Here is a 72,089-nt window from a genome sequence, read left to right on the forward strand (position 1 = left end):
TATATATCTGTCAACTACTCACGGAGTGACCACAGGGTGTTTAACATGACATTAGATGTCTGGAATTAGTTGCTCCTTCAGGATTGATCCATTAGTAGGGCAGATAAAACCAGTGAGAATGAACTCTCTCCTGACATACAGGCAAAATGAGTACATGCAGAGAAGTACAATCACAGGGGTGGTGACCATACACGTTTATAAGTACCATGAACAATGGGAAATATTTGTAGAAAAGTAAGGAAGAAGAGGCATGGAAGCTGCACAGAGAGAAAATTATATGTTTGTTGGATAGAAGGATAATTTATAAGAAGCTCTTGAAAAGGCTTAGAAGATATGTTCAAGAGAGGGAGGGAAGATTTTGCAAGACGATGGATGAGATTAGTGGGAATAGAAGGTGCAGGTTTGGTTTATTTGTATTCAGGAAATATATTGATCCTTTGGGATGTCTGTCTGGGCTACTTCAACATGTGCATACAATTTACTTAGTAAGGTTACAGCCTTTGCTCTCAGGAGAACTGTTCCACTCGACACTGCCTATACCAGAGTGTCTGTGTTGGCATAAGGTCAGATTCAGAATAGCCCCAAACCTAAGTTGATCACTTAATTCAGCTATATTCTATGTGACTTCAGGTAAATTTACTTCAGTTTTCCAGGCTTCATTCTCCTAATCTATAGCATGGAAGTGTTGGATCAGAGAGAGGTCCTCAACAGAAGCAGCCCCAAGGGACTTTTAAAAACTTGTAAATATTCAACTTTAGTGTAACAATGTTTGCATGCATGCATGCTAAATTGCTTCAGTTGTGTCCAACTCTTTGCGACTATATGGACTGTAGCCCACCAGGCTCCTCTGCCCATGAGATTCTCCAAGCAAGAATAGGAGTGGGTTTCCTTTTCCTTATCCAAGGGACCTTCTCAACCCAGGGATCAAACTTGTGTCTCTTAGGTCTCCTGCATTGGCAAGCAGGTACCATACCACGAGTGCCACCTGGGAAGCCCAACCATCCTTGAAGGGACTACAATCATCCAGGGAGTGAAAGCCAGGAATGATAACGCCTGGCAATGCACAGGACATGGCAGATGAAGGGAAAAGAAGTACCCATCGTGTAGGACTTTGGAGAGGAAAATTTCAAAGGGGGACACCTGTTTGCAATTATCTAACCCTATCATCTAATTCCATTTAGTTATGAACACAAGATATTTTGGGCTAAGATTTAATTGTCATAAAACTTTCCAGCAAAGCAGAAACCACATAATGAAAAATTGCACTCTCTTTTGTTTTGAATTTTACTAAAACTTATTCCTCATTATAGAAAATCACCAACACACACTTATAACATTGCATGTATAGCTCTGTATTCACTGTGCCCCTCTGAGTAGGTGCAAGATGAAATGAGTTTGCAATGTCTTCTGTTACAGAGACATATGAGTATTTATTCACATGTGGACATACACAGGTCTATTACACATCACTGTTATCTCTTCTTTATATTACTTCATAATGTTAACTTTTTAAAATGATCATTATACACAGGTGATATTTTCTGTGAATTTTATTTCACAGAATTTTTATAATAAACTATTTGGTATAAAAGGGAGCTTTGAATCTAATAGAGTTGAGAACCAGTGGACTGGACAATCTCAAATATCTTTAAGCTCTTAAATCCATGGGTTTGTAAGTTTTGCTTTGATTTGCAACAAAGGAGAAACTCTTAAATGATTTTCACTAGTGATATTCCACTCAATGTCTAAATTCTAGAGTGACTGAAGCGGACTTTCTATTTATTTTACAATCTTTCCACTTTGTTCACCTGAGAAGGGAGATGGACAGATAATTAGGAGATCAACACAAATTGAAAATTCACTCTAGCAGGTACTGATAAGAACGCTTAAGAAATGAGAAAGTATGTTTTCCTAATGACATCATTTAGACAGAAACTTCATTCACAAACAGTAAATTTCATTTTCTTTAAAGAAGGCAGAACTGTACTGTGTTAAGTAGTTCATTTTTTCCCTGTTTTACTAACATTCTGTTCAAGATGAGAAGAGGAAATAGGACACAGAAGCATACTGCTCTTCAGAGCACATGCCATATTTCATCATTTTCACTACTTTGAAATCTGGATAATTCCCCCTCCTTTGCTTTCTGTACACACGTGCAACCACACCAATCACTAAAGTAATTAAGTCAGGCAAGCCCGTACCACCTCTATGGGAAGGATGTTGAACGGTTTTCTAAATAGGATGCATACAAATATTTTAGTAGTGTAATCAATAAGCTCCATTCTATAGGGCTTTCTAATTTGCACATGTCACTCCTTGAGAGTAAAGCACAATAGAAGTGGACGTTTTGCAGTCAGATGCCTTAATTTTTGTTTCATATTTCACCTCTGAAACATGATCATCTACTAAAACAAAACCTATGGGGCAGAAAGGCATGTTCCCATTTTGCCAATCAAGCAGAAGCATGAATGTTTGCCAGGATATCTGGCAGTTCTGTTCAGACTGGGCATTTCTCATCCTTCTATTGATGTGACCTTCAAATGATGGAATTGGATCAAGAATAACACACTGTGATGGAACTTGTAAAAGTAATGGAGCTGGTGACAAATGCACCCAGGATGACGGCAAAACTTAAACACACAGTAGGTACTGTGGCAGTGAGATTAGGAGCTAATGTTTTCACTGTAGACGTTTCCCTCTTATTCATGTTTAAGTCACAAAATTCTTTGACATCTAGTCCCAAGTGATAAGAAAGAAGTATAATTGCTCCAATGGAGCCACTATAATTGGTCTAATGGAGCCACTATAATTGAAAGAAAGGTAGAACAGCCTAATAATGCTCATGCATGCCATACTGACAGATTAATTTATTCATTCATTCAAACATATTTATGGACTCTCTACACAAAATACTATTAGTTGCTAAGGTAGATACAAGAGAGTCTAAAGCTTTATTTATGCTCAAAAGTGCTACTGGTTGAGTTTAGGAGCTAAAATCATTTGGAGGAATGTTTGCTTCATGTTCTGTTTCATACCACACATTAGTTCATTGAAGAGGGAAAGATAACTTGTCTTTGGAACGACTGCAGGAGGCTTCTTGGAAGAGGTACCATTGCAACTAGACCATGAGAGAGGAGTTATGATTCTAGCACAAGGCATTCCAGTCAGATAGAGCAGTGTAAAAGTAAGAACTCCAAAATGCTCTCTGCAGAACAAGGTAGAGTTATAGTCGACTCGGGTAAAGCTGTATTAGAAAAAAAGACCAGAAGTTAAGTTGATGACAATGCAAAGATGGATAATGAAAGGATAACACATTTGGGTTACATTTAGTAGATAACTAAAAACCAATAAAGCAATGTGCTCAAAGAACATTTTTAAAAAGATGAATTAGCATGGCAAATATGACATTTCCATTCTTCAGCCTGTGCTCTGAGATTGATAACTTTTAATAATTCTGTGTTATTTTCTCACATCCTAATCATTCCCCAGTCTTGGGTAAACCCAACTTCCCTTTCTCTCTGTTCCCAGTCCCTGCATAAGGGATATTGTTGCTTTGGAAAGGAGTCTATTATTCCCTGAAAGCTCAAGCTGCTCAAAGAATATTCTGAGCAAAACTTAACACCTGATGCCACCTTGGCACTCACAGGTGATTGGACCATGCACAAGTTCATGGGCTTCACTGGGACCCCTCTGAGTGGCCAGCACTAAGAGCTCTGCCTCACAGGGTCCAAACAGACCAGGTGGACCAATGAAGTTCTCTTTTCAACTGGTTTCAAAAGGAGACTCATAGATAATGGACAGCAGAGAGCAGAGAAGCCGGGAAAGAGAGAAGGAGTTGGCAGCAGTAAGGAAGGAGCAGAATATCTAAATAAGTAGAAATCATGTGGCAAAGAGAGGAGAGAGAAATAGGAGGAGTAGCAGGGGCAGAGTGTGAAAATAATCGTTAACATAATCAACTTGTAAGGCTTCAATGTAGCCCTTGGTTGTCACGTGGGGGCCTGGATTTTGAGAGGGCCCCCTTCCCACCACTGAAATTTACAAGGTGACCCCTTGGGCCTGAACTGTTTGTACAAATATTATAGTTTACACTAAACACCTGCTTTCCTCCTGGGAGTCTGGAACCTTGGTATGTGCCAGGTAGTATCTGCCTAACGCAACTCCTCTAATAAAAGTCATGGTGCTAAGTCTCTCCAAGCTTCCTTGAAGACAGGGTTCCATACATGATGTTGGAACTCATTGCTGGGAACATCTGGTGTATCCTAAGTGACTACCCTGGGACAGGACCCCTGGAAGCTTGTGCCTGGTTTCCTTTACACCTAACTCTGTAGTTTGCCTTTGCTGAGTTTGCACTGTACTTTATGATGATAAAGTTTGCATTTTTTATCATCATAAATTATGGCTATGGGTATGATTTGAGCAGTCTTGTGAGTGCCATTGAAACACAGAACTGGGGGTGGTCTGGGGGACCCTGATACACAGAGCTGTTATAATAAGTTATAAGATGCTATAGGAAATTATAAGTTATAGATAAGTTATAAGATGAATAGGAAAGCCTATTCATTTGTATGTATCTGTAGCTGAGGAATAAAGCATAATAAAAACAGATCTGGATGCCAATGACTGGTGCTTGGTCCTGGGTGGTAACAAAGTATTTCTTGAGATTTCAGTATCCTGAATAATTCTGAATGAGTTTCAGTTTTATTGTGGACATCAGGAAGATCCCCACGTTCCTTTATTTACAAAGCCCCAGTTACTTAAGGTTTATCAAACAAGGCTCTAATTCTTTCCTAAAAGAGCTGAATAATACCAAAGCAAATCATATAACCAGATAAAATGATTAAGTGACCAATGGATGGTTTCCAACCTCAACTTGGGGATGCCTCATGATGCTGTTTGATTTTTTGTCCTTATTCACCAACCTTGTGTTTTTTCATGAAATGTTTTCTAACTTCAAGCTTCAACCCCACTCCTATGATTCTTTGCTGAGCAACTTGATCTCTGAAGAAAATGAAATCCATTGAAGGAGTGACTTCTACCTTCAAACCTACCTGCAGGGACCCTTTTCTTTCTCACCTCTAGTTCCAGAGGAACAACTGTTTCTCCCTGTATACTGGAAATCAGAAATCTAATCTCTACCCCATCTCTATCTTTCTCTTTTGTCCATGTCCCAATTCTCTGCATTATCCCCTCATCCATAATATCATTCATATCTGTTCGCCACATCATCTTTCTTCTCTGTATACACAAAATTCAAGGTTCTTTCATATTAAAATAACAATACAAACAGAAAGAAAAATGCTTCCTGTAACACAGCTATCACTGCATAAATTGTGAAAGATGGTTCCTGCTTACTCTTAACTTACTAAAACCATATTCACTTCTTTATTTCCATCCTACAGCTTCATTCAAACATCTATTCACTAAAAAATTCACTGTCTTCTATCAGTCTTTCCAGTCAAGCTAGTACAGCCTGCACTGACCACTTTAATTTTTGAAATTTTCTTCTCCCACTTATTCTCAAACTTCATGTTTTCCTGCATTTTCTGTGCTGTCTCTCATGTCCTCAGTAACTTGCTCTGCATCTTCAACTTGCCTGGCTATCACCTGTCTCCTTTTGGCCCTTCCCTGTGCTCTCCATTTCCTCCAAAAGTTCCTATACCCCCTCCTCTGATGACTCTCAGACCTGAATCTCTCCACCTCACCTTCCCTCTCATGGGCCAGATCCATCCTCCCAATGACTCCCTGAGTGTTTCCACTGTGATGAAAACTTTAAGACAATACGCCTACAATTTGATCCAGTATCTTGTTCCTGAGATGTGTTCCTACTCCTTTATTTTTGATCTGATTGATGACATAAAGTCTACATTCTTTGAAACCAGTAGATTAGAATATACATTCTCAACCTCTTTCTCTCCTTCATACAGTCAATTATTCCTTAAATACTATCAGCACACTTGCTCCAATCCTCCAAAGCTCTCTCTCACCCTGCCACTTCTTCCCATCATTTCCCAAACAGTTGTTCATCTAGGAAATGGCAAGAGCTTTCCTGACTACTCCCCACCAAAACCCACCCTCCACAAAGTCATCAGAGTCAGCATCCTAAAAGAGATATCATGAGCTTGGGCTTTTCAACCAGACTATCCAGATTTGAATCCTGACTCTGCCACCATCTTGCTATGTAGTCTTGGGCAAATAATGTGCCTCCTCTATGCCTACCTTCATTGGTAGAGTAAAATGCTGATAATAGCGAAGACCATTAAATGAGCTAATACATGTGAAACGACTAAAATGTATCTGGCATTTAGTAAGTGATCAACTAATGTTATTTTATAATCATATATCATAGTATTTCTTTATCTGAAAAAATATTATATCTCTCTTGATACCAAATGAGAAACAGTATTTCCTGCCATATCAAAAACTAAGGATGTCATGGTCATCAGTGATTCCAGCCCTCCAGGATGCTCAGGAAGGAGAAGGGCACTGTGGGACCTGGCAGCCACCAGGCTGCAGCCCCTCCCTATGGGGAGCCTTGAGGAACTCAGGGTGTGAAAATGCAAATTACTGACTCCAGAGAGCTGAGATGCATATGAAAGGAATGATTTCAGTGAACCCAAGCTCTTGTTTCTTCCCATTCATAGGAAAGCATTAAACTCCTTAACTTGGGATATCTGATTTCCTTTCATTATCAATAAGTTCTTGATGTTCAGACTGCTGCTGTTGCTGCTGCTGCGGCTAAGTCGCTTCAGTCGTGGCCGACTCTGTGCGACCCCAGAGACGGCAGCCCACGAGGCCCTCCCTGTTTCTGGGATTCTCCAGGCGAGAACACTGGAGTGGGTTGCCATTTCCTTGTCCAATGCATGAAAGTGAAAAGTGAAAGTGAAGTCGCTCAGTCGTGTCCAACTCTTCGCGACCCCATGGACTGCAGCCTACCAGGCTCCTCTGTCCATGGGATTTTCCAGGCAAGAGTACTGGAGTGGGGTGCCAGACTACCTGCCCTTTTTTTTCACAATTTCTATATAACTTGGCTCTTCTCCCTTTCCCCCTCAGAGCTGTTCTCTCAAGCTACTAAAGATGCTGTCTCCCGGGCTTAAGTCCTAAAAATTTTTGCCAAAGAAAACATAACTCTCAATTTTTAGGTTGTGACTAATTTTTTAATCGACACAAATAAATATGCAAAATTTCAGTGAAGCAACCATCCCTAGAAGAGTAACTTCTAGGGAGTAACTGGCTCCTTATCTGGTGTCTTAAAGTATATGATTTCTTTCATTATCATAGAATATACCACACCATATGCCATGTCACAAGTCTGCTGCAGAAAATTACTAGCTCAAGATTAGATATCAGTATTCCCAGAATGAGTGAATGAGTGTGTGAACACTCTGCCGCAGGCCATTTTATCACAGTCCAAATTAAGTATTGTTATGTTTTCCAAAGCATTTGTGATAAATGAAATTAGCAAAGGATATACAGGATTAAAAAAAACAAATAGCAAGTCCACGTGATAAAAATGCCTGTGAGTATTTAAAATGAATATATGGACCATCTCTAAATATTCTGGAATTTACACTGTTAATTAAGGAAGGTTCTAAAACTGTTGTGAGTACAACTGAACTGCTAATATAAATAAATACTTATTGAGTACTTACTCTGTGAAAGGTGACACACTATATTTTTCTCACAGTACTAAACATATAATTGGATGAAAAATGAGGAATAAACAGATTCTAATAGAAAGCAAACTGTAAGTGATATAGGGCTTCTATGGTGGCTCGGCTGGTAAAGAATCCACCTGTAAGGCAGTAAACCCAAGTTCAACCCCTGGGTCAGGAAGATCCCTTGGAAAAGGAAATGGCAACACACTCCAGTATTCTTGCCTGGAAAATCCCATGGACAGAGGAGACTGGTGGGTTACAGTTCAGGGGGTTGCAAAAAGTCAGACACGACTTAGCAACTAAACCACCAACCACTGCAAGTGATATAATCAATGTCTTGAGAATGTCCTCACACTTAGACAATGGAAGGGAATATTAATACTGAAGAAGGACATCAGCAGGTCGTGTTTCATGAAAGAGCTTGAAGTTTTCTGGAGGCTTGAAGGGTGAGTAGGATTTGAACAGAGGCAGAAGGTTAGGGAAATGTTACTCCAGACAGAAGAAACAGTGAATTATTAGTTTAATATTGATTTCCATGGTTACACCCTATCTGTGGTCTGATTACACAGTGAAACCATGCAGGACTCTGTGGGGCTCCACGACACAAAAATCTTTCTGCGTCTCTCATTTCTTGACTACAAGAAACAGGCTTCATTCAGCACCTATGACCCACCCCTGAGTTCCAAAGAACAAATTCAAGCAGTTTTGAATCAGGGAAGGGAAGGGATGCAAAGAAACAATACAGCAGCCTTGGGGCAGGGTCCTAATTCCCCTTCAAGGGATACACAGAATCTTTGAGCGGTTTTGCAGACACTGACACCCCCAGCAGGTGGGGAAAGTTAACTGTCTATTGCCCACCAGCACAGAGATCCCTGACTGGTTGAAACCAGATTGACGATGCTGACTTCCTCTTATCTCACCACCAACCCATCAGAAATGCTGATCACACCCTCTTTGAACCATTACTATAAAACTCCTCACTACCTGCTCCAGGTTAGGACACACAGTTTTGAGGGCATTAGCCCACTGTGGCCCTGTTTGCCTGGCAAAGCAATAAAGCTATTCATTTCTACTTCACCCAAGACTCTGTCTCCAAAATTTAACCGTGTGGGGGTACAGAGGCTGGATTTAGTCTTGGTATTAGTAGGAGAGCAGGCTTCTTGGGAAGAGCCAAGAGAGAGAGTAGAAGCAATGCCAGATGTGTGGTCACACCAGGGACATCAACCTGGGACCAAGTGAGAAATACTATGATTTAGAAGGCATCGTGGCATGTGATTCACCTTGGAGCATCCATAATTGGTTATGGAAAGAAAATTCACTGCACATTATCTGTAATGACACTCCCTAAATGTGGGATGGGGGTGGGGCTGTAGATAGGCTAACAGAAAAACATATTTGAGATATTCTGGGGTTGTGCCTTAAAGCACTTGATTGGCAAAAGATAATTGCACTGAAGATGGAACAGGTTTTGATACTCAAGCATAGCACTCAAAATAACATCCCACTGACTGAAGGGAGGCAGGCATTCAAAACATCAACTCATAACACACACAAAATGCTTACAGCAACAGTGCTACCCTCCATGGGGTAGCTTCAGTCACTTGGTCTTGCAAATTTACAGTCAGTGCTTCCAAGCAGTAAGTTCATTAAAACCAGGAAACTGCTTGCTGCTGCTACTGCTAAGTCACTTCAGTCGTGTCCGACTCTATGCGACCCCATAGACGGTAGCCCACCAGGCTCCCCCGTCCCTGGGATTCTCCAGGCAAGAACACTGGAGTGGGTTGCCATTTCCTTCTCCAATGCATGAAAGTGAAAAGTGAAAGTGAAGTCGCTCAGTCGTGTCTGACTCTTAGCGACCCCATGGACTGCAGCCTACCAGGCTCCTCCATCCATGGGATTTTCCAGGCAAGAGTACTGGAGTGGGGTGCCATCGCAAACTGCTTAAGTAGTTTAAAGTGACAAACAGTTCTAAAAACAAATGTTTGAACTACATGGATTCCAAACAAATTTATCACAATCAGAACTGTTATGGCACACCTATAATGACTAGAAAATTAATTTATGACAATAACATGTCAAATTGTTTTTCTCGTTACTCTGCCACTGCTAAAAGAGAACGTACTTGTTTTTAAGGGTGTTCCATTTCCACTCATGCTCACTCCCGTTGGTTGTATCATTTTAAGAGCATGCTGAAATATTTCACCTACTTTGTCCTCTTTTCTTTTTTGTCCAAAAATGGCTATAGATGTGAATGTGGATTATTATATAATAAGGATGCTCTCATGTGTTTGAGGAACCCCAAACAGAGTCTAGTCTAACTGTGATGTGTTTTTTAAGTGGATACTGATATACAGATACATACACACTTGTCTTTCATTAAGGGCTGTTGGAGGTTTCCCTGATAGCTCAGTTGGTAGAGAATCCTCCTGCAATGCAGGAGACCCCAGTTTGATTCCTGGGTTGGAAAGATCCCCTGGAGAAGGGAAAGGCCACCCACTCTAGTATTCTGCTCTGGAGAATCCCATGGACTGTATAGGCCATGGGGTCGCAAAGAGTTGGACACGACTGAGCGACTTGCACTTTCACTTCCACTTCATGGGCTGTTTTGCCAGAAACAAAATTACATTTTATTCATACATTAAAATTGTGTTATTCCCATGGACATTTATCTTACAAAATAAACACACACACACACACACGTGAAGAGTGAAATAACTAAATGTTATAACCACACAGTCTCCACACCACTAAGGATCTTTGGTCCCCCTCCCCCACCAACCACACCTTTCAGAGGAGCCCAGCCTCCCCACCACTCTCTTCACTGATGATGAAGGAGCAAATACCGCCAACGAGATACAGGTTCAAGCAGCTTCTGGCACACAAATCATGAACAACACCAATCTCATGGAGAGCCGACAAGAGTATCTTGAATGCTGAGACTGACAGAAGCCTGGCATACATACAATCAGTCTGTTCAAGTCAGTACTTCCCGGCAAGTTTAGAAACACAATTATCTCTTAATGAACTCCAAATTGCTTCTAGAATTTAAGTACCATGTTTACCTCCTTCCAGGATCACCATTGGGAAGAAGAATATGTCCAAAGGAAAGGGTGGGAAATCATGAGGTTGGGATGATTCCCCTTTCCTTCCCCTCCTCAGAAATGTTTCCTGGGAATGGAAAGCTGGTCCAGTACCTGATGTTTTCTTCAAGCATCTCTTAATGGACAGCACCAAGCAGCAGCCACATTGTTGATTAGCACAACATCAATGTCCAATTGATTATACCCACAGCATATCAATATGTGACCATCAACATTAAACCTTACAGCAGTTTATGTAATATTTCAAGTGCTGAATTTTAATTGGGTGATGCACTGAATAAACAGCAACCTCAATGATTCATCTGGTTTATAGATTTTGTGTTTGTTTGAAATATTGTTCTAATTGGGTTCTAAATAGTTAAGTAAGAATGCATATTAATTATCACAGTATAATAATGTTCCTAAAATAGCATCTATTGTCCACATAAATATTAAAGTTTTTTTTTTTTTTATGATCAGCATGATTTCAGTGAAAACCAAGTAAATTAATGGTAATTGGCATGCAGATAAAAGAAGAAAATTGTTTTCTTACTATTCAAAGTTTCCTCACTTGAATTCATTTAGTATTTAATATGTAATACTAGTATTCATAATGCATTAGATCATTATTGAAAGGTTTTTAGGAGTCTGACTGTCATAAAATTTTAGAAGGTTACTTTCTTGACACTGTTCAGAAAACATACTTATGTACCAAATTTATAAAATCACCAATAAACTCTCAGCAAATATAAAGAATTTCATAGAAAAAAAAAGATTTCTCTTAGAATTGTTTTTATGTTTTACTTAAAGAAGCAAAAAATAAACAGTGGAAAATTTTAGCAATCTCAATTTTAGGAAAAAAATCACATTTACTTACGAGGAATCTAGAAGTCAAAAGGATGACATTCCATCACCAGCCTGCAAATTAACAAAACAGAACTTAAGACAGTATTACTTTACTCAGGGCACTTAATTGAAGAAGACAGTAAAAAGCATGATTATATTATTTCTGATTCAATTATATAAATGTATAACATTGGTCACAGCAAATAATAATGGTAGCAATAACGATATCACAATCCTTTTATCTAAAGATTTACCTGGGGTGCACCATAAACCTATCCCTTTTTTTAAAGTGCTATCCGTCCACACGCTAAGCAGGTCAGACTGTTCATTTCTGTACATGCATGCTAAGAAATCAACCAAAGGATTAATACAGTAATTGAGAATAAAACTGTGGAATCGTATTCTGAAGTGGCACCAACATGTATTCAGAAACTCAATTAAGCTCATAGGAAAAATGATTTATTAGGTCATTGAGGTTTTCCAACAAGTGTGCACAAATCGTTGCATCTAGATATGGATGCAAGCTAATCTACAGCCTCTGATGGAGCACTGTCGTCTGGGTTGCAGGGAGTCACTGAGGTGTTGCATTGATGTTAGCTCTGCCGTTTTGACACTCTACCTAGCTGCTGTAATTTTGCTTCAGTGCACTCAGAGCTGAGTCTGAAAGCCTCAGAGCATGGGTACAAAGAGTTATGTTAAGGCAGGATCAGAGGTGCAGGGAACCAGCAGCACCTACACTGATTTGCAGTCTCGAAACTGGTGTGAAAACAGCATGGTGGTCTTGACTGGATGGACACTCGCATGGCTAAGGGCAGGATGAGAGGTTGAGACAGACATACATCCAAATGCTGCTTCTTCTTGCTCTCATCACCACTTTTTTCTATACCATAATGGCTCAGCATAGAGTCATTTTATAATAAAAGATACAAATTCAATGGAAAGGTCTGTGTTTTTAACAGCAGATAATCTATCAGGATGTTGTGTGTCAGGCATTTACCAGGGCTTATATGTATAACATTAACAGCCTTAGGTCGACCTTCATATGTTATCAGAAGATTTAACAGTGGGTTTTGTTAAATTTCTTGTCTCTTTTATCTACGAAGGTAATGATACACAAAGCACAAACACAGATCTTTAATCTGGGAGGAGTCTGCAACAATAAGATGAGTTTTCAGCTTTTGAGCAAGCTGCATGTCAAGATACTTGGCAGAGTTAAGTGATACAATTGCAAAGTTAAATAACAGAAGGGAGAGGCATCAAGAGGCAAAGAAAAGATGGAAAATTTGTGTTTTCAGGTGAGATCTGGGAGGAGGAGGAGAGTCATCTGAGTGGGGAGACATAAAAACCCTCCACAGTTAACAGGAGCTGAAGAGAAATTGATTTAGAGAGAACAGAGGCATAATCATGGTGTTGAATAGCACATTCAGTAATGAGTCTGATTCTTGGAAACTGAGCTGAAGGAGGGGCCGATAACTCTGAGACTGACACACGCCATAATTTCCTCAGAAATGAGCCACTCCTTCAGCCCTCTCGAGACGAGTCTATGTGACACAGTCTCAGAAGTATGTTGAGGGGTAAAACTAAGGCAAGAGGGTGATTCAGAAGTTTGAGGGATACATAAAAGTGATGGAATTTTAAGAAAACCCTGGAAGCAGTGGACACATGCCACAAATCGGACTCAACAGCAACGTTCAGATGTATGCATGATACTGTCTCCTAGCTTTAGAGGAAGGCGCGTGGATGGAGCTCTGTATGTTGCAGAATGAAAGTGTCAGTTGCTCAGTCTCATCTGACTCTTAGATGACCCTCCAAAGACTAGTCCACCAGGCTCCTCTGTCTACAGAATTCTCCAGCCACGAATACTGGAGTGGGTAGCCATTCCCTTCTCCACGACATCTTCCTGATCCAGGGACTGAACCCAGGTCTCTTGCATTGCAGGCATTTTCTTTACCATCTAAGTCACCAGGGAAGCCCGGATGTATGTTGCAAAGATGTCAATTAAAAAGTCTCAGAGAGAGGGAGAAGATCAATGAAAGAACTTGAAAGTACAGCTCACTGGAAACTATTACAAAAATAAGGAAATGGTGTTGATTTAGTGACAACAGCCTATGTTCTAGTAAACTTTAGGTAGGAAGTGAATGTTTCCATGGAATCCCTTTTGATGCCTGAATCTTTGCTTTCACTCAAACATGACATGTTCTTAAACAGTGACACAGCAAAAGAGGCAGGTGACGAGGGCAGTGCTGTACACACCAAGGATGCTTTGTACAGTCCTGGCAGCTGGTGGGAGGTAGCACAGACATGAACCCAGGACTCTCAGCTGCATGCCAGGCCACAGCATCAGCCCCTCCACCATCCGTCCTTGGGTTTCCCATGCTCACAAAGTGTACTTCTGATCTCTCATCACACCACCTCTCAAAGCTGTTTTCTTTTAAGGCTTTCTCTTTTTATTTTTTTCACCCGTAGACTATTCTGTAGACTTTTCTACCAGTCTGCCTACGTAATTGATCTCTACAACCCTCTTTGGAATAAAACTTTGCTCTGCTCACTCTATTCTATACTTTTGTGTGCTACAAAGCTAGGTACCATTTCCAGATTTTGTTCATTCCTTCTCACTGACCCAAATCTTCTAACCGCTCCCCTCTCCACCATACACCCATACGCATATACACCTGTTCTTTGATCAGTTTGCTAAGTCATATAGCCATATATATGTATACACACATACATCCCTTGAGTCTAAAATATTCCAGAATTGCACTTTAAATTTATATTATTTTAGAATGAGGCACTTGGAAAGCAGCCAATCTAAGTTTGTATTTTGTTCCAGAACTACATTGCCTAACCTTTCAGAATGTAAGATTTGACTCAGTAGGAACGTTTGTGAAATACAGAAAAGAGCACAGTCTCTCCGGGGTCTGTTATTTGTCTCAATTGCTTATATTGTTTCCAGTTTTTAAAATTAACAGAACAGTGTCTGGTATCTGCCAAATAGAGCTCTGACAAACAGGAAGACGTGACTAAAAGAAGCTGGCGTGTGGGTTGAATATTCAATTCATCAGGGACAACTGGATTTCATGTAGACGGCAGGATGCTCTCATCAGCCTGACTCCCCATGTGAGGTGCCTACAACTCCCTTGCCTTAATCTTTAATTCTCAGTTATCCTTCTCAGATTCCAGCTTCTTCCACTACCCCCTTCTACTCTTGGATTCCATGACCCATCACTCACCAACCACACTGTATCTGTCTGTTTAATTTCCCATTCTTTCCTTCGTTCACCTTTCTGTGCACTTCTGAGTTAGGCATGGGGGGTGGAGGATACAAAGGCATATTAACACTTTCCTTTTATGTAATGTGGTTATAATCAAATTGTGAATCTCAGGATGTTTTCTCATGACATGTTAAAAAAAAATCATAGCAGACAATGATTAAATTCCAAATGAATGGTATAGAGTTGTGAAGAGCAAGTAGAGATCATTGTGATTCACAGTAACTTGCTCATTCATTCAATAAAACTGTATCAGGCACTGTAATAATGCTGAGAATGACAAAGTTATTAAAAAAAAGACTAGAGCACATATAGTTTTCAGTTGGAGATATATATATATATATACATATATATATATATATGTTAGGTAGCAAAGACTGTAAAGGAAAAAAGTAATTCAGGTGATGGAGAAATTTCAATTTTGGGTGAAATGGCTATGAAGGTTCTCTTGGAATAGACAAAATTTGAATGAAGAACCCCACCAGGTGAGAGAGTGAGTCACTGAATATCTGGGGTCAGAGCACAAGAAGACCTTGAGTTGGGGCAGGTCTGGATAGTAAAATAAGAAACCTCAAGGGTGAACACAGTGGAGATTAGTAGAAGATAATGTTGGAGAGTATTGGGACCAAGATTATGAAGAGGTCTGTGGGCCCCTGGTAATGACGTAGGCTTTCACTCAAAACTAGATGTCCTTGAGAGCTTTAAGCAGAAGCGTGACATGATCTGACTCCCATGTTGACAGGCTTGTCCTGGGTGGTGTGTCGAGAGTAACCTGACAAGAGGGAAGGAAGGGCAGAGTCAAGGAGACCAACCAGAGGTTGCTCTGTCAGCCCAGGAAAGAGCTGATGGCGGCTTGAAACAGGATGGTAGCTGTGGAGTGATTAGACATTTTCAGATTTTGGAGATATTTGGAAGGTTGAAGCCAAATATTTTACTGACTAATTGGGATAGCATATGCTACATTGTGGAGAAGGCAATGGCACCCCACTCCAGTACTCTTGCCTGGAAAATTCCATGGACGGAGGAGCTTGGTAGGCTGCAGTCCATGGGGTCGCGAAGAGTGGGACACGACTGAGCGACTTCACTTTGACTTTTCACTTTCATGCATTGGAGAAGGAAATGGAAACCCACTCCAGTGTTCTTGCCTGGAGAATCCCAGGAACTGGGGAGCCTGGTGGGCTGCAGTCTATGGGGTCACACAGAGTCGGACACGACTGAAGCGACTTAGCAGCAGCAGCATGCTACAATGGAATAGTATATCCCATATAGTATATGGGATAAGAGAAAAAGATAGTGAAGAAGAAGTTAGCAGCAAGCAGGCAGGACTGACAGAAGTCTGCTCTGAGTAACTCTGCCTGGAGGTGGGACAAGTGATCTAGTCTCTGGAGTGGGCCTAGCAGAGGAGGCCAAGGTTTGGGGAGGTGCCTAAACTGGTCCCATACATGCCTCATAAAAAACTGGGCTTGGGTTTACATCACCCTTACAGACAGTGTCAGCTGCCCTCACAAGTCAGCATTGCTAGAAGTGGTAATTACTTATTCTAGATGAATGACAAGGCAAAGAAACTGGCCAGAAGGCATTTATAATTCGTGTTTCACCTCTACCTACTGTACCGTAATGCACACTGTATCAGGCAATCACAAGTACAGCAAAGCCTTGGACCGATTTTGTTCCATCAATACTTGTATATTTGCCTTACTCTCCTAAGCGAGAGATGAGATTATGATAACATATTCCAATTGTTTTACCAGTTCACATTGAGAGAAATAACAGTTATGGAAAACATTCACACGACATGGTGTTGAGGTGGTAGGTTTCATTGCTATATCCAACTGGAAGGAACAATATTAAGAGCTGTTTTTGACTTGGGGCAGATTACTTGATATGAATGGTGGATAGTTTTTTTTTTTTTTTTTCCTTTAGTAACTCTTTGCAAGTGAGTTTTATACATATAACCTGAGAGGGGTTTTGTGAAGTTTATCAAGGTAATATTTATAAACTTCCCTAAAATCCCTAGCTGAAAGTGAAAATGTCATGTAATATTACTTTTCTAAAAATGACAACTATTGTAAGCCTTAATTATAATTTTAAATTCTCTTATATAAAGGAGTGTGAATCAATCAAATATAATGACTATGTGCAGATCGTAAGTTCTTTAGGGCCAAGAAGTGAGTCATTCTTTTTTTCCTCTTCCATAGCATATACTATGAAAGTTGATGATGGTGATAGTACTACCAGTAGTTAGCAGTAATAATAATAATACTGTAACTGCTTAGCTCACGGTATATACCACTCATCTTTCTGGGAATTAATTAAGCAAGGAGGTGTCATTCACAATTTACTGGTTGAGCACAAGGCACAGGTAACAGTATCAAAAAAATGTTAGCATCAAACTCAGCTCCATTCAAAGGAGCCAGGATCCAAAGCTAGAGCACATAGTAAAACTAGGAGTTGGAAAGTCATAGAGTATGGATTTGAGCAGAGGTCAAAAACCATCACAGTTGCAAGGTAGTGGTTTAATCTGTCTGTCTATTTTTTATTGTTTTCTTTTATTTTTTAGCAACTTGAAGTGCCAGAGGCCTATCTTGCTGACCTTTCCCTTTATGTATAGTCCACAGGAAGTTTAAGCTTCCCATTCTTGTTAATAAAGTCTATTTTACTTATTAAATATAATCATCTTATTTAAGATCTGGTAGTATCCAGTTGAAAACAGTTCCTGTGCCATCGGAGTATTTGGGGGCAATGTTCTGCCATTATCAGGGACACACATCATCTATAGGTTCATGTCTGAACATCTAGCACCTAGTATACTTTATAGCGTGTGCAAAAATACAAACATAGACAAGAGATGGCTCCTTTGCCACCTCTACTTTGTCATTAGGATCAGGGATGGTTTTCCTCCAAGTCTTTCTTAGATTAATGTCTCCAGGTTTTCTATCTTTTGGAGTGATCAATATTTAAGCACTCTGCTTAGTTCTGATATTAATTCATATTTTTCCAACTTAATTGAGATATACTTAACATATAACATTGTATAAGTTTAGCATGTACAGTGTGTTGATTTGATACATTTATATACTGCAAAATGATTATCACAGCAAAGTTAGTTAACACATATATTCATCACCTTGAATAATTAACAATTTCTCTTTATTTACTCATATGTGTGGTGAAAACACTTCACATCTACTATCTTAGCAACTTTCAAGAATACTATGTTGTGTTATTGGCTACTATCTCCATGCTTATATTAGATCCTCTAGAACTTATTCATCTTATAACTAGAAGTTTCAACCCTTTGGTCAACATCTCCCCATACCCCCCCATACTCAGGAAATCACCATTCTATTTTCTGTTTTTATGAGTTCAGTGTTTTATATTGCACATATCAATGAGATCAAATAGTATTTGTCTTTCTCTGACTTATTTCACTTAGTATCTATATTGTCACAAACAGCAAGATTTCCTTGCTTACGGTTGAGTAATATTCTATTATGTATACATATATACTGCATTATATTTACACACTAATATATATGTGTATATATCTGTATGCACATGTAATATATAAACATCTATGCACAATATTTATATACACACATACCTACATACACACACACATATATGTATAAATAACATTTTATTTTCATTCATTGAAGACATTCAGATCGTTACCATGTTATGTTGGACATTGTGAATAACGTTGCAATGAGCATGGGAGTACAGATAGTTTCTCAAGTTAGAGATTCCATTTCCTTTGGATATATACCCAGGAATGGGACTGCTGGATCACATGGCGGTTCTACTTTTAACTTATGAGGAAACCCCATACTGTTTCCCATAATGACTGGATCAATTTACATTCCCACCAACAGTCCACAAAGATTCCCTTTTCTTCACATCCTTGACAGAATTTGTTATTTCTTATCATTTTTTATAATAGCCATTCTAACAGGTGTGAAGTGATATCTCAATGTGCTTTTGATTTGAATTTCCCTTATGATGAGTGATGCTGAGCACATTTTCATCTACCTCTTGCCCATTCATATGTCTTTTTTGGAAATATGACTGTCCAGGTTCTGTGCCCATTTTTTTTTTTAGTGGATCACTTTTGTTTTGTTTGACTTGGTACTGAGTTGTGTGAGCTATTTATACATTTTGGACATTAACTATCTAGAAGGCAATGGCAACCCACTCCAGTACTCTTGCCTGGAAAATCCTATGGATGGAGGGGCCTGGTGGGCTGCAGTCCATGGGGTCGCTAGGAGTCGGACACGACTGAGCAACTTCACTTTCACTTTTCACTTTCATGCATTGGAAAAGGCAATGGCAACCCACTCCTGTGTTCTTGCCTGGAGAATCCCAGGGACAGGGGAGCCTGGTGGGCTACTGTCTATGGGGTTGCACAGAGTCAGACACAACTGAAGCAACTTAGCAGCAGTAAGACATACTTTGCAAAATATTTCTCCTATTCTACAGGTTGCCTCTTTATTTTGTTGATTGTTTCTTTTGCTGTGCAGAAATTTCTAACATTGTGCTGTAAAGTGGGTATATGTTTTATTGTCTATACCAAGACATTGTTACAAGAGCACAAGGGGCAAGAGTGTCAGTTGTTCCAGGACACTAGGCACTCTCCCCAGACCTGACAATCATGTATGATTACAAAATTACACACTTCTAGATGGCAGGGTGAGTGTGCCTTTTGCTGCTTTCTCCTATGGTTAATCAAAGTGGATTTTACCTATGGTCTTGAATAATTCTTTCTAAACAGATTTTAAAATAATTGAATTATAGTTTCACTGCACTAAGCATCTTGCTATTTAAAGGAATTGTATGGTGATTCTTGCTGCAAACTGGATAACTATAAAGTTATTCTCCCCACTCCCAATTTCTCTTTTATAAATATTATTACAGTTTGAAATGACTTAGCTTTCAGTACACCTATGTAATAATCAATGCCTGTCATCTCTGCAAATAATATATATTAACTATTTTCCTGACAGTTTATCTGGAGTCGTCCTTTACTCTTTGCAGGCTTGACAGGTGGCGCTAGTGATAAAGAACCAGCCTGTGATGTAGGAGACACAGGAGATGCAGGTTCAATCCCTGGCTTGGTAGGGTCCCCTGGAGGAGGACATGGCACCCCACTCCAGTACTCTTGCCTGGGAAATCCCATAGACAGAGGAGCCTGGAGGGCTACAGTCCATGCAGTTGCAAAGAGTCAGACACGACAGAGCGTCTAGCACTAGCACTTTGCTCTTTTCTTTCTCTCGAATCTCACATCCAATTCATGAGCAAATCCAGTTGGGCATTCCTTTATAACCCTGAATCTTACTCCTCCTCACCATCCAAAACTAAGGGACCTTCACTTCTCACCTTGTCTATTCCAGTACGGTATACTCTACTCTACCTGCAGACCCTTCTTCAGATTATTTTATTCACAGATCACTTCCACAAACCTACTTGAAACCATCACAGTATGATGTGATGGTTTAAAATAAAGTGATGGTTTAAAATAAAGTGATTACTGTTGTTTACAGGGTTTGACCTGACTTGACCTTAGCTGCGTTCCTCTCAAACCTTCTTCCTTTCCCTCTGTGGTAGTCAATCCGGGTGAAGGCAGCGCAGCAAGCAAGAATCAGTCTCAGGGTCTTTGCTCCCTGTAACCCACTTGTGTTTACATAGCTCACGCCTTTGACTGTTTCTCTGGCCAAATCTCACCTCTTCAGGGAGCCCACTTCAAATCATGCTATTTAAAATTTAAATCCCTCACTTACTCTCCTGCTTTGTTTTTCTTCATTGCACTTACTCACTTTTGATGTATCATTATGTATATTTGTTTATTTTCTCTCTCTCTAAACAGGTCACAAACTCCATCAAGGTGAGGACTTCTTTTTCTCCTATATGACCCATTTAAATATGTTCTGGCACATAGGAGACATCTAATTTCTATTTATTGGATGGATATAAAATAAATGAGTAGTATGAGTATACATATTAGGTCGAATCTCAGGTTGAAAAATTGAAAACCAAAATGTAGCACTGAAACTTCTTTCTCAGTCAATCTTTTACCCTTTCACGTGAAAAAGGTGATAAAAAGATCATACCAGGAGCTAAAGTATGAAGTCAGCAAATGCTAAAGACTGAAGTCAAGAAGAGAGATTGTACTGTTTATCTTATTTTAAAGATTCTGAGATTGTCCTCATTGAATGCATTGCTCTTTTTTTTTTTTTTTTGATACATAGCTTCATTTTATTTTTCTGGCTTTTACATTTTTGTTACCATGATTAGTTCAGTTCAGTCACCCAGTTGTGTCCGACTTTTTGTAACCCCATGGACTGCAGCACGCCAGGCTTCCCTGTCCATCACCAACTCCCGGAGTTTACTCAAACTCATGTCCATTGAGTCAGTGATGTTATCCAGCCATCTCATCCTCTCTTGTTCCCTTCTCCTCCTGCCTTTAATCTTACCCAACATCAGGGTCTTTTCAAATGAGTCTGTTCTTTGCATCAGGTGGCCAAAGTATTGGGAGTTTAAGCTTCAGCATCAGTCCTTCCAATGAATATTTAGGACTGATTTCCTTTAGGATTGACTGGTTGGATCTCCTTGCAGTCCAAGGGACTCTAAAGAGTCTTCTCCAATATCACAGTTCAAAAGCATCAATTCTTTGGTACTCAACTTTCTTTATGGTCCACTGGAAAAACCATAGCTTTGATATCCTCATCTAATTACTTTTATTTATGTTATATTCTGTATGTGACCTCAAGTACTTTTTAATGAATTATAAATAAACTATGTTATAACATAGTATTAACATAAGTAGAAAGCTAGTGACTATAAAAATGATACATTGCATATTAAAGCCAATAATGAATGATGTTTGAATATTCTATACTGTTAGCTATCATCTTATGAGCTACAAATAATCATATACTTTATGCACTAAGACTTACTGATAAAGCAATGATGCAAAGAAAGCACATTTGATAAATTTTTTTTAATGTTTTTTTTTTATTGCTTTCTTCTCTAATTTTATTTTATTTTTAAACTTTACATAATTGTATTAGTTTTGCCAAATATCAAAATGAATCCGCCACAGGTATACATGTGTTCCCCATCCCGAACCCTCCTCCCTCCTCCCTCCCCATACCATCCCTCTGGGCCGTCCCAGTGCACCAGCCCCAAGCATCTAACATCATGCATCGAACCTGGACTGGCAACTCGTTTCCTACATGATATTTTACATGTTTCATTGCCATTCTCCCAAATCTTCCCACCCTCTCCCTCTCCCACAGAGTCCATAAGACTGTTCTATACATCAGTGTCTCTTTTGCTGTCTCGTACACCGGGTTATTGTTTCCCCCTCTTTTTTAAATTATGAAAGTATGATCAGACATTTACAGGAGAGTTAGAAAATACAGAAAAATGTTACATAGTTCCACTGTATATTACAATTATTTTTTAAGTAGATAAATTAAGATGTTTAGTTGCAGTTTCAATATCAAACTCTCAAAAATTAATACAATGAATAGTCAGAAAAATAGACAGATATATTAGACCTGAAAAGCTCTATGAACCAATTCAACCTAATTACAATTTACACAATTTTCACACAACAGCAGGGTACAAATTCTATTCAAGCTCCCATAGACTATAAACTAGGAGACACTAGAACACATCAAGGGACATAAAACAACGGTGCAAAAATTCATAGTCTAAAGTTACCAAAATCATACAGCGTCTGCTGTCTCATCACCATGGAATTCTGTTACTATGTTATTATTATGCATTGTTCTTAGTAAGAGTAGAAATTCCCGCTTTTCAACTCTGATTAAAAGATGAGCTTCCCTCCACGCCCTAAAGATCACCAGATTAGCTCTTTGTTGGCTAATGGAAGGCAAAGTGGTCCATAAGTGAGAGCCTGCCTTGGAAGACTCATTGCCTCGGTTTCCCTACGGACAGGAGGTGGGAAATGCCGGCAGCAGCACCCCAGCTGATCTCAATTGCCCTGAAGTCGCCCAGGGAGGAAGGCGGATCTCCGAGCAGTGAAGGCCCAACCATTTAGTGCTTTATAGACCACAGACAATTGCACTCAGGAGCAGGGAGGCAGGCGGTACTGACGGCAGTGTTCTGATGAGGATGCTCCCCGCAGCTCCATCCACACAGTAGCCAAACGACCCCCGATTCTGCTCTTGCTGTCACTTCTGGGTCTCTTCCAAGAGAGAGCAAGTTGCTTTAACCCAACAACAATATGAAGTTGCATCACTTCCTAAGTCAAAAATCCACTTTGTTTGGGACTGATTTTTTGATGGGGATCACGGAGTTCCACACTGTTCAAAAATGATTTTTAATCAAGATGCCTTCCTGTCAAACAGTAAAGTTATTAATGATGCTGTAATCTTCCAAATAAGCTTTGACAAATTTGTTTTTAAAAAAAAAAAAAAAACAGCAGAAAAACCAGAAATGTGGTTGCTAACATTTGAATAGATCTTTCAAAAGGCCTGTACAGATTTAACTGTGAACTCAGAAGTTTCCTATTTCAAATTTTGAAAAGTACATCATAATTTGCTAGTTAATATGTGATTAATACAGTTTGCCTGGGTTTTTAAAAAAATCTGTACTATTCTATATGTTAATGAACACCATTTGATGCTATGGTAGTATAAATTTGAATAGAGCAGTTCATAAAACATGAACTGCTGTCCCTTTAATTTTGGGAAAGTTAAAAAATGTGCCCTTGAAAAATGAGTAGACAATAAGGGCCAGTTATCATCCCAGCCTGATGACCTATTCCTTGTATTTTAAAATGTTAATATCTAAATGATACATTCTACAGGTCTTTGCTTTCGGTTAGAAGCTGCACACATGCATGCTAAGTTGCTTCAGTAATGTCCGACTCTTTGAGACCCTACAGACTATAGTATCCCAGGCTCCTCTGTCGGTGAGATTCTCCAGGCAAGAGTACTGACTTGGGTTTCTAAGCCCTCCTCCAGGGAATCCTCTGGACCCAGAGATCAAACCCACATCTCTTATGTGTCCTGCATTGGCAGGTGGGTTCTTTATTACTAGCACACCTGGGAAGTCTTCTGTTATAAGCTATTTCCATTATATTATCATACTGTGTCTTCATGACAGTCTTGGAATTCTTATCCTCAGTTTGTAAAGGGGGCTACTGAGACAGAGAGTTTAAGTAATTTGGCTACAAACACAAAATGAGCTCCATATTTGGGATTGAGTTGCAAATCATCTATCTACTCTCCTCACTGCCTCGTGTCAACCTCCTTACTATGGTTCACTGTGCCTTTTACCCAGCACTTCTATATGCACAAGTTTCCTGTGGTGGAGTGATTCTATGTCATGTAGACCATGGCTTTGAGCTTATAATTCATTTAACAATGTCCTCAAATCCCAATATCAGAAACATGAAAAGCAACTTGTCCAAAGATACATAACACTGAGTCTTCTAAAAACTCTGAACTATTAAGCATATTTTGTAAATATGTAAGTACATATCTCTAAAATTATTAATGAATTCAGACATCTTATTAAGGCACAAGGGATAAAATTACTCTCAGCATAGTCCTACACTAATGAACTTCGAATTGCAAGAAAGACTCAAATGGCTTAAGCAAGTGGGTTCTTCTTTTGTATATGATACCTGGATATGACAATACAATGTTTACATCTGAATTTTCTAAATGCAATGATTCAGAGAAAGATACTCTAGAGGTCCCCTTCATGGATCACAGCTTTTTGTGGCAAAGGGGCTTGCATAACTCAATGAAGCTAGCAGTCATGCCATGCATGGCCACCCAAGACGGATGGGTCATAGTGAAGAGTTCTGACAAAACGTGGTCCATTGGAGAAGGCAATGTCAATCCTCTCCAGTATTCCTGTCTTGAGAATCCCATGGACAGTATGAAAAGGCAAAAAGAGATGACACTGGAAGATGAGCCCCGCAACTCAGAAGGTGCCCAATATGCCACTGGGGAAGAGCAGAAGGCAACTACCAATAGCTCTGGGAAGAATGAAGCTGCTGGGCCAAAGGAGAAACAACACGCAGTTGTGGATGCAGCTGGTGGGGAAAGTCCAACACTTTCAAGAACACTGTATAGGAACCTGGAATGTCAGGTCCATGAAGCAAGGTCAACTGGACATGGTCAAGAAGGGGATGGCGAGACTGAACACTGACATCTTAAGAATCAGTGAACTGGAAGTGAATGGGTGAATTTAATTCAGATGACGTTTATATAAAGATTGAAGGCAGAAGAAGGGGATGGCGGAGGATGAGAAGGTTAGATAGCTTCACCAATTCAATGGATTTGAATTTGAGCAAACTCCAGGAGACAGCAAAGGACAGAGGAACCTGGCATGCTACAGTCCATGGGGTTGTAAAAAGTCAGACACAACTTGGATACCAAAGAGCAACAACTGGAGAGGTGTATTGTCCAATATGGGAGCCAGAAACCACAAGTATCTATTGAGCACTTGAATTGTGATTGGTCTGAACTGGGATTTGCTGGGAACGCACGTCAGTATGAAGAGTTAATATCAAAGAAGAATGTAAAATATCACATGAATCACTTTTATAATGATTACATGTTGATACCATATTTAAGATATATTAAGTAAGTATATGTTACTAACATTAATTTCACTTGTTTTCTTCTTGTTTTTCGAAAAGAGGATACTAGAAAATTGAGACCTTCCTATGGGGCTTCCTGGTAGCTCAGAGGTTAAAGCATCTGCCTGCAATGCAGGAGACCCAGGTTCGATCCCTGGGTTGGGAAGATCCCCTAGAGAAGGAAATGGCCACCCACTCCAGTATTCTTGCCTGGAGAATCCCATGGATGGAGGAGCCTGGTGGGCTACAGGGTCGCAAAGAGTCGGACATGACTGAGAGACTTCACTTTCACTTTCATGGGACTTACAGTATGTCTATAGGAATATCTAAGACATGATCATTGTCCTTTCTCAAGGATGTGATGACGGATATCTGTTAAAATTACAAGTGACTGGAAAAAGAAAGTAGCATCTCCAAGAAAGCCCAAAGAAGGGGAAAAATCAGTGTGGTCTACAGACACGGGGAAAGTCTGATGTTAAGGGTTGCAAGAGAGTCTTTTGATGGGCTTGATGAGGAAAAAGGATGGGATAAGGTCACTGTCAGTGCAAAGGTAAGAAAGGAAGAGAAATATTAAAAGATGACAGAAATACAATGAAAGCTCCAACTTCTTCATAAGCCCAGAAACAATAATTGATAATAATAAAAGAGGTATACGTATTTATTTTTCTGATTTTCTCTTAAGCTCTCTATTAATCCAGTGTTAGCAACTCATATATGCACCTTTTTGGGGAGCCATTTGGAACATGGCTTTTGTTCCTTCAAAGAAATAACGTTTGCTAGTAACAACTGGAGTTCTTTCTCTCTTCTGAATGCAATTTGCCCCTTCATTTTTTAAAAAATCACCCATTCTGAAACAGCTCTGCAAATGATTACGAGCTTTCAATGTTACACGACTCATTGCTCTATGCATTTGTCAAAATTTCAGCAAGTCAAGAGATAACCTAAGGACATAAAAATTAACACATGTAAATTAATCACTGATTCTAGTTTGGGCTATGAAATCAATACAAAAAGTAAGTCAATTTTTTAAAGCTTCAATTAAAAAAGACATACCCAGAAGAGGTGTAACCAATAATCTGGCTTGTTTCAGTAAGAACATGTGCTGAAACCATATGTCAAAGAGAACACCAGAAACACAATCCATGGGAAATGTTTTGTTTTTAAATCTGAAATCAAAATGGTAGTGTGAAAGCTATGTTTTATTCAACCCTGAGAGAGCTGTCTCATTTATGTGACTCGTGAAATAACGAAGTTCTTTCTGGGCTATTGGCCTCTTAATCTTGTGTATTAATTCAGGTAATGCAGCACTACCACTATCGTCTACGTAATTATTTTTATTTATGTACCATTAAGCTCCATTTTCATTACTTTTGGATACAAAAAAGGGGCCAAACAAAGGGTATTTGGCCAGCACCATCACCTCATTTACAATCTTCTGAAGACCCCTTTCTGGGTAGAGAATACACATGACAGTCCCTGACATTTTTTAAAAGCAGTTTTTACTTCTTTAATTAGGAATTTCAGGCAGGACCCTCTGCTTGAACCCTTAATATTTTCAGACACTTCTGCCTCACTTCTGGACTGATTCTTCCTAAGTTTGTGCTGAATGCATTCATGCTTCGCAAGAAAGCTGCTCTCGGGCCCTTTCATATTCTGCTATAATCCTTTGGTAATTACAAAGTCTGTCTCTGCAACAATGGGCAAATCCTGGAGGAATTCGGAAGCCAGGGCCCACGTGTAAAATCGTCCTTGGACATCTGGGCTGAATTCGCCTCCCAGGGGCCCTGGACTTAGAAAACAGCCCTGTCAGAAATGCAAAAAATCAGAGGAGCACAAAGGTGATGATGAGAATAACTCTGTGTCAGTGAAAAACACTAGTTAAATAAAGTAGGACTACCAACTTTCAGGAAAATATTTCATTTAATAGTGGATAAACCCTCACCATAGAAGTTGCAGCCCTCGTATAGCAAATTTCAAACTACTTAGCACTCCACATATAACCGTTTCTCACCCTCACACATTGCAGACCCTGGGGAGTCTATATATTTCATCCCTCCCTTTGTCTTCCTGTAATTATTAGTCCACTTTTCTTTTTTTTCTTTTTCCTCTCAGTTACTGATATAAAAATCATATCAGAAATTCTTTAATGCCACCAACTCAAGAACATCAAAATAATATTAGTGTAATTATCGTGTTTAGCTATTTGCAATTCATTGTATTATTAAGCATTTGTAATTGGTCATAATGATTAAGCTGGAGTTTTTATAATATATGCTTTTCTTTACTTATATATCACAACCAAATACACAGTTTACAGAAATTTGTTACATTACTATTTGGAGAATTCTTAAGTCCTCACTCAGCAAAATAGTGTTAAGTGCCTCTGCCTGGTTTTGTTCTAAAGACAAATAGATAATACATGCCCTGCAGTTATCTTGGACATCTATTATTGAGATGTAATATGTAGGTAGTAAAAATCTTATGACTTTTGCTCCAATGCACTAAGGTAGGTTTAAATTGGTTGAGTAATGCGATAAAGGAATTGCCCAAATCAAGAGAGCAGAAAGCTAAGAAATGTTAGTTTACATTTTTTTCTTTTTTTGGTATACAAATTAAAAAATTTTCCCTATTATTCTGTGAACCTTTGAGGAACTGATTAATGCTCTTTTCTGCTGCATCCTGCCCAACAATCATGCACTGAGCTTCATGCTTTCTAATGACAGCAGTAATTTCATGTCAGTGTCATTTCTAGGCCACTGAAAATATATACAGAAAAATATTAAAATCATACTTACTAAAGAGTAGCACATAGATAGTCAGGAATAAGATTATTGAGGGGCTTCTAGAGTGTTTTGCTTTTGCTTCATTGTAAGATGAAGTAAACATGGGGATTTTCAAACTGAACGAGCACTGAGCCATAACTCAACTTCATCCTTCAGTCCTAAGAATTTTTGGCAGGTAAGCAACATGCCAATAATCCTAATAATATTGAACTACCTGGTTGCATGTAGGGTTAGGAAGCTGGACCTCATTTGATCCAGAATTTCCAGGGGACCACAGTAGATTTTTTTTAAAAAAGAATCACAAAATAGACTACAGGATGGATGCTATAAGTCCTAAGTTGATGATCCTCTGGCATTTATCCAGATTGTAGATTCTGAGATGAAAGGAGACCTAAGGCATGGCCTCTATATGAAGTGGGAAAAAGGAAAAGCCAAATGACATCCCTTTAGTCAGTTATGTCCACTTTCACCAGATGTGAAGAAAACAATACAAAACTTAAGAACTAAAGCTCAAGCAAGCACAGCGTGGAGAGCTAAAAGCCATGATTAAGCTTGGGGAAAGAGAATATAAATTTCAAAGAAAAATGATTCACTATAAGCATTTACATCCTAAAGCCAATGGGGTTTTCAATAAACCATTCGAGAGGGGGGAAATGCACAAAAATATGTTTCCACTGGCAAAAGCTTGTTAAATCTCCTAAAGTGAGTTTTTGTTTTACCCCCTGCTTTGAAAGTACTCAGTTCAAGCCTATAAATTGGTTGAGGAAGGGAAAAAAATCAGTTCCTTAGGTCCTTGTAAACATTTCACTTTTATTTTTAGAAATAAGAGATTATTTTTCAAAAACTGCAGGTGTGAGGAAACTAATATTGAAAGTCTCCTGTGAACTGTTTTATACCTTACTCCATTAGAGTGTCCTTGGAGTAAAACAAATTGGATGAAAAAACACAAACCTTGTAGCTTCAGATACTCAAAAGCTTATTACAGCTGAAAATGAGTAAAATATTACAGCCACCAGGCCTATTACAATAGAGAACAAATTCAGCTTAGGCTCAAATGTAAAAGCAACCTCATTATAGCCTCCTGTTCTTTCACATGGGCCCCCATTTAACCTAACGCTTTAAAACAGAGTCTCGGTTTTCATTTAAATTACTAGTTAGAAGAAACGATGAAAGTGTTTACTTGTGAGAATAAAAAAAAAATCTTAAATACAGAAGAATACTAAATTTTGTTCATTATTTCCATTCAGAGGCAAAGATCACAATGCCTCCCAAAGGGCTACTGGGTTTTAGTTTCAAAATTCAACACGGCTTGTACCCTTAGCACTTCCCAAACAGGCACTGAGATATGGTCTCAGCTTACCAGAAGGACAAAACACAACTCTCATTGTTGTTCAGTCGCTCAGATGGATTTCTTAGTGATGCCAAGGACTGCAGCACGCCAGGCTTCCCTGTCCTACACTAACTCCCAGAGTTTTGCTTAAAGTCATGTCCATTAAGTTGATGATGCCATCCAACCATCTCATCCTCTGTTGCAAGATTTATGGGGAACTCCTGCACAAACACTATTTTTTCTTTTTCAGATTAACTAAAAGGCAAAAAGTAATTGAGATCTATTCATGAATATGGATTGGGGTATTTGGGATAGGCTAGGCTTTCCAGCTACTAATACAACTTTAAAATTCTTTTTCTAATTTCTATAAAGCCATCTCTGACTCCACAAGGAAAATTTCCAGGTTTCAAAAAGAAATGTCTTCCTGTGATACATTATCTACACACATACACACAAACACACTTTGCCAAGTAAACATACAAATTATTATAGAGGTCCGATCATTTGTTTCTTAGGTTTGTCCATGGGTGGGTACTATGAGAAAAAAAAATACTGATAAAAGAACTAACGAACCACAGTCATGATTAGACATTATAAAGAAGACTGAAGTTAGTGAATTCCTAACTTTGCTCTTGTTTTCTTGTATTTATGAGGATCTCCATCCTTCTTTCTTTCTCGAGTTCTTATGGGATTAAAATTTGTTAAGTCTACTCTTAACATATTCCAATAACAAAGTAACACCAATTCTTTCAGTCTTCTTTATAATGCTTATTTTCCAATAATCAAATTTTTTAGAACACTTGCTTTCTGGGCTCTTTAAAGGTTTTCAAGTTGCTTTTGCAAGTGAACATAAGCTCCACTCTTGGAACAACAGTGCAAATAATTTTCTAATTATGGCATGTGATATCCTGCATGTCACTCAAGATAAAGGATGTTGAAATCAGGAGTAAATTCAAAATACTTCATGTTGAGGTGAGGAAACTGATGCCTAAAGGTACTAAGTGATGCTCCTGAAATTACTGACAGAAATGAGAATACAATAAAGAGTTTTAGAATTCTAGATCATGGTCTTCTGCTATATGATACCCTCATTTATGCTAACATTTAATCATTTGGTGATTTTTTTATGAAATTGCATTTCCACTAAGTGAATACTCTTTCCATGTGTTAGGGTAGAAGTGATGTGCTTTCTGTAAGTTTTCCTGATGCAGTCAAAGCCATCTGAAATATTTGAAAGTCATCAAAAGAAAATATACCTTTACTATTAGCATTCCATGAAAACCAGAAGGAATAGAGAATTGTAACCACCATGCATGATTTCTTACAGATTTTAGTCAATTAATATCATCTACAAACTTGCTTAGCACCCAACCTTATCCATATCAATGACTAAGTCATTAAGGGCCCTGGGGCCACACCTTGTATATTAGAGTCTCATCTGGTAATGGAAATCTTTGGATCTCTATTTCACCATTCCCTAATACAATAAGTCATTTGTAGAACATTACGCATTTGCCTAATTATTTTTAAAACATTTGCTTAGTACTTACTTGTGTCAAGTGCCTGATTTACTCCCAAGAACTGAGAAACAGGAGAGTGACTGGGAAAGAGAGGGAATCTACCCCTACTAACATGGATCTCAGGGGAATGCTTGGACTTATCAGGAAGAACAAAATGCTGTCAAAGGTCAGAGACTTGTGTCTCCTTGTCCCAGCAAAGACTTCAAGTGACATTGGGATACTGAGCCAGGCGTCAGCAGTTGAAAATCAGTAGGATAGTGTCCTATAACAGAAGAAGGATATCCGAGCAAATGCATAAACAAATGAACCTGCAGTGAGTCTCTCCCATGCCCCGGGGGGCAGGCTGGTGGGGCACTGGATCCATGTAAAGGCTCAGAGTGGACAACTAGGGAAAGGAACTTGAATGAGACACTGGTGACTATTCAGCAGTTGAGGGAAGACCACGTAGAGAGACAATTCCCAACAAATCACTGTGGTCACTGAAGTCAGCACGAGTAGATGTAATACGACATTATGGACACATAGAAGAAGAGCAGAAAATTGTGCCAAGGGGTATGCATTTTCTCATTTGGACTGTAATAAATCACCACACATTTACAGGAGGAGGGAGGAGGGTTCAGGATGGGGAACACGTGTATACATGTGGCAGATTCATGTTGATATATGGCAAAACCAATACAATATTGTAAAGTTAAAAAATAAAATAAAATATAAAAAAAAATAACATCATTTTTTTTAATCTTACATTTCTGAAGGTTAGATCAGAAAAGGGTTTTACTGTGCTAAAATCAAGGTATTAACATTCTGGAGACTCTATGACACAGCCTGTGTCCATGTGTTGGTTTGTCTCCATCATCAAAGTCAGCAACGGCTATTTAAGTCTTTTTCATATCGCTCTAACAAGCTCTTGTGGGCACAAGCAGATAATCCAGAATAAACTCCCCACGTCAAGATCCTTAATCTAATCACATCCAATTAAACTGAGCTAAAGCACTCAATCCTAAAGGAAATCAGCCCTGAATATTCATTGGAAGGACTGATGCTGAAGCTGAAGCTCCAATACCTTGGCCACCTGATGCGAAGAGCTGACTCATTGGAAAAAATCCTGATGCTGGGAAAGACTGAAGGCAAAAAGAGAAGAGGGTGGCAGAAGATGAGATGGTAGACAGCCTCACTGACTCTGGGGACATGAATATGAGCAAACTCCAGGAGATGGTGAAGGACAGGGAAGCCTGGCATGCTGTAGTCCATGGGGTCAAAAGAGCTGGACACAACTTAGTAACTGAACAACCACAAAATGTAACCACTTGGTCCCACTGGCCATGTACAGTAACATATTCACAGGTTCTAGGTAATTGCCTAGAGAAGGCAATGGCACCCCACTCCAGTACTCTTGCCTGGAAAATCCCATGGACGGAGGAGCCTGGTGGGCTGCAGTCCATGGGGTCGCTAGGAGTCGGACACGACTGAACGACTTCACTTTCATTTTCACTTTCATGCATTGAGAAGGAAATGGCAACCCGCTCCAGTGTTCTTGCCTGGAGAATCCCAGGGACGGGGGAGCCTGGTGGGCTGCCATCTATGGGGTTGCACAGAGTCAGACACGACTGAAGTGACTTAGCAGCAGAAGCAGCAGCAGGGAATTGCCATTTGGACATTTTGGGGGCTAGGGCATTACACTGGCTATCACAGTGTGAGAGGAGATCAATAACCTTGGAAATTTCACATGAGATGATAATGGTGGAGTCTTGCTGAATGAGTAGACTTCCAGAGAGGTAGTGAACGGGAGGTGAGAAAGGGAGGGAGGAAGGAGTCCAGGCAGAGAGAGCCCTAGAAAAGCCAGAGTCAAAAGTCTTTCATCCATTGCTTCCTTGTTAAAAATATAATCTGCCACATAAGCAAACTGCTCTGACATTTCTAGTCATTTTGTTCACTACCAGCATCTGCTACCCTCTTGGAGATTTTCACAGATTAATATCCTATTTCCATAACTAGCTAAGTACTAATGTTAAGTAAGCTAGCTGTACTATTCAAATATTCGTTCTTTACCCTCTCTTTAAAAATGAATACAATAATATTCTCCTATTTAGATTTCAAATGTCTTTCATCATTCATATGGACTGAATACCATGATTACAAACAGCACTGAAATACATTCCCCCTGCAATCAACAAGGATCTCCATCATCTGGTCCTGCTAATTTACATATACTATTTACAGACTTCTCAGACTATATCTATGTATACACCATTTTATTTACAAAATAATCACCTCCCTCAATGATCTTCTTTGAGGTTTAAACCTTCCACAGTTCCCAACAGATTGGTGCAATTTATTTTCACTTGCTTTTCACCCAAAGAGGATGGGTGAGGAGTATGTGAAAATTAATCAAAAGCAGAATTAACAGGAAGTACAGGGAACAAGATGTGGTAGGTCCATTCAGTTCAGTTCAGTTCAAAGATAATCAACAACAATCTGTCAACACAATGGTGCCTCTGGTTACCCAACCAAGATCTGGGGACATTCTAGCCAACCCCATGTACCAGAAGCATACATGCCTGCCAAGGACCACCTTGAAACAGAAACCTCATGGAGTCTGGGAAATACATTCAGAATTGTCTCTACTGAATAACTCAAAACCAGTAACCATGCTCTAGTCCCAAACTGACTGGAGATCTCTAAATGGTTCCAGGTTAGGACTGGCTGACTCTTCCCAGGAATGTTCAGCAGGATGTCTGAATCTGAGAGTTACACAGAGTTTTCTTATCATTTATGGGTCTCAGATCAATCGAGATAATTGCAAAGTTCCCCTAAGAGAATTAATATTTTGTAGTAGACTTAAACGTGTCTATTCTTAAATATCCCTCAGGTATGAGCAAGCCACAAATTTAACTAAACCTCAAAGGTAATGTGTCTAAACTCAAGGGAAGGAAAACAGTGAAACCAGGGGTGGTGTCCAACTCTTTCCTCTTAACCATTATTTTTCACAGACTGTTGTCTGACCTTGTTGTGAAAAACACTTACTTGATATATATTATTTAAGAATATATTTATGTTGCCTTTCTATAATAACATTTCTATCTCTCTTGTGTTTTTGTCCCCCTAAATATATCCCTACCCTCTTGTGCTATTTCTCTGGATCTTTCCTTGGTGACCTAGCCTAATTTCCAAGGATAGCTGCATTCCCACTTGCTTTTCAGACTTCATATTGCCCTGATTTTTGCAAAGTTTGTATTTTTCTATTGTTTTAGTCTTCTCTATGTATTGGGAATTTTGGCTAGAGTAAAAGTTTCCCTTAAAGAATCAACAATGCTGTGACAATTTATTTAACAAGTCATCTGGAAAAGATTGTAAAATATATCCTATAATCATTTACATCTTGCTATTCATGGACAGCGTCCATGGATATTTGAAGAATTTTAGGCATTAAAGTAGCAACTAATATTTAAATAGTGCCTGTTCTATGCCAAGTGCTGTGAAGAAAGCCAGGGATATAAGTACAAGAGAAGAGAGTGAGGGATTTAACTGTGTGTATAATACGGTTCCTGCCACAAAGAAAAAAGTCCAGAAAGGACAAAGATATGCAAATAGTTATAATACAACGTGATAAGTGCTTTTAAAAACATATGAACCAACTCCTTTGGGAACACAGATAAATGAGCAATTAATTCAGCCTGAAGGAGTTTAGAGAAACTTCAGATAAGAGGTCATATTTTTGCTGGGCTGTGAAAGAAAAGCAAGTCTCCACTAGGGATTTGAAGATATTGAAGAGACAGAAGGGAAAGAGGAAAAGTATATAACAATGAGAAAGATCATCATGAACAGGGGTTCATCAAAGTTAATGGCTCAGTTCCTGGCACGTGTCCAATTGCAATAAATATTTTTGAATGAATGATTATAAATGAATACATGTTTGAAGAACTGACTACATCCTTACTATTTTTTTATGGTTTAATGTATGGATATTCAAGGGTAGGTAGAGGGCATAACCCAGAGAAAGCAATGGCACCCCATTCCAGTACTCTTGCCTGGAAAATCCCATGGACTGAGGAGACTGGGGGGCTGCAGTCCATGGGGTCGCTGGGAGTCGGGCACGACTGAGCGACTTCGCTTTCACTTTCCACTTTCATGCATTGGAGAAGGAAATGGCAACCCACTCCAGTGTTCTTGCCTGGAGAATTCCAGGGACGGGTGAGCCTGGTGGGCTGCCATCTATGGGGTTGCACAGAGTCGGACACGACTGGAGTGACTTAGCAGCGGCAGCAGCAGCAGAGGGCATAACCAGTACTTTGGCCACCTCATGCGAAAAGTTGACTCATTGGAAAAGACTCTGATGCTGGGAGGGATTGGGGGCAGGAGGAGAAGGGGACGACAAAGGATGAGATGGCTGGATGGCATCACCAACTCGATGGACGTGAGTTTGAGTGAACTCTGGGAGTTGGTGATGGACAGGGAGGCCTGGCGTGCTGCGATTCATGGGGTCACAAACAGTCGGACACGACTGAGCGACTGAACTGAACTGAACTGAGTGGGCATAATGGTAGCTGATTGCATACTACTCCTGGGGGGTCATTAACTGCAGTTATTCTTTCATAGTTTCCATGACTGGACATGGAGATGGACATCCACCAAGAAATGAATAGAGGACAATGTGAAGGAACTACAACCTTAGCATTCCTCAGCTTAGCAACGTAGCTTCTCTCTAGACTAACAGCTCCCAGGCAATGAGTTAAGCACTGGATTTATAGCCAGATAGTTAATAATGTGCTAAACAGGACAGGGTGGGTGGAACAGGCCAGGTAGTCTTAACAGCAAATAAAAGTCTTCTGAGAAATGGAGCCTGTCTGGACTGCAGAGAATAATAGAGGAAAACAAAGTCATGGAGGACCAGAGAGAGAGAGACAGAGTAGGCTCTGTATGACCTTGGAGAATAAGTAAAAAAGTATGGGCCTAATAGGGATGGAAAAATTCAAAGTAATTTACGTAGGAGTTTAATACGAGTGGTGGCTCAGATGGTAAAGAATCTGCCTGCAATGCAGGAGACCTAGGTTCAATACCTGGGTCAGGAAGATCCCCTGGAGAAGGAAATGACAACCCACCTCTAGTATTCTTGCCTGGAGAATTCCATGGACAGATCATGGAGGTGCAAAGAATCCGACACAGTTGAGTGACTAACAATTTCAGTTAATATGAGAAAGTTTGAGTTTCCAAATTAAAAAAAAAAATCATTCTGCTTCAGGAAGACCTGTGGATTGGAGAACATTTGTGGGGGTTGGTATCTGAGTAGAGTCTGAGACACGAGCCCCGGTGCTTGTTCAAGCAAGAGGAGAGGTAGTGCAGGGCTGGTGATGGCAGTCGACAGAACTGGGAAGATTTGAGAGAGACTTGGAAGGTAAGACAGAAAATATAAAATACCTACTGCAAATTTAAGTGTTTACTCTATATTTGTGAAAACATACAAATCCTTTCCACTAGGGTAACTCATTGATTCTTCCCCTCTTCAACAAATATTTACTGAGCATTACGGCCAAGGCACTGAGGAATCAGCTGAAGCCAGAGAATCAAGATCCCTGATCCACTACAGCTTATATTTTGGCAGGTAGACAAACAAACAAATAAGTGTGTGGACAGAATAATTTCAGAGAAGAAACTCCTTTAGACCCAGTGGTTAGGAAAGAGTGTTGGAGATGAAGAAACCTGAGGTCACTGGAGGATAAGAAGCCAACCAACAAGGAAAGGACCATATATGCCTCATCCTTGGGTTAGGTCTCCTACCAGTCTCTTTATTATCTCACTGATCTCTCTCTTTTTTGAAGATTCAAAAGGTTTTTTTAAACCTATCTATATTCACAAGAGTTTTGGTCTACATATATGTCCTCCGTGTCACTGCAATGAAACCACAAGGGCAAGTGATCTTCCATAGGAGCTCTGCTTACCTTCTGCCTAAGAAACAGAACACATACTGGCCTTAAATAAATATCGAAAGAATAACGTAAGTTAAACAATTTTGTATCCTATCACACAATCCTGACTGATAGTCGTTTTTGTTGAAACAGATTCAGGTTTAAAACAGATTGGTTTCATTATCTATTTCTTTTTTTAAAAAAACTGATTAACAGTGCAGCATACATTTAATTGCTGATTAACATAATGATCTGAACACCTTGAAATTAATAATATTAGATCTGTTATTTATGGATATATCAGCTGTCTGGAGAACTAGTTCTCCAAAGATATACATATATATATATATTCAACTTCTATGAATTTGTAGCAATTTGTTTAGAGTTTTTCATTTAACTCTTTATAAAAATTATTCTAGGTTGAAATCTTGACACCATGTTGCCTAATAGAGGTTCTTAATTATTAGAATTCTTATAATTTTGAAATTAACAAAAGATATGCTGCTGCTGCTGCTAAGTCACTTCAGTCGTGTCTGACTCTGTGCGACCTCATAGACGGCAGCCCACCAGGCTCCCCCGTCCCTGGGATTCTCCAGGCAAGAACACTGGAGTGGGTTGCCATTTCCTTCTCCAATGCATGAAAGTGAAAAGTGAAATTGAAGTCGCTTAGTCGTATTTGACTCTTTGCGGCCCCAGGGACTGCAGCCTACCATGCTTCTCTGTCCATGGGATTTTACAGGCAAGAGTACTGGAGTGGGGTGCCATTGCCTTCTCAAAAACAAAAGATATATGCATAAGTAAATCTCTGTACACCTACATCTATGCCGATATACTTTTATATACAGATAAAATATTTTATATAGTAAATTTTACCATAGAGTATTTTAGAATACAATCATATGGCTTGGGCTACTTCTATTATGTTCTGTCTGTAATGTTCATCCTAATTTTCAATGTTCTTGTAAACAAAGAATCTAAACCTTGAGGGAAAAGGAAAACATACAAATGCTATTACGGTACACATTTTTGAGCAGCAGGAAGTCAGTAGTAAGTGTCAGAGATTGATCAGAATTGTGTTCTATATATAAACAATTGCCATCAGGTGTGCCCTGGTACGAGGTCATCTGTGTACCCAAGCAGTAATTTGAGCAATTTAGAATTTCAGGCAGCCTAGAGAGGGAATAAATTATTGAAAAGTTTAACTTCAAGTGTAAAATGCATCTTTATGGCAGATTTCTGAAAGAAACAGATTCTGTCCTTTCATATTAAATTAGATTTGTTAGTTGAATCAAAATTTTTAAATAATTTACATACACCCACAAAAGTCTATTGCTGTACCATTAGTTTTGCAGAAGTGGGAGATGACCCAAAAGCAAGGAATAGATATGCATATATATTTGGTATTTTCTACCCACAGCAATTTTTAATTTTTTAAAGAGCTTATTACTGAAAAGAAGCTGAGTTTTAGCCAAACTTGGCTATTATTTTTCACATACTTGAAACCAAAGCCAATAAATAGTGATACAGGTACTAAGAATATAGGTGTGTATGTGCTTGCTACTGCTAAGTCACTTCAGTCGAGTCCGACTCTGTGCGACCCCATAGACGGCAGGCCATCAGGCTCCCCGTCCTTGGGATTCTCCAGGCAAGAATACTGGAGTGGGTTGCCATTTTCTTCTCTAATGCATGAAAGTGAAAAGTGAAAGTGAAGTCGCTCAGTCATGTCTGACCCTCAGCGACCCCACGGACTGCAGCCCACCAGGCTCCTCCATCCATGGGATTTTCCAGGCAAGAGTACTGGAGTGGGGTGCCATTGCCTTCTCTGGTGTATGTGCTTAGTCACAATCATTTCTGACTCATTGTGACCCCATGGACTATAGCCTACCAGGCTCCTCTGTCCATGGGATTTTTCAGGAAAAAATACTGGGGTGGGTTGCCACTTCCTTCTCCAGGGGATCATCCCAACTCACAGGGTCTTCCTGTGTCTCCTGTGTTGGTAGGCCGATTCTTTACCACTGAGCTGCATGGGAAGTCCAACATCAGATTGCTATTTCCAGACTGATACTCCAAATCATATTTATTTCTAGACTGCTACTCTAAATTTGATCTAGTACTGAAAAAATAGTTAGGAATACATTCTAGACTCTAGAATCTCAGATTATATTTTTATTAGCTTGGAATCTATGTTAATTAACCAGAATGTTCTTCATGACAGAGGATTCACCCTATGGCATATTCATGCACGTTCTTTTTTCTCCATTACATTAGAGCTCTCAAGTTTTAGACTACATGGCCACATTTCCAAATCTCCTTTGATTATGTGGACACATGACAAAGTTGTGGTTACTGGAATATGAATGGAAGTGATGTGTGCCACTCACCGGTTGCATTCTAAACAGAATGGGTATGGCCTAAACAGATTCATTCCCACCCGCTGGGATGTAGATGCTTTGCCTAGAGCTGTGACCACCATCTTGAATCCAGAGGCAAAATCTTAGAGTTCATGTTGGCTCTTGGTTGCTACATGAGAGAATAATGAACTCTTATCTTATTCAAATCACTTTGTTTTGTGATTTATAGATCTAGTCTATAACCTAGTACATACTTCTATATCATCATCATCCATTTAACTCTAGTAATCTTCCAACTTCAAAAATCTTACTGTTTATAATTTATAACATGATCACTTTGATTAGGGATTCATTTTAAAGCAATTAACATGAATTTTTAAATTTATTACAATTTTTAAAGACTTATACACCTCTAATGCAAATGAATATTCTATTATTTTAATATTGGAAGGCATTCTTACTATGTAAAGCTTTGAAATATAGATATGGAGATGCCATGGACTATAGCCCACCAGAGTCTTCTATCTGTGGAATTGTCTAGGCAAGAATACTGGAGTAGGTAGCCATTTCCTTCTCCAGGGCATCTTCCTGCAAGAGATTGAACCTAGGTTCTCCATCATTGCAGGCAGATTCTTTACCATCTGAGCCACCAGAGAAGACCATGGACATGCTAGAAGTACACAAATAGCTCATGATATGAACAAAATGTAGTTTTTCAAGATGGTGTTTTGGACTTGTGCTTTGCCAGTATATCACAGGACAGTTATGAAACCTTCAGTTATGCCTAAGGGCTCTTCTGGTTACTACAAGGCCACAACTGAAAGTTAGAACTAATCAGGGAAGGAATGCTGCTGCTGCTGCTGCTAAGTGCCTTCAGTCGTGTCTGACTCTGTGCGACGCCATAGACGGCAGCCCACCAGGCTCCCCCGTCCCTGGGATTCTCCAGGCAAGAACACTGGAGTGGGTTGCCATTTCCTTCTCCAATGCATGAAAGTGAAAAGTGAAAGTGAAGTCGCTCAGTCGTGCCAGACTCTGACTCTTCGAGACCCCATGGACTGCAGCCTACCAGGCTCCTCCATCCATGGGATTCTCCAGGCAAGAGTACTGGAGTTGGGTGCCATTGCCTTCTCCGAATCAGGGAAGGAATAAGACTGAGCAAAAAGGGATGTGATCAGGATCCAAATGTAAATATAAAAAATTCACATTTGAAAAATGACACAATATAATTTATCACTTTTGGAAATCAAATTGAGGTCTAGACAATAAGAACTCACTTCCCTTATTTGTTTTTAAAATTGAAAACTCTTATTAGGACAGTGACCATTTTTATTTCATTTAACTCTCTATTCCTGATGCTTAACACAGAGCTTAGGTCAAAGAAACTTACTAATGTTTGTTGAATGACTGAATTAATATCACTTATTTAAAGTAATATTTGACACTGGAATTCATCCTGTCTCTCTCTATTCTGCAGAATGGCATCAAAAGAGAATACAAGAGTACAGAAGCGTAACACAATATTTTGACACTTAAAAAGTGATGCCTAAGCTGAATTTGAAAGAAAGAATAGAAGGCGAGATGGAAAGAAGATGACACTGTGGATGAAACAGGTTGGAAAAATCAACCAAGCACAGGAGAAGAACCAGCAGGGACCATACTAGATGACCCCAGGAAGATACAGAATCTTCAAAATCAAGTAACAAGATAATCTAGTGACCCCACAACTCCACTTTTAGGTATATACCCCTCCCCCCCCAAATTGAAAACAACTATTTAAACAAATATATGTACATGTTTGTTTACAGCAACAGTATTCACAATAGCCCAAAGGTAGGAAAAAAAAGAAAAATCCCAAATGGCCATGAATGGAAAAGAAAGTGAAAGAAAGAAAGTGAAGTCGCTCAGTCGTGTCCCACTCTTTGCGACCCCAAGGACTGTAGCCCACCAGGCTTCTCCGTCCATGGGATTCTCCAGGCAAGAATACTGGAGTGGGTTACCATTTCCTTTGCCAGGGGATCTTCCTGACCTAGGGATCGAACCCAGGTCTCCCACATTGGAGGCAGACACTTTAACCTCTGAGCCACCAGGGAAGCCCATTATAAACATGAGGCATATTTCATATATATATATATATATATATATATATATATATATAAAATGGAATACTTAGGCAAACAGAAGACTAAAGTACTGATGAAGAATACAGTACTATGGCATGGATGAAACTTGGAAACATAACGTTAAATGAAATAAGCCAGACACAAAGGGTCATACATTGCATGATTCCACTTACCGGGACGCTTCAGGACGATCAGTCCATAGGAGAGTAAAGCACTCTCCTAGTGTCCAGGGTTTTCAGAGAGTGGAGAGAAACTGCTTAATAGGTTAAGGGTTTTGCTTTGGTAACACTTGAAACTCGAGAGGCACAGTGGCTGCATGCCATTGTGACTGGACTGGATGCCACTCAATTGTTCATTTTAAGATGGTGAATGCTATGTTAGGTGAATTTCTTTTCAAAAAATCATTTTAAAATGACCTATAATACCTTATGACCTAGAGTTTCAGCAATCTCTTTTGAATAATTTTTTTTTATCAGCATCACAGCAATTCTACCATTGGGCATGTATCTTATTTATGTTTCCTGGGTACACTGAGGTTCCAGTTCCAATAATCAGTTCATTTCAAGTCTAGGCAGAGATGTGGCTCAGACGGCAAAGAGTCTGCCTGCAATGTGTGAGACCCAGGTTCAATACCAGGGTCAGGCAGATCCCCTAGAGAAGGAAATGGCAACCCACTCCAGTACTCTTGCCTGGAAAATCCCATGGATGGAGGAGCCTGACAGGCTATAGTTCATGGGGTCACAAAGAGTTGGACACAACTGAGCGACTTCACTTTCACTTTTCACTTTCTTTAAAACATTACTTTCCTTAAAGTATGACATTGAAAAAAGAAGGAAAAACAAACATAACCCAGTACTATTAGTAGGAGGTAGCTGAATAAGATGGAGCTAATAAACACATTTAGTCTATCTCCTGGAGACCATGTCTGGGGATGGCGTTAGCCAGTAGCCAACAGAGGCCTGAGCAGGGCTGCTGCGAGTTAGGTGCTGCCCCATCATCTGGTCAGAGCCCCTGTTCTCCCCTGCACCATGCAGGGGACAGTGTCCTCTCCACTTGGACTCCTACAAAGGTGTCCTCTCACTGTTACACACAGAGATGAATCGGAAGATCCTGCTCACTTTCAAAGAAAGGGGCAGCTCATGAATTTTCATCACAGGCACAGATGCAGATTGGGGTCAAGGGGAGTTTGGCTGAGTGTTGGAGGCAGTCTCAACACCTCCCACTCCCCGAGGGGGAAAGTCGGAAAAGGGGGCATTTGTAAGTTTCACATTTTCAGTAAAGCTGTCAAAATGAATTAAGCATAGTGGGAAAAGGGAAGCAATGTTTGTAAGGTGAAGTTTAAAACTAAACAACTCTATGTACCATTAACACGATTATGCAATTATGAACAGTTTTACCAAATAATAATACTATGCATGGGAAAAGGTAAGCTGGTTATTACAGACGTTGTGTATATAAATTATCTCTGAATCATTTGTGACTGAAAAGAGTGATAGCTGGTGAGGTGCTCTGCCCAGGTTACCATAGATACCGTGTATACAGATCAAATTATGCAGATAATCACTTCATGAGAGTGATTTGCAGAGTTCACACTGCAAATATAATAACAATAACAAAAATAACAGATTACACTATGCTATGTCAAAGGCTTTAACCTCATAAAGTTACGTTACACAAGCATCCTTTTTAGTATAATAAGGGCTTAAGCACACAGACACTGTAACCAGATAGTTTGTGTTCCCATCTGAGTTCCAAACTTACTTAATCTCTGTGCATCAGCTTTCTCACCTGTAAAATGGGAATAGCAATTCTAGGTATTTAATAGGGCTCTTGTGAAGATTAAATGAGTTATTGCATGGAAAGCATTTGGATGGTACCTGACAGACAGTGAGTACCATGTAAGGAGTAGTCATTATTCCTTGGGTTTCCCAGGTGGCGCCAGAGGTAAAGAACCCACCTGCCAATGCAGATAGATGTAAGAGATGTGGGTTTGATGCTTGGGTTGGGAAGATCCCCTGGAAGAAGAAATGACAACCCACTCCAGTATGCTTGCCTGGACAATCCCATGGACAGAGGAGCCTGGTGGGCTATAGTCCATGGGGTTGCAAAGAATCAAACATGACTGAAGCGACTTAGCATACATGTACACATTATTTCTTAACAGAAGTCCCATCAATGAATTTGCTAAACATTGCTCGGCAGAAAAATAAATCAAATTAAGTGTGGGAAGTTGTGAGACACCAGGAGTTCCCACATCTATCCTTTGGCCTGCATGGTCACTGCCATGCTAAACTCACTGCTTTTGGTGGTGCCCGTGATACGACCTAGCCATTCTCATGCCTCACTGCTAAATTGTACCAGGTAGCACACAAGCAAAGTGATAAAGTAGTCATTTGAGATGAAAAGAGCACTGACCAAAACAACTGCCAGAAAAGCAGAATTCCCCTACGGTTTCGATGAGGCGTATTTTTTTCAGTTGCAGATGTCATTTCCACAAGTTTTCATTTTGGCATCTGGCACATGCGTGCTATTTGAAAGCAATACTGCCCATGTGCCGGCTGTTACTGTGACAATCTTGGGGACTGCTTCACACAAATTAGGTGAGAACTTATCTTTATAAATGAATGTCTGTCACTGACAATTATGGTGACGCCCCGCCAGTGCCCACAGCGCGAATGCGGAACGTCAACATGCATTTCTCAAGTTTTATGATTCAAAGAGGAAACATCAGGCTTGAATGGAAAAAAAAAATAGTTCAGTCTTCCAACTGCCACACTTATGCTCCCATTAAAAATGGTGGGGCCTGGACTCCATTAGTTAGCAGAAGTCACATTTGGATAAAGAGGTGAACAAGCCACAATCCACTGCTATAAAATGGGTCACTGCTTTAATGAAAGAAGGCCTTGTTCTTAATGTATTTGGATCCCAAATCAAACTATGTTGTATTAGAGACTTTTTTTTTTTTTGGATTTAACATTCTTTTTAGTTGCTTCGGAAAGGCCTGCTTTTGTGCTGAGCTGTTCAACTGAATTTCTTTGTTAGGAAGATAACCAGGACATTTAGGCTTACAGACCAGCTTTCTGAAAACGTTTCTATGGAATATTTTAGCATACATAAGCAGCCGTAAAATGTGTGCTTTAGGATTTTGAGTTGAAAATAAAAGCCAAAACCCAGAGTGATAATTAGTTATTGTTATTCATGGTGACAACTTTTTTTTTTTTTTTTTTTTTTATGAGTTTCCTAAAAGCTTGATAGGAACCTTGGCCTTTGGAATTTGAGGTTAATATTTTTAAGTCATAGCCTTGGTAAGAAATATTTTAAACAAAAATCATCAAGCATCCTATTATATTTGGCATCCCTCCTGTGATTTGTTATACAATTTTTTAAAGCTCTAATGTACATATGTAATATACCCAATAAATGTTTACTTACTATAAAACTAAGATGATATGTGCAAAAGTAACTTGGAAGGCATTATGAAGTTTAATATTAATTTTAATGTTCATCAATGCAACCCTGTGAAGTATGAAGTGAAAGTGTTAGCCCCTCAGTCGTGTCTGACTCTTTGCAACCCCATGGACTATATCCCACCAGATTCCTCTGTCCATGCAGTTCTCTAGGCAAGAATACCGGAGTGGGGTTGCCATTCTCTTCTCCAGGAGATATCCTGACCCAGGATCAAACTCAGGTCTCCCATATTGCAGGCAGACTCTTTACCATTTGAGCCACCAAGGAAGTCCTGTGAAACTCTGTCTAACTCAGTGGATTAGAAGAGCATCCAGGCAGAAATTATGATCATTGTTTCAGATCTAGTATAAAATTTAAACTGTTCTGCCTTGTTTTCTCTCTCTTTCTGGTTCTGGTGAATGTGATGATTGGTTCTGTGAGCTCAGACAAGTCATTCTTTTTCCTCTGTCGGCCCCCAGTTCTCAGCAAGTATTGTGACCACTCCAGTAGCTTGCTTCATGGCAGGTACTACAAAATAAAACAATTTCCTCAGTTACCAACAAAGGCTGCCTGCAGGGTATGGGATAACAGCAGAAGCCTTATCCTAGGATCATGTTGCCAATTCTGCTCTCACTCAGGCAAGAAAAACCAAGCTAGGGGAAACTAAGAGCAACTAATAGTTATTGAGCACTTGTTAAATGCCAAGTGTTTGGCTTGTATTATTTCATCCAGTCCTTGCACAGTTAGCAATTCCACTCGACTTCCACAGTGAAACCAGGCTAGACTACAGCTATCAAAGGTTGATATTTATTGAGCACTTACTATGTACTAAGTGTGTTACTTGGTATTATCTCATTGGATCTTGACACCAGCCTTGAGATCTTGGAGTCAGATTATTATAGTTCACTGTGAATTACTGGGAGACCATAGTCACTTGTATTTGCTTTCCAACCTCTTATAAATCTGGTTTACACTGGGTTGCAACTTGAAAATGAGTTGACTAAGGGGAAGGAAACAAAAAAGAAATAAAATAAGGAGGATAGAGAAGAATAAAGAAGGAAGAAAAACTGATTAATTGGCCAGCTAGGTGGGAGGACTCAGATTTCATTTCCTTTAATTCTCATTGTAACTTTCAAGGTACATATGTTTATTTTGCCCACATTGAAAAAGAGAACACTGAGGCTTGCCAAGGTTAGACAATTCTGGCAAGTCAATAGGACTTGCAAGTGAGCTGTCAAACACTGGAACCCCATGTTCAAATCCTCAAGTTCACGTGCCGGGCAGACCCATGCGGTCATTGTCCAAGACCTGTGCAAACAAGCTGAGCCACAGACCAGAAGATAGGGGGCATGGCTGGTTCCTCAAGACCCTGTGCTGGAGAGGAGCAACAGGGGGATGAACCTTTCCATGTAGACACCACTCTTGTCTAGTGGGACACAGTATTCCTGGGAGCAGGTGGCTGCTCATCACATGACAATTTATGGTGCAAAAATCAAACCATCGGTTTTGCTTGGGTTTCTGACCAGCTCCGTCTTCCAGGCCTGAGAGACGGCGAACACCATGCTGACTCTTATGCATGGTATGATTGCAGTCTCCTTTATCTCTACCCGTGTTGTTCATTTTAATATTGTTATTCTTATACCTATCTTAACACTTCAGTTGCCTCTCTCTTCCTTTAAGGAACAGAGGGAGTGGTCAGTGAAATGCAAAGAGAATCACAGAATATGAATATATCATACTGTCTTTGGCTATTTATAGTTCAAATGCTTTCCCTGGACTTTGAGCATCTCAAGGGCAGGAACTTATTTCATGTATTGATGAATTCCCAGGACTCTTCACAGGGTCTGGCTGACCCCATAAGTGCTTGCTGGATTATGTATATAATTAATACTACTCAGATTTAACACAAACACTGTATATGAAAAGACAGAATAGCTATTTGAGCAAGAGTTGAGATGAGCTACAAAAAATACAGCGTCGTCACACATTTTGGTTCATGCCCACTTTCTCTACTGCTGCTTCTAATTCTTCGGACTCTAAGAGGGTGACCTTTGAGTTAGATTTGTCCTTGACACATTAGCATTGGATTCCAGTGGCTAGCATGGCTCACTGAAAACTTATTTGAAGGCCAACCTGTTAGTCATTTAAAATAGGGCATCAATTTTTATTCTACACCCAAATCATAAAAGATTGCTTAACTTTGCACAAGCGTGTCATGCTGCCTACATAATCATCTCAGAAGATTTAAAGCACCTAGGAAGCTGATAAATTGTTTTTAAAGTTAAGCAAAGACATGGTCTAATGTAGGTTGAATCGATTCAGTTAAAACAGCCACCATGAAATACTTATAAAGGTGATTGCTTTCTGCCCCTAAAGCCCTGAAAAGCTGCCCTTAGGAGTAGGTTAAAAGTAGAAATTGTTAAAATTAAGCAGTATGTTTATGAAGGGTAAGGAATATTTGAAAGCAAGATTTAAATATTTTAAAAATACGTCTGATGCAAAATAAAAGATTTCACTATCTCTTTAGAGTTACTGAGGCGCAAGATAAGACTAGGAAAGTTCACCCGGCCATGTACATTTTACTGCAAACATGTCATTTTAGACATTTTTCAAAATGTATTTGGAATATGGAAAGCAATCCCACTGAGGTATTGTTTGGCATAGCTCATTGACATGTTTATGTTTGTAAAGTCAATCAGATGAAGACAACTATGAAGTTTTTGTGTTTTTTTTTTCCTTCCTCATTTGAGTGAAAGGAGGCTAATTTTTTTTTTTTTTTTTTTTTTACTGAAAACAGCAATAAAAGAAATGTGTGATTCTTTTGGCCTATTATTTTATCCTTAAATCTTTTTAAAGAGAGAAATCTGGAGTATTATTTAGGTATCACATTCAAAAAGACTAGAATAAATAGCCAATGCATTATAATATAAATATATTAATACATATTTCAGAGCCTGGTTTCCAAGGCTAGGGGTACACTCGAATGCCATGAACTTTTAGGAAGTCAAGAACTACTATAATCTCAGGTATATCTTCCAAAACAATGGCAAGAAATACAGTTCTCCACCCCTAGAATGGTTATAAGTATCCAATAGGGCTTTCTCAGGTGGCACAGTGATAAAGAATTTGCCTGCCAATGCAGGAGAAGCAGGTTCGATGCCTGGGTTGGGCAGATCCCCTGAAAAAAGGAATGGGAACCCACTCTAGTATTCTTGCCTAGAGAATCCCATGGAGAGAGGAGTTGGGAGGGCTACAGTCCATGGGGTCACAAAAGAATCAGACACAGTTTAGTGACTAAAACAAGAACAAAGCATAAACAGCATATACAAAAACACTTTAAAAAAAGTGGTCCATAGATAAATGCCATTTAATAATAATGTAACAATTATAATTATAAATTATAACAAGTTATCACCTTAGAAATTCTTCTCCATTTATCATATTCTCATTCTCTACACTGTGGGAAGAGAAGTGCATGATTGAAACGACATTTTTAGAAAACTGTACTGAACTTAAACATATCTTATACTCTCACTTGTGGCAGAAATGGGTTTATGTTATGCTTATCAAAAGCAGGCTTTCCTTGAAAATTAGACTCTCAAAGAAATTGATTTTTACAATAGTTATAAATCTTAGTGAAGATATAAATTTAATACAGGGTACAAAAGAAAGGATAAATATTTGAATCATTATGCAGGAGAACTGGGAGAAGATTCTGGTGTAAAACAAGGTGAAATGGAGACCTGTCTCCAGGCAGTAAAGAGTCCTATCAAAGTACAGTTTACGAAAGTTTCCCAAAGTTCTATTTCCTGACTTTCTTAAACATCTTCTGATCTATCAATTCCAGCAATATTTTGGCAGCCTAAAATTACACCATTCTGACCTTGACATTAGTATTCAACAGCACTGAAGGGAGAATGACAGCTTCTCCATCCTGGCGGGTGATCTTGCAAGCTTTTACCTTCATGACTATGGAGTTTCTGTCAAGGGTGCTTCCAGCCGAATGATCGCATTCTTTTGAATTATGAAGTGGCTGCAAACTGTGCTAATTGGGTCCGCACTGATGTCACTGATAAGGATTAAACAGCCTTGATGGTCTTAAAGTCACAAATAAATACCATCTTGTTACACATGTATATTCCACTTAGCCTCATCCATAGCTAAGGCCATGCAGAACAGAACTGCTTTATTTAATTAAAATCGTCATTAAAGACATTAAGATGAATCAGAGGCAAATCATAAAGAGATGAATGGAATAGCTGAGAGCCACTACAATGAAAGGTTAAATATCGTGATTATTTTTTTTCATTGTTGATGAAGAGTGAACAATATGCTTGGGAGTGCAGAAAAGAGTAAGAACTGAGCTATAAATGCAGCAGAACAAAAAGCATATGTCCAATCACAGAAGCCATAAGAGACAATCGCCTGAACTAATATAACTGTTTCATCTGTTGCATTACAAAGATTTTTTTTTCTATATTTAAAGATCTTTAAACAGTAAGCTCCCAAAAGGCAGGGAAAGGACTAGAAGAGTCTGTGACTATGTCCTTTGTATAGTAGAGTGGCATTGGTACTCTGGGTGCTTATTAATTTCTATCTGATAGCCAGTGGGAATTTGCTGTATGATGCAGGGAACTCAAAGCCAGTGTTTTATGACAATCTAGAGAGGTGGGTTGGGGAGGGAGGTGGGAGGAAGGTTCTAGAGCATGGGACATGCGTATACCTATGGCTGATCCATGTTGATATACAGCAGAAATCACCATACTACTGTAAAGTAATTGTCCTCCAATTAAAAAAAAAATAAGTGTTATCTGATGTAAGCATAACAGTCAGTGTGAGAGTCTAGAGGACTATAATGAACTTCTATATACAATTCAGAGATCTTTAACCACAATACTATACTCATACTTTAAATGGGTGGAATGTGAATAAAATAGCTAAAATTGGTAAATTATCGATAAGGTACTAAGCCACTGAAAATCAAAGCATAATAAATTACTATATGGACAGAGGAGCTACAGTCCATGGGGTTGCAGTCAGATATGGCTAAGGGACTAACACTTTCATTAAAAGACAAATTTGCCTACTGAGTTGCTCCATGAACTTAATATAGGCACATTGAGTCATTCAACAAATAATTTCATCATGAAAATTTTTCATACAAAGAGAGTATAGAAGTTGATATTTTAAAAACTCAGGTTAAAGTGCAATAATGAGGTTGTGAAAACACTAAGTTTTTGCCACATATACTTTTTTAAATAGAGCAATACAGATACAATCCCAGTGGCATCTGCATTTTCTGGTTACCGAATATGCCTGCCATTTTTGTCCATGTTTTGATACTTCTGTATATTTTTGCATCAACACCATATAGAATTTTATGTGGTGTTATATATATAAATTTATATAAATTTATAATTTTTATAAATGATGTTATAGCTACATGTCCTGTAATCCACTTTTTTCACTCAACATTAATTTTGAGATTGCTAATATCAAAGCATGTAACTCTGGCTCATTTATTTTAGATTCTTTATAGTACCCTAATCATTACTAATTTATTCAGTTAATTATTTACTGAGTATCTACTAAATTCCAGGTGGCAATCTGGGTGATGAGGCCACAGCAGTCAACTAAATATGAGACACAATGGCTGCTGTGTTAAATAAAGCCTTCTTGCTGGGGAATAGATTCCAATGCATGCCTCCTTTCTTTTGGGATATCTTCTTGTGGCTCAGATGGTAAAGCAACTGCCTGCAATGCAGGAGACCCAAGTTTGATCCCTGGGTTGGGATGATCCCCTGGGGAAGGAAATGGCCAGGCGCTCCAGTACTCTTACCTGGAAAATCCATGGACGGAGGAGCCTGGTAGGCTACAGTCCATGGGGTTGCAGAATCAGACAGGACTGAGTGACTTCACTTTCCTTTTCACATTTTACTGTTACAAACAGCGCCACAGTGAATGACCACAAGCATTAGTACTTCTGTGTTTGTTTTAGAGGAGACATAAAAGAACAAGGGCATTGTTTTTTATAGACTGGGCACACCTTCAGTCTTACAATATAATACAAATTGTCATATAAATACAAATTGTTCTGTTAACTTCAGGCACAAACATGGGGCTGTTAAACAGTTCCCACAGATTCACAGTCTCACACACTGGTCTTTTTAAATTTGGTGACTTTTGCCTCCTGATGGATGTGAGATGGTACCTAATTTGTGTTTTCCGAAGTTGAGCATCTTGTATGTTAACTGTAATTATGGGCCACTCCTCATCTCTCTCTCATGGATTACCTGTTCTTATTTATTACCTATGTATTGGATTGTCTTTTTCTTATTGATATTTAAGCATGTCTGGTACCCTGGAAATTATTGTTGACCAGATGGGTTGTTTTTATCCTGGTGTATGGCTTACATTTTTTTAGTTTTTGAGAACATATTTCTGTCATGTGAAAGTATTTGATTTTAATATAATAATATCTACCATTTTGTAATTGTGTCCTTTCTTCCTTTTTAAGGAAATGATCACTCATTCAAATGTATGAAGACATTCTGCAATATTTTATACAGGTTTTAAGACCTGACTCATCATGTTTATGTTCTTAACGCACCTAGAATACACTTTTGTGTCTGAGGGAAGGGACTGAGTTTAGTTTACTTTTGTTTCATATTTCTAGTTATGACAGCTAAAGGCGTTCATATATTCTACTTGTTTTGTACTCTCATTTAATCTCTTTGGAGCTAGTGCCCAAGTAACTTGCTTTGGCTAATGGAGTAGGAACAAAAGACTGTGTATATACATTCATTGTAGTGCAACAGAATCCAGAAAATAAGCAGGGAATTGGCCTTCAGCCAGCTTCCCTCACAGTAAAGTTGTCAAGTAGGTAGGTGAAGTTCCTTTGGAGGTGCACTCCTCCGTGTTCCCAGGTCCTCTGCACGGTAAGGAGACAGGCCTGCCTTCTATAGGCAAGAACTTATCCTTGGTTTTCATTTCTTCACCTATCACCCCAGGCAAAGCAAAGACAAACCTCTATCTCCTAAATTACACTCTCCAAACAACACTAAAGCTGCAACCATTGGAGAAGAAAATGATGAAGAAATTAACTGCTGCATTTTTTTTTTCCAGTAGTGAGTTCAGGTTAATAGGATATTTGCATAATGAAAGGCATAATAAGGGCTTCCATGGTGGCTCTGATGATAAAGAATCTGCTTTTAATGCAAAAGACTCAGGTTCGATCCCTGGGTCAGAAAGATCCCCTGAAGAAGGAAATGCCAACCCACTCCAGTATTCTTGCCTGGAAATCTCATGGACAGAGGATCCTGGTGGGTTACAGTCCACCCGGTTGTAAAGAGTCAGACACGAAAGAGCAACTAACACCCTGAGGGCATAATAGAATAAAGTAGAAAGTGAAAGTGAAGTCTTTCAGTCTTGTCCAACTCTTTGCTACCCCATGGACTGAAGCCTACCAGGCTCCTCCGTCCATGGAATTTTCCAGGCAAGATACTGGAGTAGGTTGCCATTTCCTTCTCCAGAGGCTGTTCCTGACCCAGGGATCGAACCCAGGTCTCCCACATTGCAGGCAGACACTTTACCATCTGGTCCACCTGGGAAGCCAAGTCTAAAAACCCTGGGAAATACATTTCTGAAGATTTGAATCTAGGATTTACAACAATTCTTCCATGAACTGGTTGTGCAACTTTTGTCAAGATCCTCAGTCACTCAGTGTCTTCAGTTGTACAGTGAACAGAATGATACTTGTATTACAGGATTGATACTGGAATGATAAAGCAACACTTCATGACTGCATGCCTAGTGCAGTGCCTGGCATGTGGTAGACACTAAAGAGGAGACTGAGTAAGAGGCAAATTTGGCCTTGGAATACAGAGTGAAGCAGGGCAAAGGCTAATAGAGTTTTGCTAAGAGAACGCACTGGTCATAGCAAACACCCTCTTCCGACAACACAAGAGAAGACTCTACACATGGACATCACCAGAAGGTCAACACCGAAATCAGATTGATTATATTCTTTGCAGCCAAAGATGGAGAAGCTCTATACGGTCAGCAAAAACAAGACCAGGAGCTGACTGTGGCTCAGATCATGAGCTCCTTATGGCCAAATTCAGACTTAAATTGAAGAAAGTAGGGAAAACCTCTAGACCATTCAGGTATGACCTAAATCAAATCCCATATGATTATACAGTAGAAGTGAGAAATAGATTTAAAGGACTAGATCTGATAGACAGAGTGCCTGATGAACAATGGACGGAGGTTCGTGACATAACACAGGAGAGAGGGATCAAGACCACCACCATGGAAAAGAAATGCAAAAAGGCAAAATGGCTGTCTGGGCAGGCCTTACAAATAGCTGTGAAAAGAAGAGAAGTCAAAACCAAAGGAGAAAAGGAAAGATATTCCCATCTGAATGCAGAGTTCCAAAGAATAGCAAGAAGAGATAAGAAAGCCTTCCTCAGCGATCAGTGCAAAGAAATAGAGGAAACAACAGAATGGGAAGGACTAGAGATCTCTTCAAGAAAATTAGAGATACCAAGGGAACATTTCATGCAAAGATAGGCTCGATAAAGGACAGAAATGGTATGGACCTAAAAGAAGCAGAAGATATTAAGAAGAGGTGGCAAGAATACACAGAAGAACTGTACAAAAAGGATCTTCATGACCCAGATATTTATGGTGGTGTGCTCACTCACCTAGAGCCAGACATCCTGGAATGTGAAGTCAAGTGGGCCTTAGAAAGCATCACTACGAACAAAGTTAGTGGAGGTGATGGAATTCCAGTTGAGCTATTTCAAATCCTGGAAGATGATTCCATGAAAGTGCTGCACTCAATATGCCAGCAAATTTGGAAAACTCAGCAGTGGCCACAGGACTGGAAAAGGCCAGTTTTCATTCCAATCCCAAAGAACGGCAATGCCAAAGAATGCTCAAACTACTGCACAATTGCACTCTTCCCATATGCTAGTAAAGTAATGCTCAAAATTCTCCAAGCCAGGCTTCAGCAATATGTGAACCGTGAACTTCCTGATGTTCAAGCTGGTTTCAGAAAAGGCAGAGGAACCAGAGATCAAATTGCCAACATCTGCTGGATCATGGGAAAAGCAAGAGAGTTCCAGAAAAACATCTATTTCTGCTTTACTGACTATGCCAAAGCCTTTGACTGTGTGGATCACAATAAACTGTGGAAAATTCTGAAAGAGATGGGAATACCAGACCACCTGACCTGCCTCTTGAGAAACCTGTATGCAGGTCAGGAAGCAACAGTTAGAACTGGACAGGGAACAACAGACTGGTTCCAAATAGGAAAAGGAGTACATCAAGGCTGTATATTTTCACCCTACATATTTAACTTATATGCAGAGTACATCATGACAAACGCTGGGCTGGAAGAAACACAAGCTGATATCAAGTTTGCTGGGAGAAACACCAATAATTTCAGATATGCAGATGACACCACCCTTATGGCAGAAAGTGAAGAGGAACTAAAAAGCCTCTAGATGAAAGTGAAAGAGGAGAGTGAAAATGTTGGCTTAAAGCTCAACATTCAGAAAACGAAGATCATGGCATCTGTTCCCATCAGTTCATGGGAAATAGATAGGGAAACAGTGGAAACAGTGTCAGACTTTATTTTTGGGGGCTCCAAAATTACTGCAGATGGTGATTGCAGCCGTGAAATTAAAAGATGCTTACTCCTTAGAATGAAAGTTATGACCAACCTAGATAGCATATTAAAAAGCAGAAACATTTCTTTGCCAACAAAGGCCCGTCTAGTCAACGCTATAGTTTTTCCAGTGGTCATGTATGGATGTGAGAGTTGGACTGTGAAGAAAGCTGAGTGCCAAAGAATTGATGCTTTTGAACTGTGGTGTTGGAGAAAACTCTTGAGAGTCTCTTGGACTGCAAGGAGAGCCAACCAGTCCATCCTAAAGGAGATCGGTCCTGGGTGTTCACTGGACGGACTGATGCTGAGGCTGAAACGCCAATACTTTGGCCACCTCCTGTCAAGAGTTGACTCATTGGAAAAGATCCCGATGCTGGGATGGATTGGGGGCAGGAGGAGAAGGGGACGACAGAGGATGAGATGGCTGGATGGCACACCGACTCGATGGACGTGAGTTTGAGTAAACTCCGTGAGTTGGTGATGGACAGGGAGGCCTGGCGTGCTGCCATTCATGAGGTTGCAAAGAGTCAGACAGGACTGAGCAACTGAAGTGAACTGAACTGAATACTTGAAATAGTACCAGTGGTGTGCTTTGATAGTGGAAGAAATTTTTAGGATAGAATATTGTTCTGTTATCCTGAAAGCTTAAGAGGCAGGCTGCCTATTGAGAAGAAATATTAATGTGATTGTTAGCTTTTTTGAAGCTTCAGAGGTAATACAGGGAGTTCTGGAATCAGTTATTTACTATAAAGCAATGATTTCAAATTAACCGTGCAAGAGTATCTTATTTGTATAAAATGATAACTATGAAAAACCTACTGCACAGCACAGGGAACTCTAGTCAGTGCTCTGTGGTGACCTAAATGAGAAGGAAGTTCAACAAAGAGGGGATATATGTACACATATAGCTCATTCACTTTGCTGTACAGCAGAAACTAATGCAACATTGTAAAGCAACTACACTCTGATAAAAACTAATAAGAAAGAAAAAGGAAAACAAGGAAATAGTCTCACAAGTAACATTACTTTTTCCACCTTCATCTTCATTGTTTGATAATTCAAAAAGGATCCATTAGCTTTTTAGAAGAGTAATAGCACACTGTCATTCTACATCAGAATTCAAGCTCCCATTCATAGATTCATGTTCTTTCTTCCAGCAGAGAAGCTTCAATACACTGAGTCAGAACTGTACAGAGTGAGAGGTGGGACCTCAAAGTGTTAATAAAAGTACTACAGATGTTAGATTCTGATTTTATGTTCTCTAATTGGCATTCTTTTCTCTCTTAAGTGTTTAGAAACAATTCTCCCACTTCAAAATAAATCAAATACATTTTCCTTGCTTATGTGACTTCTTATAGAATGAAAGACATTGTGCATAAACATCTCCTTTTTATTTCAAAGGTTCATGGCAGTCAGATTATTTTTAAAGCTAATAAGTTGTTAAATAATAAGCAAGATGCATTTATTAGAAATTGAAATGAAGAGAGTTGAAATACAAGTCAATAAAAGATAAAATAATTTTCTAGTGATTGAACTAAAAGACTAAGGGATTAAACTCATGTTAAGAACAGTTAATGGCATTGACTGTGAAGGTCTCATTATTCCATGAATTATTAATTCATCTTCAAATAACAAAAGTGTGAGACTTAATTAATTTTTACAAAATGTTTGATGACATTATTATTATAGGAAGTGTGGATCAATATTATTACCACTTTATTTATTCAGTGTGATTACAGCTTTCCTTAAACCTCTTTACTTTGAAAACACTCGAAAATAACTTTTAGAGTAAGTTTTTATGTATTGGTCCATATTCAATAAGAAATAAATATGAATCCTGAAAATCATCAATGTGTCCATTTGAATACTAAGCAAAATTAAATTCACTGCCACCTATGTCAACTTGAACTTGATTTACAGGTTTGTGTGTGTGTGTGTGTTAATTCTTCACCTATAAAAGTTTTTCAGCACACTAATAAACCTAGGAATAATATTTTATACTGCTATACTATTTTTAGGTTTACAACATGCTTTCTCAGATGTCCCTATATTTAATCTAGATAACATCTTTGGACTTAGGAAAGAAGACAGGGTATTCTCATCTTATGAATGAAAAATTGAGGTTCAGCAAATTGCCCTAAGATCCAGAGGTGATAAGTGGTGTCAACACGAGAACCCGTTTTTCCTTATTCCTTGCACCATGTTTATGCCAGTGTAAGCATCTTGTGCTTCTCCAAGCAGCTTCACCTTGGAGCACAGATCGCTGTGCACATTGCTATGAAGACTGAACAGTTCAGTCGCTTGGTTGTGTCTCACTCTTTGTGACACCATGGACTGCAGCACGCCAGGCTTCCCTGTCCATTACCAACTCCCGGAGCTTGCTCAAACTCATGTCCATCAAGTAAGTGATGTCATCCAACCATCTCATCCTCTGTTGCCCCCTGCTCCTCCTGCCTTCAGTTTTTCCCAGCATCAGGGTCTTTTCCAGTGAGACAGTTCTTTGTATCAGGTGGCCAAAGTATTGAAGCTTCAGCTTCAGTATCAGTCTTTCCAATGAATATTCAAGACTGATTTCCTTTAGGGCAGACTGGTTGGATCTCCTTGCAGTCCAAGGGACTCTCAAGAGTCTTCTCCAACACTTGACGTTCAAGAGCATCAGTTCTTTGGCACTCAGCTTTCTTTATAGTCAAACTCTCACATCCATACATGACTACTGGAAAAACCATAACTTTGACTAGATGGAGCTTTGTTGGCAAAGTGCTGTCTCTCCTTTTTAATACACTGTCTAGGTTGGTCATAACTTTTCTTCCAAGTAGCAAGTGTCTTTTAATTTCATGGCTGCACTCACCATCTGCAATGATATTGTAACCCCTCCAAAAAAAACACGGGTATGTAAACGTGTATGTGTGTATGTGTGTGTGTGTGTATTCCCTTCACCTATGAGAACTGTGACCATAACAGAAAGAATATCATGTTGAATATTTATAGCATGATTTTGCATTCTTTAAAGCATTTTATAGTGACTAAAGTCATCAGCAAATACAGGCACACACACACACACACACACACACACACAAAACTACCAGGATGAGTTGCTAAACTAGAAGAAAGTCAGGTTTAAAAGTTAAATTTTACTTTGAGTTCTCACTTGAATATACTCTTTTGTCTTATTAAAGTAAGGATTGGAAAGAGGCTCATCCTTTTATCCTGTAGTGTAAAGTTTACACTCTGGACATGCAGAAACTGGTCTTTATTTATTAACAGGGTAAAAAGGAGTTCAGGAATTTTCACAATGAGTCAAAATCCCTTTCAGTTAATAACTATCATTTGCGTTTCTAACAGAAAAAGAAAAAAACAAACAAAACGAATTCTAAATCTGAAAGATCACAGAAGTTTAATATAATACCAAGTCTTCCTTTGCTAAGGGTTTCCAGATGGCAGGGAATAGGGGCTGCTGAGACGGCTGGGGAAAATGTATTGTCCAGAAAGCAACCACAGTTCCTCCTAACAGCATGACAAAGACACTGCTTTAATGAAAAATTCTAATATTCTGAAAAGTTTTCGTCACTATACAATGTAGATTTTCTTAAGTATAATCTCCACTTGTGTTGGAATCATTCTGATCTTGGGAACATCAATCTCACTGCTTCTCATATTCTTTCATTTATTTTAAATGATTAGAAATACAAATTATATTCATCTCCTAAAACTGTATAGTTGCATAGCTTATGTTTGTAAGATTCACTTGAATTATGAAACTAGTCTTCACATAATAGTAGCTTCCTTCTTTAAAAAATATCATCATTGAATTTGTCTCCTTACTATCTCAATGAGTCAGCTTGATAGCTGGATAATTTGCTAATGATATAATTGCACCATTACAATTTTTTATCATATCTGAAATCAGTAAATTGATGCTTTCAATCCATGATTTTAAAAATCGACCACTTCAGAGACTGCATTGATATGGGAAATGAGCCAGATGCACTAACCATTGAAACCAAACAGTGAAGACTATCATTGTACTGATGGGAATGCAAAAGCCTGAAGACCTATGTTAGAGATTTCCAGTTTATAAATACATAAAGATTATTTTTAAGTGAAATTGTGTAAAATCCCTTTCAAGTCTGAGTCATCAAAGAATGTCAATTAAATTTCAAGGAAGTGAAGACGAACTGAATACATTCAAAACAAGAACAATTGTGATTAGTGTAAGTAATAACTTTTATGGTTTTCACTCTGTGAAACATTAAGGATTTGACATTTTAGGAATAATGCAGGCTTTCTTGCATCAGGAGTGATGCTGTTTCACTAATTTGGTTAGCACATGGGCTCACTTAAGAGGCACTCTGTACTCTCTAACAGTGGCTAACCCCTGCCCATTCATGTCCCCACAAGACCTGGTTTGGGGTGCCTGGATGGTGCTCCTTATCATGCTGGTCTCCCTGCTGCAGCACAAATGCTTGTAATCTTATTACCATTGGCATTTGCTCTTCATTAGGTGATAATTATGCCACCAGTCAGAAGCTTGCTTCAGATATTTTGTTTAGTGCAGTTTCTCCAAGGTCAAGTTGTTGTGATGAGTGGATAAGAAATGTTGGACCATTTTGGGCACTGTTGAGAGGGCTGCCACATTCAGAGATAAAACTAATTAGGACGCCATTCATGCTACTTCATCACCGTGACACAAGCATGCTCCTTAACATATATCTCTAATTTCTGCTTTCTAATGAAATGAAGAGCTTCTGACTTGCTAAGAGCCATGCTGTTTCAGCAGAAGGCCAGTGGGAGAGAAGAACAAGGAGGAAAAGGAAACAGAGAATCCAACTGGCAGTCTTGGATGGAGCAATGGGAAGTGAAATGATGGAGGTTTTTGAACCAGAGGAGATGATTCAAGGTACGAGAAGGTCATACCAAAAAGGACAAGCAATGAAAAGATGTGTGGGGGCAGATCAGAAAGGCATCACTGGGAAAGTGAGAAAGGAAGATCATCTAGCAGCCACATCCTGGAGAGATGACAGAAGGGAAGCCAGGGAGCAAAGACGATCAGTACCCAACCACCACTCAGTCATTTTTATCAGGAAGAACCCGCAAAGTGGAAGCGACACAGGTCATGCAAGCAGAGCCTAGCCATTTCATGGTTTATTTTTATTTATTTAAAGAGTAGTTCCAAATTCCTTCTAGACGAATGGAAATTTTATCTTGTGTTTTGGCAGAAAGCTTAAGCCACGGAGTAAATGCATTGCAAGTTCATTAGCAGACTATTTCAAAGGAGAACTTCTACCAGCTTTGGAATTATGAGAAACAGAAATCTTAGAAATATATTTTCCCTTCTGTGTTCCTGGGAAAATAATTTTTAGAAAATATTTTTTAAGAAACTCCTGAGTATAGGAGAAAGGAAAAAAAAATAAAGCACATGGCTGAGGCAACATAAAAAACAATTCAACAAATAGTTTTGGGGACAGAACCAGAGCAGTAGAATTACAGAGGTTAAGAATGTAGGTTATCCTTCAGTTAGAGGCAGATCTTGGCCTCATTGATTTCTACTTGTCTGTCATTAATTCAATTAAACTACTAGCTGTTTCAGTAGCTAAAATGTAAAATGAACACAATAATGGCATGCTTTAGCCACCATAGTAATTAAATAAGGCAATACCAATACTCATTTCTAAGTAATACTTAATAATATCTATTAGTCATTAATAACTTTATAATCCAAATCATGTGATTTAGCATCAGTTTTGTTTCCTGTCATTACCAACAATGACCAAGTTCAGTATATGTTTGTGTGCATACATATGCTGCTGCTGCTAAGTCACTTCAGTCGTGTCCAACTCTCTGCGACCCCATAGACGGCAGCCCACCAGGCTCCTCCGTCCCTGGGATTCTCCAGGCAAGAATATTGGAGTGGGTTGCCATTTCCTTCTCTAATGCATGAAAGTGAAAAGTGAAAGTGAAGTCGCTCAGTCGTGTCTGACTCTTAGCGACCTCATGGACTGCAGCCTACCAGGTTCCTCCGTCCATGGGATTTTCCAGGCAAGAGTACGGGAGTGGGATGCCATTGCCTTCTCTGGCATACATATGATAAAATGTATAAAGGCAATTCACAAAATTTTTATTCTGATTATTATTCTGAAAATACCATTGCTTTGAGTGTAGCTTGTCCTGTATCTTCATGTTTTGCTTGAATGCATCATCCTTTCCTTTCCATCACTAAAATACTAACAATCCCCAGCTCAAGTCGTCCATAATCAGTTTTCAGAGAAATATTAAAGGCCACAGAGCCAGTTGCTAAACAAGTGCCTGGTAAGAGAATAGTAAATTTAAATAGCACAGCATGGATAGAATAGATAAAAGGCGGGGGGTGGGGTGGGGTGGGGGGACTGCCTTGGGTCATCTTAATGCACTTTTTTCTTGGAATTAAACCCTCAAGTCAGAAAGTAGAAGATGGAATGCCTAGAAAACTCCCAGTTCTAATGCCACCAAATTACAAAGTCCACAGATCAAAATTCCTGCATGAAACCACAGAAGTCTTCATGGGTGCTACACTCGACTGGTGGCTAGAATTCCATTTCCCATCATTTCACTTGCTGAGGTGGTCTTCAATCAGACCTAGGGGGTTTTCTGGGCAATACAATTATTTTGGGACCATAACTGCTTTCCCAGTGATGTCCATACAGCCCACTCATTGCATTGGCAGTTGCTGTGTCTGTTAAACTTATGGCTCTGCCATGTTATCTGACATCGGTGTTGGATATATGGGAGGGATTCAACATGCTCATAATGCTAAACCATGCCGTTCTCAGGTTCGCCAGTGACTCGTCACTCTGTAATCTTGGTTAACTTTTATTACTTGGTGGGTAATTGCCTTAAGTGCATAAGACACAATAAGATGAGAAAACCTGATCATGAATTAAAAGGGATCCTCTACATCACAAATGGAAGAATGAAGGATGTTGGGAGGATCCAGAAGGGAGACCAAGGAGACTGGAAATGCAAATAAAACTTCAGACTGACAGAAGCAGGAACTCATAGTAAGACTATGTGGTACCATTGTCCTGAGTTAACCAGAGCCACTGGACTATTAGGCTGAGAGCATCAATTAAAAATACTGACAACAACAACAAAAAATGAAGGTACCTATTTTCTTGTCTCATGACACCGGGAAAGAACACCAGGACTATTAGAGCGCATCAGAAAAAGGAACACATGAAATGTTTTATAAGAGAATTCTGGATTCTGACAAAGCATTTAACTAAACAAGAGAGAGGGTTCTCCACGACCACATCCTCCTATCTGGCCCCGCCCCCTGTAAGCCAGCTCCTCGCCAATCAAGGATGGCGGTACTGCCTGCTCTGATGGCATCGGTACCGGTACCAAGCTACCCTCGCCCCACTGAGCTCAGTGCAGATGGCGGCTGTGCCCGTGATAATTCCAGTCTCTTTCCGTCACGGATCATCTTTATAAGCCAGGCATGTCAGTGCTCTAAACTGATGAGGTAAGTAGTGATTAAGGCTAAGTGGAACTTGTTAATTCAGCAACACTTTAAAATAATTGAACATGAATAAAATGGCAAATTATAATCAAAGTCCTTTGGGAGTACATCTGAAAGCTACATAATGCTATACTAGTTCATCATGACTAATACTATTATAATTAATATTAAATGGTAAAATAATGACGGGCTTCCTATTCTGAACTTGCATGCTAGGGAAGAGATTTCCTGGCATGTGACATTGGAGTGAGGGGTAAGGACAAAGGACATGGGAAACGGAAACGATCATTTTGCAGCACAATTTTTTTTTAAACTCAGCATCTCCCTGTTGAATTGCTTTGTTAGCCTCTTCGGTATTTGACCCACAACGTTGTTCTCCATTATAGCACAGTGTTTGAAAAGAACAGACAGTGGTAAGAGTCTCCTGAAGTGACTTCTAAGGTTTTAATACTCAACATGTGCAGGAGGCAATAACATGTTTGTTTAAGAGCTTTTGCGATGCAAAGAGTGACCTTTGTGTTTCTAAGAATGCCTGATAATTGAATGTAGTCGCTACATATTGGAAAATAAGGTACTTGTAAGGCAGGAATCATATTCCACCGGCCCTTGTAATTGAAGGGTACAGTTTATGTCAGATTGGGAGCCCTGACTCAAAGAACCTCAATAATCGTAAGCAGTGGGGGACTAGCACTTTCCATGGCGAGGGCAGGGCGATCTTGTTGCAGGTCACTCAGAACAAAAATAAAGAGATACACTTGACTCTGAATCCAAGGGTGTTTGCTTGACATGAGGCCTGGAAAATGGGTGGCAACATAAAATTCCCTAATGTAGAATTTAGATCTGTGAGAGTGTCTTTAAGTGTATTTTAGAGGTTGATCATAATCCAGCAAACAGCTGGTAGAAAGAAGAAGTGGAGGAGCGCAGAATAAAAGGCTAAGTTAAAAAACCAAATCAAATGCACGAGTGCAGCTGAGTGGAGATGGTGATGTGAAGGATAGTGGGAAAGGGTGAAGCCTGCCTGGGCTCCTGCCTTCCCAAGGGGTGTTTGCTTTTTGTCTGGATGGTAGTGAAGATGCCTCAAGCTCTTCAAAGGAACAACTGACAGTCCACAATGATTTGTTTGTTTAATGACTATGATGCACCACTCTCCCACGTGGCGTTTATTACTCTGACACATTTAGGTCAAGAGAAGTGAGCCCTTGGTTCAAACACAGGTCGCTGTCCTTCTGTGAACCGCAGCAATGGATCTTCCCCATTCAGCGATTTTAAGCCTCAAGATATTAATAGGAGTTTCCGTCAAGTGTCTCATATTCCATCCACATCCTTTTTGCTGAATGTACTTTATATTTTACTTTTACTGTGTCAAATGATTCAGCTTTCATTGAAACAGAGTGGCTGCTGTGGCATTCAGGTTCACTTTAAAACAACTGAAATAAAGCTACCCTCTATTTTTCAATTTCATAAAACAATCAACAGAGGTATACCATCTGCAAGTCCCATTTATCTGGCTTCTGGGGAAAAAAAAATCCCCTAAAGATAAAGAAAGAAATGTGCTGGATTTTACCCGAGTATAAATTCTGCTTTGTAACTAGACTGGGTGAGAAGCTTTGTAAAGGACAATTTGAACTTTAGCTTACATCTTTTTTTTGAGTGTTCCCTTCAGCTCCAGAGGTAATCACTATGACCCCAGATCATTCCTCCAGATTCTTTTGATTGTCTAAACTCCAGTGTCTTTACTAGTTTTTATGGGATCTTTGACCTCCCCGGCAGTGTCCTCAGTTAATTGGACCATAGTTTTGAGCTGTTAGCTTGACACCATGGGTGGTTGTGCTTTTAAGAAACACAATGTCATGTTCTTTCAGGTTCAGCTATGAATTCGTATTCTGCCTCAGTAAAACCTCAGGAGAAACCCATCTAAGAAAACACTATGCACCGAATGGCTAGGTAAGTAGAATAATGAACTTTTCACGGTCACAGATGGAGTACAACCCTTCCTAAGAGATCAACTGAAATAAAATAAAATGCCAAACATACACAGCACTGAAAAATCATATTGTGACATGAAATTTCAAAGGCAGATAATAGGAAAAATAGACTTGCAATCTCTAACATGTTACAATGTTTCAGCATACTGGAAAACATTCCAAAGCATGGCTATGTGTTTTTAGTATAATTATTAAAAATAATTATTAAATTAGAATCCCATTCTATAGTGATATAAAATGAATATTGTTCACATAAAATAATAAACGCTTAGAGGAGAGAGGTGTTAAAGTGTTCCAACAAAGTCAGACCAGTTTGTATTTTATTAATTATCTATAAATTAATAATCACATTCAATATTGCCTCTAATGGACCAAAGCTCCACCTATGATGGCCAGAAAGGAAGATCTCCAGTCATAAGCAAAAGGTGTACTCACTGGTCACAGATAACACAGAGAAATGTCAAACTTAATAAATCAAGTGTTCTTTCCAGAATACCGAGATACCCAGTTATGAAACCAAGCTCCTGTGTGATGTAGCCACATCAAAATGATTTCTTCTATGTAATTATCTTAATACCAAACTTATCTCATTCCTTCTACCCTTCAGCAGGAACATGGCTCATCAACAGACCTTCTTCCTTCTTTTCTTCCTTCCTTCCTTCCTCATCCCCTCCCTCTCTTATTTTCCTCAGACATCTATAGAATTAAACAAAATCATAGGTGTCAGGTGTCAGGAGGATCTAAGAGACAAGCTAATCCATCACTGTTATCATCCAGATGAGAAATATAGGCCAAACAGGATTAGTAGCTTGCTAAGAATTCCACAGGTAATAAGATTCAGATTCCAGATATGGATATTCTGCCTGCTGGCACACTGTTATTTTCTTTCCTACCACACCATCTGATGTCTTTAATTTCTCACAGCTTTTCCAGTCTTTATTACTAGAAGAAACACTCTATGTTACACTTTGTGCCAATAGTTATTCAAGCATTTCTCTCCAGCTCCCCTTTGACATGCAGTCTGCAGAACCGCCTTCCCGACCACACAGCTTTGGAAGAAACTCTGCCAGGGATGGGTGTCCGTGGAAAGGGTGGCGAACAGATGTGGATTCCAATTATCATCTGATTATTAATTTAATAAGTATTTATTGATCACCTATTTTGCATCAGGCAGTGTTCTAAATATTGGGTTTATCGCAACATACAAAAACCATCATCATGGATCATACACCTTCACAGGAATACAACACACAAACAGATAGATGACAGATATACAGACAGACAGAAAAAGGGGGGAAAAGGAAGCATAGAGGGTAAGGCTTCTATTTTATACAGGTGCTCAGAGAAGGCCTCAGGAAGAGCGACTATTAGAAAAGATAATTGAAGAAAAAGAGTAAATTAGGCAAAGAGCTGGGAGAAGGATGCTCTAGGCAGAAGGAAACCAATGCCCGCAGGCTGGGGTGTGTTTAGCATGTTCTAAGGATGTTCTAGGATGTCAGTAAGGTAGGAGCAAGAAGAATGAAAGAGAAGGTTGTAGGGAATATGGAGGGAAATATATATTGGAGAGAAGAGGTAGGTAGGTCTTTCATAGCTTTAGAGACCTCAGTAAAGACTTTAGTTCTCTCTGATGGCAGAAAGTGAAGAGGAACTAAAGAGCCTCTTGATGAAAGTGAAAGAGGAGAGTGAAAAAGTTGGCTTAAAGTTCAACATTCAGAAAACTAAGATCATGGCATCCGGTCCCATCACTTCATGGCAAATAGATGGGGAAACAGTGGAAACAATGGCTGACTATTTTTCTGGGCTCCAAAATCACTGCAGATGGTGATTGCGGCCGTGGAATTAAAAGACGCTTACTCCTTGGAAGGAAATTTATGACCAACCTAGACAGCATATTAAAAAGTAGAGACATTACTTTGTCAACAAAGGTCCGTCTAATCAAGGCTATGGTTTTTCCAGTGGTCATGTATGGATGTGAGAGTTGGACTGTGAAGAAAGCTCAGAGCAGAAGAATTGATGCTTTTGAACTGTGGTGTTGGAGAAGACTCTTGAGAGTCCCTTGGACTACAAGGAGATCCAACCAGTCTATCCTAAAGGAGATCAGTCCTGGGTGATCATTGGTAGGACTGATGTTGAAGCTGAAACTACAATACTTTGGCCACTTGATGCAAAGAGCTGACTCATTTGAAAAGACCATGATGCTGGCAAAGATTGAGAGCAGGAGGAGAAGGGGACAACAGAGGATGAGATGGTTGGATGGTATCACCAACTCAATGAACATGGGTTTGGGTGAACTCTGGAAGTTGTTGATGGACAGGGAGGCCTGGTGTGCTGCAGTTCATGGGGTCTCAAAGAGTCAGACATGACTGAGTGACTGAACTGAACTGAACTGAACTCTCTGATTGTTGTGGATGAGGTTACAGAAATGCAAAAGAAAAAGCAGACGGTCTAATTAAAAGGCTACTGCAACCCAGTAGCTGAGTACCCAGTGGAAAAAATGAAGAAAAGGAGGAATGGAGCACCTGTGTCAAACATCACTGATGGACTAAGATGAGAACCGTGAGATGCACAATCAGCTTAGCAAAAGTGTCTAGATTTTGTCCAGACGGGTTCAGTGAAGTGGTGGAATCAAAATCCAATGTTTTTTGTTGTCAACAGAAAAGGGAGAGCATAGGGACTGAAAGGGATACGTGGGGCAAACAACTTCTGACATGGTGCACGAGGGTGGTTGATGGAGGCTTCTCTGAGGAGGCAAGGCTAACCAGGCCCAGAACTTTGAACAAAATATTGACAGGTAAATAGCCTGACAGAAGCAGTGTTTCAGTTCAAGTGAACTGCATGAAGAAGAAAAAGAAGAAGAAAAAAGCATACTGGCGGGAAGTGAAAAACTTGCCAGAATGATGACACCTAGATTAACACAGAGATAATAGAGACAAAGAAAGTGTGGGCTAAGGTGGTGGCAACTGAAAAAGTGCCAACTGGGCAGAATGTTCTGGAGGTTTGTGTGACAGGTGCTGTTAACATCCTGGGTCTGCACAGTGTGAGATGAGGAGGGGATGCTCAAGCTCAGGCATGTGGAGATTTTGGTGGTGTCATTACTGGATCGTAAAAAAGGTTGAGCGCCGAAGAATTGACGCCTTCAAACTGTGGTGCTGGAGAAGACTCTTGCAAGTCACTTGGACAGCAAGGCGATCCAACCAGCCTATTCTAAAAGAAATCAATCCTGAATATTCATTGGAAGGACTGATAATGAAGCTGAAGGTCTAATGCTTTGGCCACCTGACGTGAAGAGCCGACTCACTGGAAAAGACCCTGATGCGGGGAAAGATTGAGGCCAGAAGGAGAAGGGGACGACAGAGGATGAGATGGTTGGATGGCATCACCGACTCAATAGACATGAGTTTGAGTAAGCTGCGTGAGATGGTGAAGGACAGGGAGGCCTGGCGTGCTGCAGTCCACGGGGTTGCAGAGTCGGACACGACACAGCAACTGAATAACATTACTGAGGCAACAGACAGGACCTTCTAAACAGTGAATTTGGGATCAGAGCTAGTTTCTGCTCAGCCCGGGCTGCGCCTAGGCTTTGTGCCACTCATTCGTTCTCTTGTTTTCACTCTGACCCTGGTTTCTCATCACATGTTCCAGACTCGTCTAGCTGCAGCGATCCACAATTTCAGTTACAGCAGTAAAGATTTCGGTCTTAGCCTATTGCATCTGAGGGATCATCAAGAAATCATCGAGTGCAAGTTCAAAGAGCATATACAAAAGTGCCCAAGGAGAACTTCTAAGAGTGGGCAAAACTTAGAGAGATAAAGAATGGAGGATCAAGTAGAGGGAGATGTGTAATTTAGCTCCCGCCTGGAGAGGAGTGGCTAGTCACAGGGGAGGGCTTTGGAGCTTGCGGGTTTCAAGCTCGGCAGCTAGAAACAGTCTGTGAGCCTCGGGTAGCTGCTGGCCTCTTCTGCCATCCAAGGTTTGCCATCTGTGACAGAGTCACAGAGGCGCCGGCTCCCCCTTGGGAAGCAAAGCCTTGGTCCCTCCACGCAAACTGCCACGGAGCCTGAGCTCCACCATGTTTGAGAGAGATTTAGGCGAAAGTGTTTGTAAAGGAAGAAGTCTTCCCACCAAATGTGGAGGTTCAGAAGCCTCCTCTCTCATCCTCTTCTCAGACTATTTGAATCTATTCCAGATCTTTCCACTCATTCTGGTGGGGAACCTGTCCTTGGAGGCAGGAGTCCAGGAACACAGTAGATACCCAATAAATATTTGCAGTCCCTCGGCCAGGCTGCTCAGAGGGGAGGGCTACTGAAATCAGAGAAACCTGCTACTTTCTCACACCTTTGTTTAGGGGGATGGAAATAAACAGGGGTGAAAAAACAGCAATAGAGACAACTCCCTACTTCTGCATGAGACGCTTTCTAGAAAATACATGTGAAAAACAAACAACAAAGCAATGTCAACAGATCCATAGGCCAGAAAAAAACTTCTTTCTCTGTAAAGTTAGATATACATATACACCTCATACATGTATTTCCTAATTTGATTTCACCTTTAGATATAATTTCAATACAGTATTTTGTGTATCCTTTCCAATGTTGTTCTTTCCCCATCGCCCCCCAGCTCTCTTCAGTGTTTCCCACATTAGGTCCGATAAGGTCTAAGAATGCACTCCCATCAGTACACCAAACATCTGTCTTTGTTTCGTTTACATTATGTTTATGAAAAGAGCTACTCCCATTGCTAGTGTCCACCTCTGCTTATTTCAGCATTCCATTCCGACTTCTTAATAAGGAGCACACAGAACTAAATAGTTAAGTTACACGCACTGCCATCTAAGTGAGTATGGATGAGCTGGTGAAATGGGACTGGTGGCTGGCAGGAGGCAGCCAGTGATACTTGAAATAAGTGTTCATCAGTTCATGAGCAAAATTCCAAACACGCACAAGAAATACAGCTCAGGCGTGGGAGGTTTGTCTACTGTGCACAAGTGCGTCTAAAGGTACAATATAAACATTTTCGTTTACTTGTGAAATATGTTTTAACTTTATGCATCTTATTGTATTGTTGAGGCAAGGCACTCAATGAAGGTACATTTGTTGCATAATTAACTTGTACTAGGCATTGTTGGATGTGAGAGTTGGACTGTGAAGAAAGCTGAGCGCTGAAGAATTGATGCTTTTGAACTGTGGTGTTGGAGAAGACTCTTGAGCGTCCCTTGGACTGCAAGGAGATCCAACTAGTCCATTCTAAAGGAGATCAGTCCTGGGATTTCTTTGGAAGGAATGATGCTAAAGCTGAAACTCCAGTACTCTGGCCACCTCATGCGAAGAGTTGACTCATTGGAAAAGACTCTGATGCTGGGAGGGATTGGGGGCAGGAGGAGAAGGGGATAATAGAGGATGAGATGGCTGGATGGCATCACTGACTCGATGGACGTGAGTCTGAGTGAACTCCGGGAGTTGGTGATGGACAGGAAGGCCTGGCATGCTGCGATTCATGGGGTCGCAGAGTCGGACACGACTGAGCGACTGAACTGAACTGAACTGAAGGCATTGTACACAAGGATATATATTTTACATATTAATATATATTATAGAGCAGAATATATATACCTATATATGCAAAATCTCATTTATCCTCTATCCATCTTGTGCTGATAAATTATAATGGTCATTTTTTTCAAATGAGATAACTGAGGTTTGAAGGTATTAATAATCTGCCCACAGCTACACAGTGTATCAGTGGTGAATCTGAGGGATCTGTGTCCTGTCAGAGGCATTAACGACTGCAGCATATTTGGGGTTATCTATAATATAACCCGAAAGTTGTTAGAGTTTGTCATAGGAACTCTTGTCTCCAGGCGCTGTGATCCTTGGAATTTTGTCATGCTGTAGCAACTTCCTGGCAGGGGAGAACAATTAGGTTCCCATGAAATACTCTGGCGTCTGTCCACCCCCCAATGAATGGAGCATGGCATCACCCCCTCCACAGCCATCACTGAAGACATACTGGGTTTAAGGCTAATACATTATTTTAATAGTGAATTCTGGAAGCCTACCAAAAGCAGTCAGCATTTGAATTTGGCATGATTTCCCTGAGCTTGTTGCTCATAATTTCATTATTCTCCAGATGTTAACATATTTTTCTGGGATGCTAATTTTTCTTTTGCCAATTATCTCTGTCAGAATTGTAAGACATGAGCATTTGGGCTGTTTATTTGCACATTTCTTCTATTAAAATGTAAGCTCCACGAGGGGAGGGACCTGTGTGTGTCTTGCTTTGTGATTATTCCATCAGGGTCCCAAAACATTATGTGATGGAGAGTATGAGCCCCATAGATACCAGCAGAGGGAAGAAATGAGTGCAAACTGCACCCCCGACTTTACAGTCATATGGAACCTGCTTCAAAACACTTTGAATTAACTAGATGATTTAAAAGAAGTCAGTTGTTATGTTTCTACCTGAAGATCATCTAGTAGAACCTTAGGCTCTCAGAATGAGAGATCCTTTGGGTCTTAATTCTGGGCAGCTCCCAGGACCTTCATGCATGCTTGGCTCGAAGGAACCAAACATTTTTTTAAAGCAACAATTTTAGTATGAAATGACTGAGGCTAAAAATTGTCTTATATATTTTCAATTAAAAACAGTACTCCAAATAATCCACTTTCTATTTTCCATATCACCTCTCCAGTCTGTGTGCCTCATTAACTGACAATTTGTTATCTCCATTTTTAATCACCCCATAAGAGATAGAATTAATTTTTCATAAGACTTTTATTTCCTTGGCTAAACACGTACATTTTTTTTAATGATTTAAGAATATGGTTCTTGTTAGTCATTTTTCTGTCTTCGGTGCTGAATTTTAGGTGTATGTTTCGGAGGCCTAGGTGGCATTATTGTTCTGGCTCAAGTTGAAAACCATCCTTTTTCTTTCCGTATGAGCAGCTGCAGCCTATACAATATTGGGCAGAGAGTGTTTAAGAAGAACTGTTCAGAATGCCTGCTGCCCTGGGACAGTAAATGATATTATGTGAAGTTCCATGGTGCTGTGCAAATAGGGAATTCATTTTCAATTCAGACTCTGAGCTAGAAGAGACTTTTCCCTGCCAAGGGGTGTTTCAAGCCCTCATCAACACAGTACGCACGGAGAATCAGTCAGTGGAGGAAGGAAGGGTAGCCACCAGTGTGGAGGGCACCAAGCCCACATCCGACACCCAGATTAAAGGACTGGGCCATGGAGCTAAGTGGGTTCTAATACGGTTAGCAAGTCCATCTTCAGACTCACAGTCTCTCCTCTGGACAAGCCTATAAGCAGAGATTTAAGTGTCCTGAACCGAAAAGTGGTCCTCTCAGCATAGGTCTCAGGTTGGAGCAGGGATGTTGAACAGAAATTCTCCTGTGCTCCCTTTCTGAAGAGGAACTGAACGTGATGACATAAAACAGGCATGGTTTCAGTACGATATGTGCTGGTCCTGACAGCAAATCTCATGGGTTTGGTTGCTATTAACACAGATGTATTAGAACTATAAAGTTGGTGATGAAATAACCTCTGTAAGTGTTATATATTAATTTTCAGACCTGGTTGGAAGAGCTTTACTTTATTCATCCACTGCATCAAGACTATTTGCCCAGAGTCATCATTTCTACACAGGCAAAGGTTGTCTCATCATCCTCTTCTGGAGCAGCGCATCTCAACTTCAGAGCAGATAGGAACCACGTGGGATCCACTAGTTTTAGGACTCAGTAGGTCCTAAGTGCTGAGTCTTAGGACTCAGTAGGTCATCTTGCATGTCTAATAACCTCCCAGGCAATGCAGATGCTAGCAACACATGGACCACACTTTGAATGGCTATGGATTATGCAATCTTGTGAACAAGTACAGTAATGAGATGCTGATTATAACTTCACATGAATATTTACTGTGTTAGAAATGACTCCTCCAGAGTCCCTCACGAATACTCATTGTCACGAGGATTGTTTTGTATTTATTTTTTTGGAATGGGAGGTTTGC

General features: G+C 39.7%; 1 non-coding gene across 1 annotated transcript; it reads left to right on the top strand.

Annotated features, from left to right (window-relative positions):
- Positions 1 to 25,568: 25,568 nt before the first annotated feature.
- Positions 25,569 to 25,641, top strand: TRNAC-GCA (transfer RNA cysteine (anticodon GCA)). The gene has a single exon. It is a non-coding gene; the product is annotated as a tRNA-Cys (tRNA).
- The last annotated feature ends 46,448 nt before the right edge of the window (positions 25,642 to 72,089 follow it).

The sequence above is a fragment of the Bos mutus genome, chromosome 27, assembly GCF_027580195.1.
Source record: "Bos mutus isolate GX-2022 chromosome 27, NWIPB_WYAK_1.1, whole genome shotgun sequence".
Lineage (NCBI taxonomy): Eukaryota > Metazoa > Chordata > Mammalia > Artiodactyla > Bovidae > Bos > Bos mutus.